This window comes from Arachis hypogaea, chromosome 1 (assembly GCF_003086295.3).
Source record: "Arachis hypogaea cultivar Tifrunner chromosome 1, arahy.Tifrunner.gnm2.J5K5, whole genome shotgun sequence".
In the NCBI taxonomy this organism is placed as follows: domain Eukaryota; kingdom Viridiplantae; phylum Streptophyta; class Magnoliopsida; order Fabales; family Fabaceae; genus Arachis; species Arachis hypogaea.
Window position 1 is genome coordinate 101,538,769 of NC_092036.1, and position 72,089 is coordinate 101,610,857.

At 36.8% G+C, this 72,089-nt stretch overlaps 4 protein-coding genes across 9 annotated transcripts; 2 read left to right on the forward strand and 2 right to left on the reverse strand.

Moving 5' to 3' along the window:
- Positions 1–25,350: 25,350 nt before the first annotated feature.
- LOC112703772 (uncharacterized) lies at positions 25,351–28,045 on the reverse strand. Of its 3 annotated transcripts, none has more exons than XM_072207198.1 (4): positions 27,707–28,045; positions 27,516–27,621; positions 25,953–26,007; positions 25,351–25,873 (listed from the first exon to the last, which is right to left on the reverse strand). In XM_072207198.1, the coding sequence occupies exons 1-3, from the start codon at positions 27,890–27,892 to the stop codon at positions 25,967–25,969; spliced, it is 333 nt and encodes a 110-aa protein (XP_072063299.1). In that variant the 5' UTR covers positions 27,893–28,045; the 3' UTR covers positions 25,351–25,873; positions 25,953–25,966. The 3 variants fall into 3 exon arrangements, with proteins under 3 accessions (XP_072063299.1, XP_025611160.1, XP_072063264.1); XM_072207163.1 differs by having other exon boundaries at positions 25,529–25,847; XM_025755375.3 differs by lacking the exon at positions 25,953–26,007 and having other exon boundaries at positions 25,351–25,847.
- Positions 28,046–28,554: 509 nt separating this feature from the next.
- On the forward strand, positions 28,555–34,642 carry LOC112703784 (peroxisomal fatty acid beta-oxidation multifunctional protein MFP2). Its single transcript, XM_025755386.2, has 18 exons — positions 28,555–28,998; positions 29,500–29,571; positions 30,004–30,069; positions 30,376–30,429; positions 30,512–30,579; positions 30,663–30,744; positions 31,298–31,353; positions 31,454–31,756; positions 31,842–31,928; positions 32,297–32,471; positions 32,594–32,715; positions 32,832–32,995; positions 33,072–33,326; positions 33,459–33,580; positions 33,677–33,798; positions 33,897–34,045; positions 34,132–34,270; positions 34,384–34,642. Exons 1-18 carry the CDS (start codon positions 28,905–28,907, stop codon positions 34,417–34,419), a joined length of 2,166 nt encoding a protein of 721 aa, XP_025611171.1. The 5' UTR covers positions 28,555–28,904; the 3' UTR covers positions 34,420–34,642.
- Positions 34,643–37,067: 2,425 nt separating this feature from the next.
- LOC112703795 (uncharacterized) lies at positions 37,068–56,614 on the forward strand. 4 transcript variants are annotated; one of them, XM_025755397.3, is made up of 9 exons: positions 37,068–37,376; positions 37,781–37,924; positions 38,023–38,313; positions 38,462–38,708; positions 38,908–38,996; positions 44,574–46,397; positions 46,677–47,266; positions 47,350–47,789; positions 47,947–48,518. In XM_025755397.3, exons 4-7 carry the CDS (start codon positions 38,489–38,491, stop codon positions 46,962–46,964), a joined length of 2,421 nt encoding a protein of 806 aa, XP_025611182.1. In that variant the 5' UTR covers positions 37,068–37,376; positions 37,781–37,924; positions 38,023–38,313; positions 38,462–38,488; the 3' UTR covers positions 46,965–47,266; positions 47,350–47,789; positions 47,947–48,518. The 4 variants fall into 4 exon arrangements, with proteins under 4 accessions (XP_025611182.1, XP_072063395.1, XP_025611190.1 ...); XM_072207294.1 differs by having other exon boundaries at positions 47,965–48,518; XM_025755405.3 differs by lacking the exons at positions 46,677–47,266; positions 47,350–47,789; positions 47,947–48,518 and adding an exon at positions 55,043–56,614.
- On the reverse strand, positions 39,649–41,647 carry LOC112703818 (inositol transporter 4). The gene is made up of 3 exons (XM_025755440.3): positions 41,108–41,647; positions 40,313–41,026; positions 39,649–40,220 (listed from the first exon to the last, which is right to left on the reverse strand). The coding sequence occupies exons 1-3, from the start codon at positions 41,645–41,647 to the stop codon at positions 39,738–39,740; spliced, it is 1,737 nt and encodes a 578-aa protein (XP_025611225.1). The 3' UTR covers positions 39,649–39,737.
- Positions 56,615–72,089: the final 15,475 nt, after the last annotated feature.

Here is a 72,089-nt window from a genome sequence, read left to right on the forward strand (position 1 = left end):
AGAATTCCATACGATTTAGTTAAATAATTGAGATTTTGAAATTTAATACCGTAATTTTTATAGACAGAAAAAATTAATTATATTATTTCTAATCTTAAATTAGAATACCTAATTAAATGCTAATTAGTAAATTGATAATTAAATATTTCTAAAGTAATTTTAATGATTAAGTTATATTTGAAATTAATAAAACATATCCTAATTTGATTAAAATTATTAAAAGCAAATTTTCCTAAATTAAATCCAAACCCTAACTTTAACCAAATTAACTCTAACCCCCTAAATTAATCCTAGCCACCACACCTGTTTTCTTTCCTTCAGTAAACAAATCAAAAGAAAGAAAGAAAGAAAGAAAGAAAGAAAAAGGGCAAAAGCAGAAGAACGAAGAAAAGAAAGAAGGAAAGGGGAGGAGGAATAGGGAGGCGGCATGGTGGGTGTCACTGCCACCGTCGCCGCCGCTGCTGACAGAAGAGAGAGGAGATCTGAGAGAGAAGGAGAGTACCGCAAGGGAGCCGCCGCGCAGTTCAGGATCGCCATCGCGTCGCGTCGCCGTTGACGCCAGCGCCGAGGAGACCACGCGGGGAGGAGAGACGCGCGAGGGAGAGAGAGCGGGATCTGAGGCCGAGCTGAGGTCCAACCACCGTGTCGGAACCCTTTTCGCGTCGCTAGCATCGCCCTCAACGTGAAGCCGTCGCCGCTGCTACTGTACCCGCGTCGTCATTGTCCTCGTCATGGAGTCGGTTGCCGCCACTTATGGAGGAGCCAGAGCGAGCAAGAGGGAGCGAGCTCGGGAGCAGAGGAGAGAAAAGAGAAACCCACGCCAGCCACCGCCATTTCTGTCGCTCGAAATCCTGCTGCCGCCGCCGGAGAACGCACTGTCGGTAAGGGTTTAAAAGTTTGGTTTTTGTTCTTTTGGATTCCGGGAACCTTTATCGTCACTGCATGCTTATTTCAGTCACCCGCCGCCACTGCTTGTTGTTCTGAACTGCTGCACCGTCGTTGTCGCCTTCTGGTCACCGGGTGTGGCGTGGGTGATCACCGGAACCACCATCGGAAACCGTTATTTCAGTTTAGCCGTTCGTCCTTGTTTGGGTAAGCCATGCGTTCCAAAACCTTTAAATTGGTATTTCTGTTTTAGGTTGTTTGAGGATCTGAGGTCTTGGTGTCATAGGATCGAGTTACGGGTCTTGATTGCTGAGTTCTATGGCTGCTGCATACAGCATCAAGGTACTGCGTCGTCACTAGAACTGTTGTTGCTCCGTTTTCTTGATTATTCATAAGCCCAGTAAGTTGTTCCTTGTTCCAAACTCTTTTAGTTGTTGTTATGTTATAGATTATTGAGTTTTATGCGACATTAATATTTTAGGATTGAGCTAAGGCTGTGGCTACTGCGGGGATGGTCGGTATTAATGTTGTTGCTGTGGGATAAGAATAGAAATGCGGTTTGTCGCGTAGTTGAATCGCGAACGTGGTAGGGATTTTTCTTAAAATCTATTTCACATTATAGAGTTGTGATAAATAGATATTGATGCAAAAAGATATATTTTTATGATTATATTTGTCTTATGGATGTGATGGTTTGTTGGACTGGATTATTGGATGCTTGATTGCGTGCGTAGTGTATGGTTGTTGATAAAACCGGTTTGAAATGTTATTTGCTTGATTATTATGAAAAATGAATTTTCTTGGTTTTGGAGTTTACTTAGTAATATAAATGAATCGATTCTGGGGGCTGGTCTGATTTTATAAATGAATTACTATTTGAGCTGATTTGATTTTAAAAAGAGTTTTACTGTTGGAATTGGTTTGATTTAAAAGTAATTTGGTATTGGAACTGGCTCAACTCTGGAAAATGTTTGAGATTTTGAAATGGTTGAAAAAGATTCGAGTAATGTTTGGATGGGACCTGGAAAGGGTGGCAGAATCCAAGTTTTAGAGGAGATGCTGTCGAAATTTTATAAAATCAAAAGTTTCATTGGATGTAGTCATTTTAAAAGGTTTTAAGTATTATATGATTTAAAATTACCTCATTTATCAAAGGAAGAGTTATGTTTTGGATTGGGAATTGTTAGTGAATGGAATGGAAAGAAGGATGATTGAGATTTTTTCTTGAAATATGGTTTTTGAATGAATTTGGAAATGAGATTTGGATTGATGAATGATGATGATGTTGAGAATGATAAGAATGTTGAGATATGGATTGAGAATGTTGAAATATGATTTTTTTGAATTATTCATTTGGCTTATGAATTTGAATTATCTGAGATACGAGGTTCCCTGGATAAAGTACCATGGCTTGCCACCACGTGTACCAGGTTGAAAACTCGATACTCTGTTGACCCTACGACGTAAGTGTGACCGGGCACTATATAAATTCCTGGGAATGTTACCCCCATTGAGCAATATTGATTATTTGAGAAAAAAACTATGCATAGACTCTTGGGGATGCACGTCGGGGGACAGTTTAAGGACAATTCAGACTTGTCGGGTTGGCTGGATAACCGACAGATGAGCCTCATCAGCCATAGGACAGGCATGCATCATATGCATTTGTATGCTTTGCTTGAGTTTGAACTTGTTTGGGTTTGTCTAATTGCTAAACTGTTCTTAACTGCTACTTGAACTATTTGCTGTAACTGCTACCTACTTGTGCTTTCCTTGTCTGTCTTGTCTGTGTTTGTCCTGGCGTGCTACATTTGAGAATGAACTTTAGTGCTGAATTAACGATTGTGTTGTTTGATTGCGTGGTTGATTTCTGATTGAGATTTTTCTTATAGGAAAAGAAAGATTTTGGATTTTGAAAGATTAAACATTGCTTCTTTGAAAAGGTTTTGAACGATTACCTATTGGTTTTTGAAAAGGTTCATAAGGCAATGATAATCACTGAGCTTGAAAACAGTTTTCTTATTAAATATCTTCTTATGACAACTTTGAAACTCCGTGGTGAGACCGTGTGGTTAGGTTCTCACCCCCTACAGCTTTACCTTTTCAGGAACCAGATGAAGAGGCATTAAGGAGAGTTATACTGCGTTTGGTTATATGTTGTTGTATTGATTAGAATATTTTCTTCCCTCGTCTTTGTTATTACAATTTTGTAAGAGGGATAGGAGTTGTATGTTTTATATATGTATTATATTATAAGATATTATGTAAGATGTCTTGTATATGAATCTATGCTTGCTTGTTTTTTTTAAGATAGAGTATTTATTTCCGGTTATCAGAGAAATCAGCGATACGGTGTTGAGTCACAAGCTCCTATTTTAATATTAAGTATATAAAGTAGTTGTAATACTTCTTTCTATCAAAGTGGCGCAGCCGGAAGCATGACTTCTGGTAGTAAGGGTTTTACAATCGACGCGACTCCCACTTTCTCTCTGTTCTTTCCTCAGGTTCTATGGTCCCTCTTTTTCCTTGTTTAAGTTAATAATTTAAGATTTAGTTATATGTTAATTTAGCATTTAGTTATATGATAATTTAGGATTTAAGGTTTGATTATTATATGCTAATTTAAGATTTAGCGTTAAGTTAATTTAGAATTTAGGATTTGGTTATGATATGCTAATTTAGGATGAAGTTAATTCAAAATTTAGGAATTAGTTATATGTTAATTTTGGATTTAGGACTTGATTATTATACGCTAATTTAGGGTTTAATGTTAAGTTAATTTAGAATTTAGGAATTAGTTATGTGTTAATTTAGGATTTAGGATTTGGTTATCATATGCTAATTTAGGATTTAGGATGAAGTTAAATTAGAAATTATGAATTAGTTGTATGTTGATTTAGGATTTAGGAAGAAGTGCAAGATGCTTGATATTTGAAGTAGGAAATATATCAAGAAAATGTTACAAGCCTTAAGTTTATATAATATACTTACCTATATTATGCAATATTTAATAGTAGCAACAGTTAACTCTAAAGCTTTTGAATTTACCTACCTGTGAAAACAACTTATTATAATCTGCTAGAAATATTGTGAATTTAATTGTGTTCTGACTGATGATGCTGTGGATTGAAGTTGGTTGGATTTGTGGGAACCATATAGGTGGATGTATGTCAAATTTTAGGGGAGATTATGTCAATTTTTTTTTTGAAATAATCCAAATGTTGAATGCTTTTTGTAGTATATATGTTGATTATTGTTAATAGTATATTCTCTTTGCAGACATGATGACAAGTAGTAGAGATAAATCGAGTGGGTCTCGTGATCGTGGTAGAGGGATGGCTTCCACCAAATTCCCGGGGACTCTTCAGTCATCGTCCTTTACCCCGACTACCCCGTCGACCCTTGTGATGTTATAGGCCGGTCTAGCGGACCAGCAGTTTATCATTGTCCTAAACTCGAACTACGTGCCTCCCTCTACTATGCCTCATGTAGATTTAGCGATAGATACCGTGGTGGGTAATTCCTCCAGTGCCCCAAGTAGGATGTCCTTCTACTACCGCCCGACATCCAGCTGAGGATTTGGTCGATGGCATGCAAACATGAGTACATATAATTTTTTAATCTTACTTTTGTTAATCTTAAGTTTATGTGTTTGTATGTGTTTGTTAATGATAAGTTTTTTCTCTGATAGGTTTGCACCAAACAATAATGCTTGCACACAGTAGATGGTCTTTGAAGTCATTAAGTCAATGTATGACCATCCGTAGCCGAGGTACACGACGATCCCGACTAAGACCAGAGAGTGGTGATTTCAGAAGTGGGCGATAAGAACCCAATTATATTGAATTAATTAACTGTATTTGAACTATATTTTATCTTGACTAAATAATGTTGTTGAATTACTTTGTGCAGTTAAAATTCATATGGGATACAGAACATAATATCATGATAAGGAAGATCTGACCATTGGATAGCAAAATAGATTCAGCAAATGATGAGCGACATTCGTCAGGGGTGCGACCACCTAATGAGATGGATCCGTCCATCCATCAAGAAGGAACTAGAGGCCCATTTTAGAAATGATGAGGGGTTAAAGCGTCGCCGTCTGACGAACATCGCTAACAAAGCTTCACCCAAGTCGTCAAAGTATACAGGTGGATTGGCGACCTTTATGAAGACCAAAAAAGATTATGGCAGAGACCTTTAAGTATATCCATACTTTGAAGGCCAACAAGGAGAGATTTTCTGACGAGCGGTTTGCGGCCATTACATAGTTTAAATTAATCCTAAGTTTTAAATTTATTTGGTTTAAAGTTGAAGGTTGTGGTAGGCTTAGAGAAGGGGGGTTGAATCTATGCCTTCCTTTGGTTTGCTGTTTTCACCCTTTTTAAGCAAGGTTACAAATCTGATTCTGTTTGAACTCAGCAGCGGAAATTTATGAGACAAATTATTTTTGTCTCATGAATATCATGAAACAGAACATGACAGAGAAGAAAAGCTAACACCAGCATATATCCTGGTTCGGTTGCTTTGTGCTATGCAACCTACATCCAGTCTCCTCCACAACTATGGAAGAATTTCACTATAGTTAACAGTATTACATACACCAATTTCACACTCAAGTTCTAACCTAACTTGACATTGGCTATGCTAACACTCAACTATTCACTCTTAGTGCTAACCCAACTAAGAAAGGGATACCAAACAGGTACAAGATACAAGACACTTAGCTAACCTAAAGAAATCTGAAAATAACTCTAGGCTTTTCTCTAAAGTGTATCTCTCAGCCTTTTTCAATTCTTGGCTTTTTCTCAAGCTTTCTCACAATGCCTTTTCTCTCAAGAAATTACAGAAAGATAAGCTTAGAAAAATACATTACAAGCAGTAAAACATGAAGGAGATTGACTTTATCAACAGCCTCTGTGCTATGCGAAAAACCAGATTAGCAAGCCTCTGATTCAGAATTAGGTTACACTGTCCAGTTAGTTGAACTTCTTCAAAGAGCTCTCTCAGAACAAACACCTCAAGTTCACTGGTTATCTCTCCTTGTCATTCCGAATGAGTAGCAAGCTTCTTTTATCTCCCTGCATGTTGCTCGGTTCTGCTTCCAAGGTCAGCACTTTGATCCTTGAGCTTCACCAACCCACAAGCTCACTTTTTCTTCTTAATCATCAAAGTAGAACCTTTCCTTCTGACTTTTTCAACTTGACTGAAAGCCATGAAGGAGTAACCGAAATTGTTTTCCAATGGTCAACCAAATCTGAACCATAGAGATGCAACTTGGTCCCCAAGAATCTCTTGTGACCGTGGATTTGTAGCAGTTAAGAACAGAGATCAACTTTTTCTTTGAATGCCATTTTCGGATAGAACAGAGAGTAGGGAAGAAAGGATGAAGATCTGATTCATGCAAGATGAGATGGATTACCTTTCTTAAGCTTGATTTGTATTAGATTTTCTGCTTTAGCTTCTGTGCTTCAGGCTTAGATTTTCTCTTTCTTGCTTCTTTGGTTACTGGCTTATGGAGGAAGCTTTTCTTCTCTTTCTCTTTCTTGCTTTTCTGAAGTCTTGATGTGACTTGATTAGAGAGGAGAACGTTGCTTTGGTTTGAGCAATATGGTGGGAATTGAAAATCAAGTCGGGCTTGGATCGGTTTGGTTCATGTAACCCGTTTGGCCCATCTGATTTCTTTGGCTTCTAACTTTTGCTTTTGTTTGGGCTTTACCCATCAGCCTTGCTTTATTGTCTTTATACCATTTTGGGCTGCTTGGATGAATTTGGCCTGCAACATGAAATAAATAATTAGTAATATGCCGTTAAAATTTGATCAACACTAATTATTTATTTTGCCCAAAAATAATGTTTGTCATAACTAATTAATTTAGTTAATTTCTTAACTCAACAATCTCCCCCTTGATGACAAACATGATTTAAGCAACAATCAAAAGGAAATGAGTAAGGTTTTAGAGACTCCCTTTGAATGATGTTGCTTGCTAATGTGTTGCTCCCCCTTTCCTTTTCAACAGTAGCTCTCCCTGAATCTATGCTTTTTTCTTTTCTGTTCCTGTTTATATTAAGCTTAAAAGGAGCTATTCAAGATGTAACTTGACTAAGGGATTCTATATAACTTAGCAACACATATTCAGCCAATATGCAAAGACAAAGTTCAGTTCTAATCCGAAATAAAGTTCAGAACAGAATTAGCAGCATCAATAAATTATCAGCATCAATCAACTGAGTACTCAGAAAAATCAGTAGCATCATTCAACTGAATCAAAAAACAACTTGGCTATTACTCCCCCTTTTGTCATCAAGGGCGGATAACATGCAAGATCAACAAAAACAGCACTATAAACCTTGCAAGAAAGGTTAGTGCACAGTCAAAATAACCAACTAAATAACCAAAAGAGCATCAGTGTTCAAAGTTATTACAGTCATCCAAGACAAGAAAAGTAGAGCAAACAGTAAGAAAATAAACAGAGTTTATGAGCCAAAAAAAATGATCAGCAGCAGTAGTTTTTATGAGACAAATCCTAGGCATCAGAACCATTCCCTTCCGAGGCAGCATCCTCTTCAACATCAGTGGCGATGTCTTCATCATGGTGAAGGTTATCAATGAAGGTCATGAGCACAGCCACCCTATCCCTTGATTTCTTCAGAAAGTTCTCATGCTTGCTAGTTAACTTCCTTTGTTCCTTGCTCATGGCAATCATGTGATTTGATTGAGATACAAATTCTTGAGCAACATCCTTAACCACATTTAGCAGAGCCGATTTCTTTCCGGTGGAGATGGACGTTCCCTCCGTGGAAGGAGCAGGAGAATCCTCAGGAACAAAATCATCATCTTCATCATCTAAGACAACTCTTTCAGATCTAGTGGGTCCTTTGTTCTCTCTGTGAACGCACCGGAACTGACCTTGCCCTGGGTTGTTGTGGCTCAGGAACAGGTTCCTCCGTCGCCTGACGCTTCCCTTTGGATGAGGATGGCTTTGAAGAGCCGGGTTTTGAAGAAGTAGGTTTGGAAGGCGTCGCCTTTGGTGGTGGAGTTGGTTTGGCCGAGGCAGGGAACCTTGGAGTGTTCTTGGTTCGAGCCATGGGGTCACAGTGAGGAGGAGAGGTAGGAGGAGAAGGATAAGGGGTAAAGGTCCGGTCTTGATAGCGAGTGGAAGGCTTTGTGGGTTGCTTGAAAATCTTCTCACGAGGAGCCCTTTTAGCAATGACTTTCTTCCTCATTTTGGTTAAATTGATGCTTTTGATGGAAGAGAGATAGTGGTGTGAGAGGGAAGAAACCGAAGGGTTGAGGAGAAGTTATGGAGGGAAGAGAGGGAGTGTTGGTAACCGAACCCAAAAGCAAGTTTCCAAAACCATGCAACTGCATCATCAATAGAAAAGATTTGAAAAGACATGACATCATAAGAGAAAGATTTGATTTGATTTAAAATATTAAAAAAAAACTTTAAAGAAGAAAAGAAAAAAAAACAAATCACACTAAAAATCCCTTTTTGGACAAAAATAAACACACAGGCCACACAAAAAATTGTAACATTCATGTTTGGGCCTTGAAGTGATTTGGATTTAATGAAACACATTTGGACCACTCTTGATCTGAGTCTTGAGGATGGCCCAGATTGAGTCTCTCTTTGAGCACGTCCAGAACACGCTGTCTTGAAGAAAACATTCATCATCTGCCCAGAATTGTGTCATACCTGTTTATGAGACAAAAAGCTCCAGCAAATATATCAGCACTTTTCAAACAAGGAATCATAACTCAAAATTCCTAGACAAGTCCTAAGCATGCAGAATCTATCCTCAGCTAAAGGTTTTGTAAAAATATTTGCTAATTGCTCCTCTGATTTAACAAATTGAATGCAAATATCCCCCTTTTGGACATGTTCTCTTATTGAGTGAAATTTCACTTCAATATGCTTAGTCCTAGAGTGCAGAACTGGATTTTTAGAAATATTGATGGCACTCATATTATCACACATTAAGGGAATATTTTCAGCATTTAACTTGTAATCAGCAAGCTGTGTTTTTAACCATAAAATCTGAGAACAACAAGAAGAAGCAGCTATATACTCAGCCTCTGCAGTGGATAAGGCCACTGTTGGTTGCTTCTTACTTGACCAAACATTTAAGGACTTTCCATGGAAGCAACATAAACCAGAAGTGCTCCTTCTATCTATTCTGTCATCAGCAAAATCTGCATCACAATAACCAACTACAGAAAAATCATCAATCTTAGGATACCAAAGACCAAAGTTGGATGTGCCATGAATATATCTAATGATCCTTTTAACCGCAGAAAGATGTGACTCTTTAGGTTTGGATATGAACCTAGAACATAATCCAACACTTTGCACAATATCGGGTCTAGAGGAAGTTAAATACATAAGAGAACCGATCTTCCCTCTATACCTAGTCTCATCAACATCTTTCTCAGTTTCTCCCTTATCTAATTTGGAATTAGAATGCATGGGAGTTCCCATGGGTTTGGCATTTTCCATACCAAATTTCTTAACTAATTCCTTGGCATACTTTTCTTGATGAATGAAAATACCGTTTTCAGTTTGTTTAATTTGCAGCCCAAGGAAAAATTAAGTTCACCCATCATACTCATGTCAAATTCGCTTGTCATGAGCTTTCCAAATTCAGTACAAAGGGATTCATTTGCTGATCCAAAAATAATGTCATCAACATATATTTGGACTAAAATAAAAGAATCATTAGAGTTCTTGATAAATAGAGTTGTATCAGTGGTGCCTCTTTGAAAACCATTTTTCAAAAGAAAAGAGCTAAGTCTCTCATATCAAGCTCTAGGAGCTTGTCTTAAACCATAGAGAGCTTTAGACAATTTAAAAACATGATTAGAATGCTCTTTATTTTCAAAACCAGGGGGCTGCTCCACATATACCTCTCTATCTATCACACCATTCAAAAATGCACATTTCACATCCATTTGGTATAGTTTAAAACCACAAAATGCAGCATAGGCTACGAGAAGTCTTATGGCTTCCATTCGGGCAACAGGGGCAAAGGATTCATCAAAGTCTATTCCTTCTTCTTGGTCATATCCTTGTGCCACTAGTCTTGCCTTGTTTCTTGCAATGCTACCATCTTCTCCTAACTTGTTCCGAAATATCCACTTGGTGCCGGTCACTTTCTTTCCACTTGGCCTTGGAACCAAAGTCCATACTTGGTTCTTTTCAAACTCAAGAAGCTCATCCTCCATAGCTTTAACCCAAGAGGGGTCATTTAGTGCTTCCTTGATGTTTTGAGGCTCTATTTGTGAAAGAAGGGCAACGTTTGAACTTTCATTTGCCTTTCTAGTGGTAGACCTAGTTTGCACTCCATGAGAGACGTCCCCAATGACAAATTCCTCGGGATAATTTTTCAAGAATCTCCATTCACGAGGTTTGGTGGACTTGGATGCGGATTCAGTCACCAAGGGATTCTGTGAGCAGCTGTCTGCAGAGTTTCCTTTAGATTCATGAGACAAAATGGAATTGTCTCTTGATTTTTTAGCATTTGCAGTTTCTGGTTCAGCTTGTCCAGAATTTTCTTTTTCATGATTCTGAGCAGTTTCATCTTCCATTTGAGCCTGATTTCCTGCATCACCATCTTCCAAAATGCTTTGCACCAAGTTAGTATCACAGAATGTAACATGTATGGACTTTTCAATAATTCTAGCATCTTGATGATAAACCCTATATGCTTTACTAGTTGTGGAATATCCTACAAATAAGCACTCATAAGCCTTTGGATCAAATTTTCCCAAATTTTCTTTGTTATTTAGAACAAAACATTTGCATCCAAAGATGTGCAAGTAATCTAAGTTTGGTGGGTAGCCTTTCCAAAGTTCATAAGGGATTTTCTTTAAAAATTTCCTTATGATTGTTCTATTTAAAATGTGGCAAGCTGTGTTAACCGCTTCAGCCCAAAGGAATTTTGGAACATTACTCTCACACAGCATGGCTCTTGTCATCTCTTGTATGCTTCTATTTCTTCTTTCCACAACACCATTTTGTTGTGGCGTTCTTGGACAAGAGAAGTTGTGAGATATTCCAAATTCCTCACAAAAGGATTCAAACAAGTTATTTTCAAATTCAGTTCCATGATCGCTTCTTATAGAAGAGATTTTCAAATCCTTTTCATTTTGAATCTTCTTGCAAAAAGGTTCAAAGACCGAAAAGGCTTCATTTTTGTGTGCAAGAAATAAAACCCAGCCAAACCTAGTGTAGTCATCCACAATTACTAAACCATAATGTTTACCACCTAGGCTTTGAGTTCTTGTTGGACCAAATAAATCAATGTGTAGCAACTCAAGTGGTCTTTTAGTAGAGATGTCTTCCTTTGGTTTAAAAGAACTTTTTGTTTGTTTTCCCATTTGGCAAGCATCACAAGTGATGTCTTTGTCAAACTTAATCAAAGGAAGACCTCTTACTAACTCTTTCTTTACAAGTTTGTTTATTTGAAACATACTTGCATGGCCCAATCTCTTGTGCCACAACCACTTTTCAGATTCTTTAGAATGAAGACAAGCTACATTTTGATCCTTTAGTTCATCAAGAGTAAGTCCATACATATTATTGAAACGCTTGGCAACAAACATCACTTCATTTGTTTTTTCATTAACAACACAGCATTCAAGTCTTTTGAAAACTACTAAATATCCTAAATCACACAGTTGGCTAATACTCAACAGATTGTGCTTTAAACCACAAACTAGAAGCACATCATCAATGAAAGTAGATTGCTCATTACCTACTTTTCCAACTGCAATGATTTTACCTTTGCCATCATCTCCAAAGGTCACAAAACCTCCGTTATACTTATTTAGTTTGATGAAGTAGGTTGACCTTCCAGTCATGTGCCTTGAACATCCACTATCAATGTACCACATATCCTTTTTGTTTTTGGATGCTAGGCAAATCTGCATGATGAGTTTCAGGTAACCTTAGGTATCCAAATTAATTTGGATCCTTTGAAGTTAATCCATCTTGGTTGCCCAAGTGCATTGAAATCACAAACAACATTGTAGACCTTGTTTCCTACAACTCTCTTTTCAATGAAGCATTGTGCATATGAGTGACCAAATTTTTTGCAATTAACACAATGATTTTCTGGTGTGTGTCGCTGAAACTTAGGTGAGTTAAATTGCTTGAAGTGATTAAATGGTTGAAATTTTCTGGTTTTTTGGGGAGACACATTTCCTTTAACAAATCGATTTTTGTTATAATTGTTCCTCTTTACAAAACTGTTTTCACCAGAATTTTTAGAACTCTTTTGAATTTTCGAAAATGAGGTTTTATTATAGAAAATTGGTTTCTTAAAAGCAGCCTCATTTTTCGAAATATAACCCAAACCTGGCCGGTTTGAACTCGGACCAGTTTTTGGTGAAATTTCAGCTTCATTTGTGTATTTTTCATCAGAATTTTCTTCACAAGTTGAAACATATCCGATACCTGATTTGTTTGGTATGGATTTAGTATTTGATGAAAAGGCCACAAATTTCATAGAGGAAGTGTTGGAAACAGCATCTTCCTTGGCTATGTAGCCTAAACCAGATCTTTCAAACAATGGTCTTTGACTTGCAAGTAATTTGTCCAAGTTACTAGAACCTTGAGCAAATTTTGCTAAGTCACCATTCAGCCTTTTAATTTTGTCATTTAATCTTTCATTTTCAGCAATTAACTCATGTGAGGGATCCACAATGTGCTTTCCTTTTAATTTTTCAAGTTCAGATTTTAGAAATCTGTTTTCTTCAATGATGTCTAAAGCACATTCAGTTTCCTTCACTTTTTCTTTTAAAAACTCATTTTCAGCTCTTAACACATCTCTTTCAGATCTGCATTCATTGTATTTGTCAAGCAGTTTTGAGGTGTTTGAGGTAAGATCATCAATAATAGCATGCAAGTCCTCAATGGTCAAATCATAATAGTTTACTTCATCGAGATTGTTGTTTCCAGCCATGAAACAGTCCTTGTCATCTCCTTCAGATTCTTCTTCTTCATTTGAGTCATTCTCAAGATCCTCCCAAGCTGCCATGAGTACTCTCTTCCTTTCCTTCTTTCCTTTGTCCTCCTTTTTGAGCTTTGGACAGTTTGACTTGAAGTGTCCAGCCTCCTTGCAGTGATGACATGTCACCTTGCTCAAGTCTATCTTGTGCTCCTTTGAACTTGAGCCCTTGTATTTGCCTTTGTTCTTCAACATCCTTCTAAATCTCCTAGCAAAAAACAAAAGCTCGTCATCTGAAATACCATCACTTGACTCACTCTCTTTGGGTTCTATTTGTGACTTAAGGGCTATTCCCTTTTTCTTTGAGTCTGTGTTTGTGTGTGTGGCTTCATAGGCAAGGAGTTTTCCTCTCAGCTCATCATAGGTTATTGGACTTATGTTGTTACTCTCGGTTAGGACAGTGGTAGTGTTTTCCCACTCTTTTGTGAGGCTTCTAAGGAGTTTTCTCACCAAGGTTTGTTCTGCATAGTTTGTACCCATAGCATCAAGGTTGTTGATTATGATTGAGAATCTCTCAAATGCTTCATCAATGCTTTCTCCATCCTTCATGCTAAACATCTCGTACTCTTTTCGCAGCATATCAATCCTCGTTTCTTTGACTTGTTTGGTGCCTTCATGTGTAACCTGGAGTTTTTCCCAGATTTCTTTAGCTGTCTTGCATCTTGACACCTTCCGGTACTCTTCAAAGCTGATAGCACAGTGAAGAAGGTTGATTGCTTTAGCGTTCAGCTCTATCTTCTTCTTATCATCTTCATTCCATTCAGCTTCTTCTTTTAGAGTCACCACTCCATCAGAACTTGTTTTTGTTGGGATCTTTGGACCGCTCACAACGATCTTCCATAGGTTATAGTCAATGGATTGGATGAAGATCCTTATCCTTTCTTTCCAGTAGGAATAGTTCTTCCCATTGAAGAAAGGTGGTCGGTTGTTTGACTGACCTTCAGTGAGGGTGTAGGCAACTGTGGTTGTGCCCAAGTTGTTCGCCATTGGATCTTTGCTCCAAGCGGTTAAGCTTGATTCTTGAGACCTTAGCTCCTGATACCAATTGAAGGTTGTGGTAGGCTTAGAGAAGGGGGGTTGAATCTATGCCTTCCTTTGGTTTGCTGTTTTCACCCTTTTTAAGCAAGGTTACAAATCTGATTTTGTTTGAACTCAGCAGCGGAAATTTATGAGACAAATTATTTTTGTCTCATGAATATCATAAAACAGAACATGACAGAGAAGAAAAGCTAACACCAGCATATATCCTGGTTCGGTTGCTTTGTGCTATGCAACCTACATCCAGTCTCCTCCACAACTATGGAAGAATTTCACTATAGTTAACAGTATTACATACACCAATTTCACACTCAAGTTCTAACCTAACTTGACATTGGCTATGCTAACACTCAACTATTCACTCTTAGTGCTAACCCAACTAAGAAAGGGATACCAAACAGGTACAAGATACAAGACACTTAGCTAACCTAAAGAAATCTGAAAATAACTCTAGGCTTTTCTCTAAAGTGTATCTCTCAGCCTTTTTCAATTCTTGGCTTTTTCTCAAGCTTTCTCACAATGCCTTTTCTCTCAAGAAATTACAAAAAGATAAGCTTAGAAAAATACATTACAAGTAGTAAAACATGAAGGAGATTGACTTTATCAACAGCCTCTGTGCTATGCGAAAAACCAGATTAGCAAGCCTCTGATTCAGTTCTTCATACTGGCGGAATGCACCTTTGATTAGGTTACACTGTCCAGTTAGTTGAACTTCTTCAAAGAGCTCTCTCAGAACAAACACCTCAAGTTCACTGGTTATCTCTCCTTGTCATTCCGAATGAGCAGCAAGCTTCTTTTATCTCCCTGCATGTTGCTCGGTTCTGCTTCCAAGGTCAGCACTTTGATCCTTGAGCTTCACCAACCCACAAGCTCACTTTTTCTTCTTAATCATCAAAGTAGAACCTTTCCTTCTGACTTTTTCAACTTGACCGAAATCCATGAAGGAGTAACCGAAATTGTTTTCCAATGGTCAACCAAATCTGAACCATAGAGATGCAACTTGGTCCCCAAGAATCTCTTGTGACCGTGGATTTGTAGCAGTTAAGAACATAGATCAACTTTTTCTTTGAATGCCATTTTCGGATAGAACAGAGAGTAGGGAAGAAAGGATGAAGATCTGATTCATGCAAGATGAGATGGATTACCTTTCTTAAGCTTGATTTGTATTAGATTTTCTGCTTTAGCTTCTGTGCTTCAGGCTTAGATTTTCTCTTTCTTGCTTCTTTGGTTACTGGCTTATGGAGGAAGCTTTTCTTCTCTTTCTCTTTCTTGCTTTTCTGAAGTCTTGATGTGACTTGATTAGAGAGGAGAACGTTGCTTTGGTTTGAGCAATATGGTGGGAATTGAAAATCAAGTCGGGCTTGGATCGGTTTGGTTCATGTAACCCGTTTGGCCCATCTGATTTCTTTGGCTTCTAACTTTTGCTTTTGTTTGGGCTTTACCCATCAGCCTTGCTTTATTGTCTTTATACCATTTTGGGCTGCTTGGATGAATTTGGCCTGCAACATGAAATAAATAATTAGTAATATGCCGTTAAAATTTGATCAACACTAATTATTTATTTTGCCAAAAAATAATGTTTGTCATCACTAATTAATTTAGTTAATTTCTTAACTCAACAAAAGTCAATTAACTATTATTCTAATCACAATGTGTGTGACACAAGAGGATTACACACAGAGGTTGGAAGCTGCAACCCAGTAGTCTCAGCCGCCTTGAGGGAACGACATTTTCGGCTCTGAGACCTCAGTGGTAGATCCTGATAGGGTTTGGTGCGAGACTGCTTTTGAACGCCAGAAGATTCGCCGCTTCGGGTTGGGGTCGTTCTTCGTCAGTGGCCTCCATTACTCTGCGTTGGCGGCTTCCTCTGTCCCTATTGATCCCCAAGAAGTTCTCGACTTCAGGAAGAGGTACAAAAGCTAACACAGGAGCTTCACCAACAAGTGGAGCAGTCTAAACAGAGGTACAACAACTTTCTTGCACGTGGGGGAGGAGCCGTTGCCATCAGCTCAGACCTTACGGAGAAGTTGGAGCAGCTAGAACGTTTGCAAGAATAGATGGAGGTGTACAATGAGCAGATGTATGCTAGAGGCAGTGATGATCATGGTTCCAGTGGCAACACCGTTGATGAGGCACCGACGTCAGCACTTACTCCGCTGCCTCAGCAGGGGGACCCCGACGACGATGACGATTACAGGGATCTGTAGGGTTTATGAATTTATTTTTTTGTCTATTTCTTTGTATTCTACTTCTGTGACATTTTATTATATTCAGACCATTTATTTTTAATAAAATAATCTGTTCAGTTTGGATAATTTTAGATTTCTGCTAACAATTTTATTAGCAAGAGTTTCAATTTGGCTACTAATTGTGGCTTAACTGTGCTAAAAAAATACCTACCGACGGATTTGTTGGATTTTCGATGGTAACTTGGCACCTAAACATGTGAAATGGTGCCAAAGTTACCGTTGGATTAACATAAAATATGCCGATAATTAGCGTCAGACAAAAATAATCCGCCGAAAAATAGTTTCCGGCTTTTTTTATACTATCAACTCCAGGACAACGGTAAATTTGACGGTACTCAGTATTTTTTTTGTAGTGTCTTGTTAATTTTTCATAATTATATTTTTTAAAAAAATTTTTATGAAAAAATAGGAAGAAATAAGACTTTCATAATTTGTTTTAGTTGATCACCAAATAAAATACAAAAACATTAATTTTTGTATCTCTGTCCGTTGTATCTTGTTTTTAGTGTCTTGTCTTGTTCTGTTCTCAGAACCAAACACAGTATTATAGAATGAAACTAGGTACTATATGTAAAAACAAAAAATCTAGATAGCCAACCTCTTCTTCAGTCAACATTTTAAAAAATTAGCCAATTTTATTATAAAATGTTAACAAAAAAATATTTAAAATCTCAAAAGAGAACATTCAAAATCATAGAAAAAACATCCAAAACCTATAAAAAAAATACAAGAAAAATGATGAGTACCATCGGATTTAGCGTCGAACATTACTAGCAAAATTTCCATCAAATTTATCGTCGGATTAGGTAGCAAATTTGTAACCCTAAAATATTACCGTCGGAATAACATTATGGACAGTAACATCAACGGTAATATTTCGAGGGGAAAAAAGAAATTTTTGGCGCGCCCACTACCATCAAATTTACCGGCGGGAAGATATGATAGTAACAAAGTTTAGTGAAACGCTGCGTTTTTGGCACACAAAAAATGTTACCATCGGATTAATCTGACGGTAACAGTGCTCTAAATAAAAGCGTGAACTTCGTCTCTCCCATTTCGAATTTCACACTCTCTATCTTCATCTCCACCCTTTCTCTCTCATCACCGCTACCACCTTCGTTCCCTGCACCCTCCCGTTGCCGCCAAGAGCACCGCTGTCAACACTTCCTCTTCATCGTCACCACCCCTTCTTTCTTCTTCTTCTTCCCCCCGCCTCTTTCTCTCTCCTTCAGCCGTCACCACCGCCTGCCGTAACCACCATCTGTCGCCACAACAACTTTGACGACCACCACTTCAGCATCCATGTCTTCCCTTATTTTTATTGTTCTTCATTACAGGTTCAATGAACTACTCTTTTCCGATTTATTTAATTTTAATTTAATGTAGTTTAGGTTTGAGTAGGACTTTAGTTTTATTTTTGAATCAGTTTTAAAGTTGGTGCAGTTTAGTTTTCTAATTTTAGTGTATTTAGGTTGATTAAGTTAGGTTAGATTCAATACATTAGGTTTTGAATAGTTGAAGTGTTTGGAATTATTTAATCGTGTTAATTGTTGCGTTGATGACTATTTTACTGAGAAATTATTGTTGAGATTGTTTAATAATTGTTTAATTAGTTCAATTTAGTTTAGGTTTGAGTAGAATTCGAATTTTAATTTTAAACTAGTTTCAAAAATAGTTCAGTTTAGCTTTCTAATCTAACTGTATTTAGGTTGAGTAAGTTATGTTTGATTCAATACATTAGATTTCGAATGCTTGAAGTATTTGGAATTGTCTAATTGTGTTAATTGCTACATTGATAACTATTTTACTAAAAAATTATTGCTGAGATTGTTTGATAAATTTTTTTATTTCATTTTAATTTAGTTTAGGTTTGAGTAGAATTAGAATTTTAATTTTGAATAAGTTTCAAAGTTAATTCAGTTTAGTTTTCAAATCTTAGTGGATTTAGGTTGATTAAGTTATGTTTGATTCAATACATTAGATTTTGAATGCTTGAAGTGTTTGGAATTGTCTCATTGTGTTTGATAATTTGATATATGCAGACATGACGGAAGGAAGAGGTGCTGCTAAACAGGCTGCTGGTCGTGGTCGTAACTGTGGTCGGGGTAAAAAGAGGGTTTCTTCCGATACCCCAGACTTCTGGATCCTCTCCCTCTACTCTGACCACTCCGATCATGACACACGTTGCGGGCGGCCAGCCATTCATCATGGTTCCTAACTCCAACTACGTGCCTCCGTCCATGGCAGCGACGCCGCCTCCTACCGCTCAGCAGTGCGCATCCACGGCGACGTTGACTCCAATGACGAATGCCACGGCCCCGGAGTCCAGCCGCAGAAGTGAGGTAGGAACTGATGTCCTTCCACCACCTCCTATCACACGGTTGCCCATTTGGCCTGATGGCGGCACAGGATAAGTAACACATTGAATGCTCATGTATTTTTTATTTATGGTTATCACTGAAAGTGCCTGAATTGTTTCTAGTTTAGTTGATTTAAGTGTTAATTGCTAGTTATTGTTCTCTAGTTTTAATGATTATGATTCTTGTTATTGTTAAAAGTTCCAAAAATTGATTCCTGTTTAGTGGATTTAGGTTGATTTGGATTACTGGTCATTGTTTTCTAGTTTTATTTATTATGATTCCTGTTATTGTTGAAAATTCCTGAAAACTTATTCCTATTTAGTGGATTTAGGTTGATTTAGATTGCTGGTATTTGTTTTCTAGTTTTAATGATTACGATTCTTGTTTTCTAGATTTAATGATTAGGGTTAATTCTTGTTTGTGGGTTATTGTTAGGTTTTTGTTGAACTCAAACGTGTGTACTCAAGAGATGATCATCAAGCTGATGTACGACCAGCCCTAGCCCAGCTACACGAAGATCCCCATGAGACCAAAAAGCGCTGGTTTGAGAAATGTGCGGTAATTACTTTCATTTTTTCTGTTTCAAATCTTTTTTGCTAGTTTATATTATCTATCTTGCTTAACTAATTTTAAAGCTTCTTGTTTCAACTGACTTCATTTGGGATGCTGAGTACGACTTAGCCATCCGGAAGATATTCAACCATAGAATGGATCACCGGCTCTAGCAGATGCTGGATGATGTTTGTCATGGGCGGGACCAACGGACGAGATGGCTTCGACCGGAGGTAAAGAAGGTCTTGTTAGCTCATTGGGAGACTAATGCGAGGTTTAGGCATCGACGTCTCACCAACAGAGCTAATAGGGTATCGGCCAGGTCGTCCAAGTACACTGATGGCTCAGCGACCTTCATGAAGACCAAGACTAGGCTAGTGTGTAGTTCCTTCAATTTTGTTAATAACTTCGTTATTTTATTTGTTTTGCATATCATTACCAGGCATTCTAATAAGTTTGTAATTGAATGCAATTTGTATAGTCGAAGTTGTTGGACCGCGAGACATTTTAAGTACACCCTCACGTTGAAGGAGAACAAAGCAAGATTTACTGATCAGCGTTCTCAGGACCATTATGTGAGTAAACATACATCTGATTATCTTCTACTATGAAATTATTATAGATTAACTGTATATCTGTCTTACTAATCACAGTAACTTATGTTAATTGCACAGGAATCCTATACACAAAGACTAGAGGCCGCGACTCAACAGTCTCAGTAAAGTGGGGAGGACGCCGCCGATGGCACTGCAGCTTTAGTCGTCGACCCCGATGCGGATTGGCGCGAGACCGCTTCAGTCCCGTATAAGAACCGCATATACGGGATGGGGTCATTCTTCGCTAGCAGCCTTCACACCTCGACGTTGAGGCTGTTCTCAGGCTTCGCTACTAGTCAAGCCATCCAGCCCGAGGAAGGCGTGGATTTGAGGCTGCAGGTGTAGGAGCTCTAGCGCAGCCTTCACCAGTAGGCTTAGGAGCTTAACAATTATCGAAAGACGTATCAGGAGATTCTCACATGCATGACGTCTACGGATGAGCTTAGGATGGAGTTTAGGGAGTCGCTGGAGAGGATGCAGCGTATAGAGGCTCAGATGGAGGTGTACCAGGCCCAGATGCGTGCTACTGGTATCAACCCTACTGGTGGCAGCGGTCCTGCTACAGGTGGCAACAATCTTGCTGGTGGCAGACGGACATCGTCACCGCCTTCTGTGCCGCCAACTCAAGGCCACATGACTAACGACAACGACTATCTAGATCTGTAGATAGTTTTTGTTTTATTGTTTCATTGTATTTATTTGATATAGTTGATTTTTAATTTATTTGGACATTGTATTATTTATTTTAAATAAAAATTCTTCATTATTTATTAATGAGATAAGTATTGTTTTGGTCCCTAACGTTGAGGGTCAGACTGGAAACCGTCCCCAATGTAATTTCCAATTTAGAATCATTCTTAACATTTTTTCGTATTAAAATTGTCTTTTTATTTTTTTTGGACAAAAATACCCTCACCACTATCAGCATAATTACCTCCTTCACCACCACCACCGCCACCACCACCACCACCAACACCAACACCAACACCAACACCAACACCACAACCAGCACCAACACCACCACGAGAACCACCACCACCATCAACACCAACACCAACACCACCACCATCACCAAGGCATCAACACCAACACCAACACCAACACTAAATTCAATAGCAAAATAAAAATAGAAAAATCAAAAACAGAGACAGAAAAAGAAGCAAATTCAACAGCAAAATTTAATAGATACAAAAGAAGAAAAAGCAAAATTCAGATGCAACAGCAAAAATAGCAAAACCACTTCTCCTTCTTCTTCATTTTCTTCCTCTTCATTTTCTTCCTCTTCTTCTCCGGCTTCTTCCACTTCCCCTCCTCTCTCTCCCCCAACACCAACACCAACACCAACACCAACAAAATAAACAGAAGAGAAAAAAATTGAGATCTGGGAAGCAGAAAATTGGAGCAGGAAAGGAGAAGAAAATGTGGTGGTGAGGAACGGGCGGAGCAACTCAGCTGGCCGAGTGGTGGCGCTGGCAATGTGGCAGCGATCAGTACGCAATGAAATGGAAACAGGGGTTTTGCCCTGTTCTAACCTTCGAAGACAGTGGGAGGAACGATGGAGCAAGGGGAAGGGGAAAGGGCTTCGCACGAAGGGGAGGGGCCTGGACGCCACGGTGGCGTTGGGTTGGGTCGCCATGACTCGTCGATTGTGGAGGCTACAAGGCAGTGGTTTGGCCATGGGGAGGTTGGTTTGCGATGGTGGTTCGACGCTGAGAGGAGACGCGAGGGGGAGAAGAGGGTAGATGGTCGCAGGGGTAGTTGGCTGGGTTAGAGTTCGGATAAGGGGTGGTGACGGATTGGGACGCCGGTAAGGGCGCAGTGGCAAAGGTTGTGTGGCAACGCCGTCACTGAGGGGCGCGGTGGCTGTTCGGTGGCAGAGGAGAGGAGAGTGGGGCAAGGGGACAGAGAAGAGATGAGAGAAAAGGAAGACGAAAGGGGAGAGGAGGAAAGGTGGTCGCGATTAGGGTTGCTGGCGGCGCTATGGTGGTGGGCTTGGTTCGGTGGTTTTATTAAAGTAGAGGTAGTTTAGGAATAAAATTAAAAATTTTATTAAAAAGGACGATTTTAATACGAAAAAAACATTAAAAATGATTCTAAAAAATAAAAATACATCACATTTTTCCATTGTTGAGAAACACCAGTTGAACTACAACACAAAAAATGAAAAGCACCCAAAATCATAAAAAATGAACATTCGAAACCTTTAAAATTTAAACATACGAAATTCGGATATATTATTCATTTTAATTTACTTTTTAACGTACGTTCCAATAAAAACTATTTAAAACCTCTAAAATTTAAACATTTAAACCCTAGATATAAAAAATATCCGAAATGATACCCTCATTTTTAATAATTTACTTTCATTTATTTTTAATTGTACATTACTAAAAAAATTCAAAAACTCTAAAATTTAAATATTCAAAATTTAGGTATAAGAGACATTGGAGATAATGCCTTCTTTTTTAATAGTTTGTTTTTATTTTTTATTGTACAATCCCAAAAAAATATCCCAAATGTCTAAAATTTAAACCCATGAAATCTAAGTATAAAAAATATCTAAACGTGATGTGTTTTTATATCATAATTAAAAGAATTTTTATTGCTCAGATTTTGAATTTGCTTTTATTAAATTTTAGACGTTCTTTTACAATGATTTTAGATTTCTTTTGTTAAATTTTAAATACTTTTTTATAATAATTTTAGATATTTTTTATTTGGTTTTAGATTTTTTGGATTTTTTGTTTGATTTTATTTATTTTTTTGCTTGTTTACAATCTAATTAATAGTTGGTTGTTGTTTACTAGTATTTTAATTGATTAATTGATTTCAAAATTATATACATCATGTATAGCACTTCAAAAAATGATTAAATGAGTAATAATAATAATAGTTATAATTAATAAAGAAACGACAAATAATGAAGAACATGGGTTTCGGGTGAAATGTCACTTGCACAAAGAGCACCGGACTACTGTTCATCAAACTTGAAAGGTAAGAGAGTAAGAGGTAAGATCAGAGCTCTTGTTATTAGCTTTGCTAAAAAGAAAAGAGAGAATATAGTTTTGTTGTCTTCTTTCATGCATTATTAATCAGGTACCAGAAAGCTGGCATTTTGTCTAAATTATTAATACTGCATGGACCGTTCTTTTAGTTTACAACTGTTTTTTTTTTCTTCCCCTATATTCAAACTCAACTCTTAACATAGCTATGTCCTTAATTAAAGAAAGTAAGAAATCCAAAGACACAAAGATATATATGTAGTGGTACATTTGTTGAGCAATAATGCTACGTACAGATACTGTTTGAAAAAGAGATGGCTAAGGCTATATAGTAGTAGTGGAAGAGGAAAAGATCCTTCAAAGAGATCTTATAGTATATATGTAATAATGCAATGTGACGTTTTATGAGGTCTCTTATGAGTTTTATGCATGATGCACATGCAAATATTCCATTTTAAGATTCAAACTTCTATGCATAAAATTAAAATTGGCAGAGCCATGTACGATGAAAATTGAAACCAAACCATGGGCTAATGGACCAATCAGTTATTGAAAGATATATACAGCTGGGAACCAACCAGAGAGACAATTAAGCATTGTAATCACAATAAATGGGGTTCAGACCAACTCAAAAAATAAAAGAATAAATAACCTCAGAAATGGGTAAATACTCAATCTTTTATCTTTATTCTTTGTATAAGCCCTTGATTTTACTTTTCTATTTTTCCTTTTTTCTTTCTTCTTTCTCTTTCTCTCTGAAATAAATTATACATATTCTATATATGTGAATAATTTGTATGATTCAATATAATTCCACAACCACTATCCTCAACTCTTTTGTCTGCCTTTATTTTGAAAGCTTCACAAAATTAATGAACCAGCAAAAAAAGTGTCTGAACTTTTTCCATTTATAATTATTTTCTTGAATGCCAACTATTTCAAAATTCAAACTTCATTAATAATTTAATGACAAAGAAAGTGGCATACTTTGATGCATCTTTGCAGGATGACAAAATCCACTCTATACTCCTACCCATTCCCACAACAAAATTATATGAATTTAGAGTCTGCAAACTTTGGTTATTCTGATTCGATTCTAGAGTCAAGATTAGAATTCAAAATATTGTTTTAACTTTTTAAGAACAGGCAAGATGCACCAAAAAAGCTTTAAAGCTTGCAGTACTATATGTGGACCATTCAGTTACTCTTTACCCCTTATCTCATGCAACTAACGCTCTGGGTTTTGGACATGTATCATTTGGTAGGGTTAATAACGACAGTTGACCATAATAATAATAATAATAGATACTAATTACTTTATTTATTTGTTTACAACTATTCTGAGAGTTACCTGAAGCAGATGAATTTGGATTTGAACGTGAGATTTAAACTTCTTTTTGGAGTAGCGTCCGATGTCTTCTGGTATCGCTGTTCGAATTTCTTGTTAAGAGGTCGGAGGTAATACCTGCAAGAGACTCCGATACTTAAGTTAGCAAGAGTTTTAGGCATGTTTTTTTGTAGATTATAGTTCGAAGAATATCTAAGGGTGTCAGGGTATTTATAAGTGTAAATGTAGAGTCAAAAACCACATTTTAGAATAGTTCCAGCTTTGATGATGGATAGTCGTTTCTTTTATTAGAGAAGTTGTTGAAATATCCCTTTTAAATTAATAGGAGATATCGAAGGAGTTAGTTACTTATTTAGATAACTAAGACTAAGGTCGGGTAAGTAGTAACAAAGATCTGAATATTGATATCTTTAGAATGTCGATTGAACTTTATTCATTTTGGTCTGGCTAAATTATGAGTCAGAATATGAACATCAATCATACTAAGTGTATACTAAAATCAATCACTAATATAAAATACATAGTAGAATATAAAATATAAATTATAAATAAGTTAAAAAATATATATCTTTATATTATATAGTAACTAATTTTAACAATTGATTTTAATATTTAAATAACATTTTTTATTTGCTTATTATATTATTGTAAAAATGTTTGATAATCAATGTGAAGTACTGAAGTTAGTTTAGATGACAAATTCTTTAATCATCTCTGTATATACTAGCGTCTTATCAAATCGTTTATACCCGTCAGATCGTATTTTTTATAATACAAAAATTCAAAATCAACTATAGTTGAAGGGTTACCAATTATTTGCAAGTAATCTTCGTAGCTAAAAAGTACCAAGTGTGAATTTTGTTTAAATACAATTCTCAAGAAAAAATTATAAGATGATAATGTCAAAGCAAAAGATATTTTTCTCTTTTGATCTGCTTTATTAGTTGTCACACGATGTCAAACACTCACTTTACCTTCTCATTGTCGTCTTCACAAAGCTGAAAAGATTACAGTGATCCATGACGCCACACATCATGTGTTTTTACTGTACTTACTACTACTGACTGGACTGATTCAGTAGTAAACGAACTCGTCCCATTTCAAAGAGAAAGCTATAATTTCTCAACCCAGATTAATATATTTCATAATAATAAGATCCGACTACCGAAAAATAAAAAAGAAAAGAAGTCTTTGAAAAACATCATGTGCAAACAACATTACTATAGTAACTAGTACTTTTGTTTTCTTTCTGGCTATTAGGCATAGTGGTTCTATAATTAGTATCGAAACACCACAAGGGGGATGGGATCCTCAACATTCCACCATTGACAGGATTCTCAAATGTAATATTCACCATGTCAAATGTAAATTTCCACCTAAGGAATGCAAGTGAAATGTTGACATCACTAAGGCAAACCCATTCTTTGGAACCTAACCCGCTAACCCTGTCCATGTGAAGTTGTCACAAGTTACATACACAGCCTTTAAGGTCTGACAAGTCACAAATATTTGAAATGTTAATGAGACATTATGTGTTCCCAAGACTCCCAAATCGAATAAAATACAAAGTAAAGCAGAAAGATCAAGATGCATGAAGTTAGATATACAAGGACAAGAATATCAAAGAGTTTGCCCTACCAAGGATTCAATAAATACAAGAGTTAATATAACAGCATAATCACAAGACTCTTCAACACTTTTGTCACCTTCAGCATGTTGCTAGCCAGACTTAAAAAGCAGAACTGCTTTCTGATCCAAATAGAAATAAACAAAGTGGTTTGTTTCATGAGTCACATAAGAACCTGCGAAAAGAGGGAGGAGAGGAAGTCTATGAAAACACTTGATTTGTAGACTAGCCTTACCAATGTAAACAATACAATACATGAGCATTGATCAGCAAAACTCACTCAGAAATCTCATGTCATTCTAACATAAATTGGTGCTGATAAGAAAATGAATAACCTGGGAAATACGGTCAATTTATTTAATTCTTACCCACAAAGATAAGAACATATGAAAAAGACATTTCCATGTTGCTCCAAATATAAGTCAAGTCCCAGCAATAAGTCAAGTCCCAGCAATAGACAAGTTACAACTTGACAAAACAGAATCATGAAACATGGAATGTATGAAAAAGAAGTTTTTATGTTGCTGCAAATGTAAGCTTCAACATAAAACAAATCACATTTTGACAAATCAAATCATGATATATGGAACATGGACAGAATATCATGTACATGAACAGAGAACATCCGTTCAAGTAGAAAACTGGAAGAAAATATGATTTGTTGGAATAATGAACAGAAGAAAAACAACGTTGGTGATCGAGCATTAAATTGTCCCAGCACCTACATTTGTGATGTTTTATATATATATTTTTAATAAGGGTCTGTCTGTAATATCATAAAAAATTAAGGTATTTATATGAATAAGGAGCCCGATATTCCCTTACTCTGAAGGGTAAACTATTTAGAATCATGAATACATGTAAGAATGTGACCATCACATTGGTTAAATACTTAAACTCCACAAAGTACAACCTCAGAAATATTTCGCATGTTAAATAATCCAAATCTTACTCCCTTACATGTATAATTAAAGATACAACAAACCAGCATGCATTATGTCTGCAATATTGAGAAAACAATTTTGATCGATATACTATGCCTGTATTTGTTTTCAAGAAAAGAAATGGAAAAAGAGAGGTGTGAGCATAAAAAATTAGCAACTAGCATTGCTGAAAAGAAAACTCTCCAGTAATCTACAACACACAGTTAAAAATAACCAGATGTTGAACAACTGTCTCTAAAATCCTGAACAGCTAAATCTCAGAAGGAAGCTACAGGCTAACTCAAACTTAAATATTTACCATATCTACATGTACCAATTAACCATGGGGTTTGAATACCTGTGAGAATGAAAAATGTTTGGATGTCAGGGATGCAGCAAATGCACAATGTGAATGTGGTGGTAGACAGCAAACTGATTGAGTATGGTTATCCCAAGAAACGACTCAATCTGATAAATGATAACACATTAACCTCTTCATGTTCTTCCCCAAATAAAAGACCAATTCAAGCCGCAGCAGAGCACACTAATCCAATTGAAAAGTAACTTAGCAAATGTTGTGTATTTGCCAAGGGAAAAAACCAAAGAGTGGTGACTTCAACATTTACAAACTATCAGTGTATCATAACTTCATAAGTACGAGGGCAAAACATCAAGTCGAAGAGTGACAAAACTCAGCAGGAACATGTCCTTTTTTTCAATAGTCAACCTTGAGCTGAATTCTTTCTCCAAGAAAGAACCAACTAGGTCAAAAGTGTAATTCTAGGAATGCAACAAAACAACGCATTGTTTGATTAAAGCAACCACATTTGCAGAAGAAAACAATAATTTGAATGAAACAAAGAGTAAATTGAGGTCGTTAGATCTAAGCCAATGAAGGGAAAGGTGAGAGATGAGAGTACCAAAATTGCGACCAACGATGCAATGCCAAGTGGGACCATGCCTCTTGTCGAAGACCTTCTTGATGTGCTCCGCAACATCTTTCTCGACATTGCACTTCTCAAATGCCTGAATGATTTGATTCCATTTTGAGAAGTCAACAGCCAAGAGAGAGAGAGAGAGAGAGAGAGAGAGAGAGAGAGAGAGAACTAACGGAGACGGCGATATCAACGGCCTCCCTTTGCAAGTCGGGGGGCATATCGGCACTCTTGATGATGATCTTCTTGGTGGGAGGGGGCGTTGCTGTTGCTGACGATGGCTTTGGAGCATGTTCGTCGGAATTGGGCCTCGCCATCAGAGTTCCTCCTCCGATGCTCTTTCTGGTGTCCTCGCCGCTCATCACACACACACTGCACTCAAGTCTCGTCGTTTCTGCTTCCTTTTTCAATGATTCATTCTACTCTCTCCTCTCCCTGCTTTTACTCTCTACTCTCTACTCTCTACGTACTGTCTCAGAAAAACACGGACACTCTTGTTTCTTTCTTCCTTTCATATCTTCCACAGGCAATCACTTCTTGTTTTTGGACGCCATACTTGGGTTGGGCTTTTGCATCATCCAAACAACTAGGCCCATCCTTGCCAAAAATCCCAGTAGCATCCAGTCCAAGAAAAATAGCAACATCGAGAAACGTGAACATTGGGAACATCAAACTTGCACGTAAGCAAGATAACGCTAAACGAGAAGATAATTTGGTAGTTATAACATGAAATAAATATGAAAATAAAAATAAATTTTATACTTTTCCTTTTATATTCTATTTTTTTCAAATTATCTTAGTTGAATGATATAATGTCTAAAAAGTAATGCTTATTTGCAAAAAAAAAATTAAAAAATAATATTTAATTTAAAAAATATAAAAATAAATCATTTTTAAAAATTAAAATTTATTATAAAAAAATAAGTTAAACAAAATTTAAACAATAATTTATAGGTATTATAGAATTGGTTATTATCTTATCTTAATCAATAAATATAACCTTAGAAGGCAAGAAAAGAGAGTTGAGGTGTGCGTGAGTATGGAGAGTAGCGGCAGGATATACACAAAAGACAAAAAGTATGAATATTATCACAATGGGTATACCCATACTGTAATAAATAATCTGATTTTGTGCACCTTAATGATGGTCAATTTAATGCATAATCATAGGATTAGTAGAAGGAGGAGAATATAAGAGATCCACGTTGGGAGCTACTTATTATTATTACGTTTACAAAGTCACTGGTTTACGACACCTCCAACTCTCTTTCTTCTTCATTGGGCTCCAAAACATTCGCATCACAATCAAATCTCCTTTCCCTCATAGCTAGCTACTTTACACTGCAATCTCTTCTCCTCCATTAGCAACGGGAAATGAGTAAAGGACGCACCGTCTTGGAGGTTGGAGATGATGGGGTTGCCATCATCACCATCGTCAACCCACCTGTTAATTCTCTCTCCTTTGATGGTATAACAATTAACAAATGCTATTTTCTTCATTCTTGTTTTCTTGTGCCAATTCCGTTACTAGCTATCTTCTCTTTCGCGCACTTTTATTCTTTTTGCCTTTATTATATTACTGTTGATTAAAATTAATCAGATCTTGTTCCGCCTCTAATGCTTAATGATTAAATATAAAGTACTTTAACAAGTCAAATGAATTAATAAATTGATCAGTGATGCTGTTAATTCCAACAGTGTGCGTGGGTTCTTTTTATTGCCCATAGCAACTGAATTGTGTTGACTCTGATCGAGAATGGTCCACACCAGAGGATGTGGAGTTTAATGCATTATTGAATTATCACATGCTTTTTATGCTTGGGCTGCTCTGTTGTCAAAATTAAGGATAATGCAACAGTATTCTTTGGAACCTTGACCTTTCACTATGCAGATTCTTTTCTATGATTCTCTGTTTTACATTGTGTGGCTAACCTGTATTATATCTGCTCCACCTCCTCTCTTTCTCCAGTATTGCACAGTTTGAAGGAGAGTTTTGATGAGGCTTCACGGAGGGATGATGTTAAGGCTATTGTTGTCACAGGTATTGCAACATGCTTCTGAGTTGAGCATCTTTTATCTTGGATGGAATGGCACTTTTATTTTATTTTATTTTTCAATTTTATAAGATAATCTTGGTCCTTATGCCAGGATATCCCCTTGTTAGTTTAAATATGGAACAACTGAAATATGAAAAGAAGAATGCCATACCTCACAGATTGGGCCTATGACATTTTACTCAAATCCCCACCCTCCATAGCCAAATGACCTATGATCAAGTCATTCTATTCTTACAGATTCATTGTGTTCACAGATTGGTTGTCATTGTCACATTTGATAAACTAGAGTAATAAACTGTGTAGAACAAAAGATGTTCTATGATAAGAAGAGAAAACAAAATCAATCAGTAGGCTAGTCTTGAGATTCACCAGAGATAATTCTTGCCTGCTCGCTGATCTTATGTTTACTATACCAGGTGCAAAGGGAAAATTTTCTGGTGGCTTTGATATTAGTGCATTTGGTGGAATTCAAGCAGCAAAAGGTACTAACTTTAGTTTCTTTTTTCTTTTATTTTCATGGGTCTTTCTATTATTATGTTTAGGTGGCTACTCTAATGAAGATTTAATAATTGTCATTATGTGAAGATATATCATTTTGATCATTATATGATAGATTATAGGGCTTGATTTTATTTGAAGTAAAAGTGTTACCTTTGTTTAAAGTGTTGCAAAATAAATAAGTTACACTTTTTAAATAAGGATCATCATGAGAAGATGTTTTTGACATTTTCATGGGAGTAGTTACCGTATGTTTATACTCATTTTCTGACTCTGTCTCCTCCATACAGAGCGTCCAAAACCTGGATGGGTATCAATAGAAATCATCACTGATACTGTAGAAGGTACATAATTATTGTCAAATTTCTTATTCACCATTCATTTGACAGTTTCTGTTATGTTGAATTCACCAACTTCCTCTTTCAGCTTCAAGGAAACCCTCTGTTGCTGCCATTGATGGCCTGGCCTTGGGTGGGGGCTTAGAGGTTGCAATGGTATGCATTACTAACTGTTTACATAAGAGAATTGGGAAAAAAATTGCAATTTGTTTAAAATGTTAAAAGTCTTTCTCCTGTAGGCATGTAATGCCCGGTTATCTACCCCAACTGCTCAACTGGGTTTGCCAGAACTTCAACTTGGAATCATTCCTGGCTTTGGAGGTATGGCTGCTTTAATTTCAGTTGAATTAATACCTCTATATTTAGGTTTACTTGTTACACTTCTACCAGCACAATACTTGGTGTATGTATTGAAATTTAGTTCATCAAGAACATGAAGAAAGAGATCGTAGGAATGACGGAATGAATACAAGAGAGAGAGTTGAGGTGGTGTTAATTATAGAAAAGATGGTAGAAATAGAATCTCCTTTCAAGTGGTATTGATATGTTTGGAGAATGGAAAAGGACTTAGTGATCCCGTCAAGGAAAGTGGATTGGATGGAAGTTACTCCTATAGCTAGAGGTAGAGCGAGACCAAAAAATAAAGAAGCTATTAAGGGAATTATTAAAAAGGATTTCAATATAAATGGTTCAAACATGAATATGATACACAGAGAGCTCTATGATATCGTTTGATCCATATAGTTGATCTATTTAGTTGAACAAGGTTATATTGTGGTGTCAAGAGAAGATAAGAACAAGGTTATAGTTGATCTACCTTTTAGGTTTCTGTTTTCTTTATTTATTGTTAACCCAGAGTTATGAATTTTCTTAGGAACACAGCGACTCCCTCGTCTTGTTGGTCTGACGAAGGCCCTTGAGATGATGCTGGTATGCTACATTTTATGCTTCTTGTTTTACTTAACCTTGTCCAGTGATTTCAATTAATCTCTTTGACACTTCCTGATTTTGTTTTTCTTTATGAATTAAGACTTCAAAGCCAGTTAAAGGGCAGGAAGCTCATAGTCTGGGGCTTGTAGATGGTTTGGTGTCAGCTGATGCATTGGTAACCACTGCTCGCAAGTGGGCTCTGGATATTTTGGAGCACCGACGACCATGGGTTGCTAGTCTTTACAAGACTGACAAAATAGAACCACTTGGGGAGGCAAGAGAGATATTGAAATTTGCACGTGCTCAGGCTAGGAAACAGGCTCCTAATCTCAATCACCCTTTGGTTTGCATTGATGTTATTGAGCAAGGAATAGCTTCTGGTCCCCGTATAGGACTCATGAAGGTTGTCATTTGTCTCCACTACAATTGTTTTCCCCTTTACATTGATGTTGTAGAAATGTTAACTACATTGTATTTGACCTTTGCAGGAAGCCGAAGCATTTGATGGACTGGTAGTGTCAGATACATGCAAAAGCCTGGTTCATATATTCTTTGCTCAAAGAGGAACAACCAAGGTTGGTTGAAATTGTGTGTTGACTTCATCCTTATTTTTTCCTTTTTGAGTGAGGACTGAGAGTCATGTTTGCAAGGCTATACAACTTACTAAAATAAGTCTTCATATGATATTTTAGAAACACATCTTAGAATTTCTGTTCTACAATACATGTCTTAATCAGTAGTTTGGAGGCTTTGTATTTCTCATTACCCTAAGAAGGTAATATGGTGATGAATAATGTTTTGAACCAAGATTAGCTACCCTGATGCTCATACTAGATTTCCATATAAATGCTATTATATACGAATATCCAATTCCAAAGGTGCTAGTGCCTTCTTTGTTTTCACTGATTGCATCTTCTGCTTAAACATGTCTTGGCTTGGAAAGGTACCTGGGATCACTGATCGTGGTCTGGCTCCAAGGAAAGTTAAGAAGGTTGCAATCATTGGAGGAGGATTAATGGGCTCTGGAATAGCAACTGCTTTAATTCTTAGTAACTACCCTGTCATCTTGAAAGAAGTAAATGAGAAATTCTTGGACGCTGGAGTAAATAGGGTTAAAGGTAAAGAACAGACATTGTTTCTGACTTCTCAAAATTCCATTTCAAAGAAAATAAAAATTTATACCCTAAAAGAAAAAAATTGATGATGTTTTCATGTTCCCCCCCCCCCCCAATGTTTGCAGCAAACTTACAGAGCCGTGTCAAGAAAGGGAAAATGAGCCAGGACAAATTTGAGAAGACCATGTCTCTTCTCAAAGGTTCTCTTGATTATGAATCCTTCAAAGATGTGGACATGGTGATAGAGGTGGGTTTAATGTGCTTCGGTATAAGTTTGCTCATTGGCTGTCATTAATATCATGGCTTCACATTGTTCAAAAACCTGTTCATGTTATAAATTTTTGTTGTTTGATGTTTGTACAGGCTGTTATAGAGAATATCTCTTTGAAGCAACAGATTTTTGCTGATCTTGAAAAGTATTGTCCACCTCACTGTATTCTTGCTAGCAACACTTCGACAATAGACTTGAATTTGATTGGACAGAAGACAAAGTCTCAAGATAGAATTGTGGGAGCACATTTTTTCAGGTGGTGTCCTGCATTTCAGAATTCTACATTTCCTTGCAGTACATTTCTGATTGAATCTTGACTTGTGCTTTTGCAGTCCTGCACATGTTATGCCCCTTCTGGAAATTGTACGAACCAATCATACATCACCCCAAATAATAGTTGATGTGCTAGATATTTCAAAGAAGATCAAGAAAACTCCAGTGGTGGTTGGAAACTGCACTGGATTCGCCGTTAATAGGATGTTCTTCCCATATACACAAGCAGGTCTCTTACTTGTTGAACGTGGTGCTGACCTTTATAAAATTGATAGGGTGATAACCAAATTTGGAATGCCAATGGGCCCTTTCAGGTATTACTGCTTGGATATATGAATGACATCCAAAATCACTTTGTAAAGGGTCTAATCAATGGCATCCACGATCACTTTATTACTTCCACTGCATGCTATGATCACATAATAATCCTACATCTTCTAATGCAGATTGGCTGATCTCGTCGGTTTTGGAGTGGCCGTTGCAACTGGCACGCAATTCATTCAGAACTTCCCCGAGCGGACCTATAAATCTATGCTCATTCCTCTTCTACAGGAAGAAAAGAGAGCAGGTAAAGATAGACTGCATGGTAGCATCATTTGAGGAGATATGTGTCGAATACTAAGTAATTTACTGAAAACCTCTTATTAATATCTGCTTCTAACAGGTGAAACAACCCGCAAGGGGTTTTATTTGTATGATGGGAAACGCAAGGCTAGCCCTGATCCTGAATTGAAGAACTATATTGAGAAGGCTAGGAGTATTTCTGGCGTATCTGTCGATCCTAAGGTAATTTTTAACCCATTCAAATCCATGAAACAAGGTTTGAGTTCAAGTTTTAGTATAAAACAGAACTTGATCTGATGTTGTGGTTTTAACCTGGACAGCTTGTCAAGCTATCAGAAAAGGACATCATAGAGATGATATTCTTTCCAGTGGTGAATGAGGCTTGTCGGGTCCTCGACGAAGGCATCGCGGTCAAGGCAGCAGATCTTGATATTTCAGCTGTCATGGGCATGGGTTTCCCACCTTACAGGTTTGTTTGTCTTGAACTCTTGATGATTAATCATATGACATTATAGCTATGTCACACTTCTTTAAACTTTTGGATAATCTAAACAGGGGAGGTCTCATGTTCTGGGCTGATTCTCTTGGATCCAAATACATACACTCAAGACTGGAGAAGTGGTCTGACTTGTATGGTGGATTCTTCAAGCCTTGCAATTATTTGGCTGCTAGAGCTGCTAAAGATATTCCTCTGGTCAGAGACCTTAGCAATTTGTATTCATTTCCAAGTTATTTAGTCAATTACATTATCAAAGATTTTTTTGCCATTAGTATTACACTTACTGAATTCCAACTGTTTTATTGCAGAGTGCCCCCAAGGACCAAGCCATGTCACGGTTATAAGATGCAAACAGCTTATTGCATGTTTTAGTTTTTGAATTTCTTTTTCGTTGATTTCTACTTTCAAAAAATAGGAATATGATTGAGAAATAATGTACGATGAGAAAATAAAATATTTGAGGACAGCAGAATTGTTTGATCCAAGTATTCATTTGTATTTTATGGTTCAGTACTTCAGTTACACTTGTGGGTTTAGTTATTGCTATAAATTTTGTTAGCACTATAATTTTTCGGAGTATGTTTGAATGGCTAATTCTTTTTCTTTTTATAATTACATATGCCTTTTTAGTTTAGCGGTTCAAGAATGCTGATCCATGACAACAATAGTAATCAACTGATAATCCAATACTTAAGGTGTAGAGAATACTACTTAACCGTAACGTGTATGGCAAAGATTTACATGCATTCGAGGCACCTTAGTTGGATTTTTTTTTTTTAATTTTACAATTTGTTGGGCGAATTACATCGACTGATATTTTACACTGTCATGGTCACCGCAATCCACCATTGGACTTATATTTGATCATTCTTTCGTTTTTCTCTCGTTACTTTATTCTAATTAATCTTTGATTGTACCAGATTAAAAAAAAAAAATAATGAATGCATTATTTCTAATTCCATGATTATTATAATGGTCGTTACTTGGCTGAAGCGTGGGAGAACTGCGCATTAATCCACCCAAGAAGTATTTTGACTTCCCCAAATCAATTTGATTACATATCTGTTTTCTACTTCTTGAAGCAAGCTAACAAGTGCGTTTCCGTGACAAAACACTGAATTTCTTTTAAATTAATGTTAGAAAGATAATATTTAAAATTATTTTATATATCATAATATCTATAATTTTATAATTTTATATATATAACATCTGTAACTACATATTTATTATATTTAAAATTACATAATTATTCTAATAATATTAATATTAAATAAGATAATTTTAGACTATTTAAACTCATTTTTTATTGTCTTTCAAATAGTTATTTTAATTAGTTGTTTGTATATGCATAACGTGTTTTCCTTAGCAAGTCTTAAAAAATAGCATATTATTAATTATTTATTTATTAGCTAATTTTCTGTTACCAATTCTTGCAACTCCTCTTTAGGAAAGTTTAGCAAGCTTTAGTTTATGGTATTTTGTCAGCTTTAAAATGAGTAATTATGTAATTTTTTAAAATATTAAAAATTGAAATATGATTTTTTTTCTAAATCATTTTTAGAAGATGTATCTTATTTTTTTATTTTTGTCACGCTTTTCAAGCAACACCACCTTGTTGATTATAATTAAATTACTAGCCAACTGAATAACTAAAAAAACTGATAGGAAGTTTTAAGAACTCAGAAAAAGGAGAAAACCAACCTGTCCAAGCACGGCGAAGCAGACTCTGACCAGGGACGACAGCAGCGACGGACGAGGACACAATGACGAGAGATGCACCGGAGCAAGGAGATGCGACGACACAAAGCAGGAGCCAACAACGCAGTGTTGAAGACGCACCGAAACTAGCGAGACGAATCAGAGGAGCAGGCGATCGTGACTTGTGAACTCTGGAGTTCGATTGTTCGAGACTTCAAGAGAGGTTGACTCGTGTGAGAGAGTTGTTGAGTGACATTGAGAGAACGAGGAAGAAGAATTTAGGATTAGGACCACCTTTAACGTGATTTGAAAAATTAAAAAAAAAACCAGTTTCTAATATTTTAATAAATTATACATTTATCTCTTTTAAAAATTTAATTATAATATAATCTAACTATGGTTAAGATAGTAATTCAAATTAAAAACAAATAAATATCCAATTAAAATATGACACATCATAAAAGATAATTTACATGTTATTTTTTAACCCTTATTTTTTTTAGAGAATTTATGGTTTATAATTTAAAATTTATGATTTAATAATTAATGTAAACTAGCAATTTTAAAATGTTATTAATATTGGCTTAAAATCTATAATTAAACTCTTTAACTTTTTTTTTAGAAAATTGTTATTGGAAGAAAGAAATATTTGTTTATTTCTTAAAATAAAGAGTGAAGTATAATTTTGGTCTCGAAAGTATAGGTCAAAAAATTTTATTTTTTAATTTTTTTTATACAAAATCATTCCTAAGATTTAGATTGGATTTAAAATCGTTCTTTTTTTTTAAATTTTAAATTTTATTACCGGATTACTCCTAACAAAAAAATATTATAAAATTAAAAAAAATTTGAGTGCGTGCAGTTATAGTGTTGTGACCATATATCCCACCATACTCTCTTGGAATGGAATCAACAACTCTTCAAATTCACAATAAATTAATTTTTAATCTATTATACTAAAAAATAATGTATAACAAACAAATCGTTTTATTATAAAATAAATACTAAAACATGATCAAGATTTATTATTATTAATTATTTATTATTTATTATTATTTAAAAATATAAAATAAAATATATTATTTAATTATTTTACTAAAAAAATTAAATTAATAAATAAAAACAATAAAATTTATAATCCAGCCACAATTGTAACGGGTCCTTATCCATGTGAATACACCAATCAGTCAGCAACCTGTCAGCTTGTAACAAAGCATCATGCTTTCGTGATGAATGAATGTATCATCATATCATGGGATATACTTATTAATTTACATCTTATGTACATACATTTGTATCGATTTTATCCATTTATCCAATAATCCAATTCCAAACGTCTCTCTTTTGTTCTCCAAAAGCACTTCAATTACACACTTCACTTTTCAACAACCAAAGTACAAGTCGTTTACACGTAAGACCCTCTTTTGACGATGCTCACCCGCATATCTCAGATCTCACAGGAAGCTTTGGACCTCCGCTCGCCGGGTTCTCCTTCCAGTTCTCTGCCGGGCCTCCTCTGCTCCGCTGCCCTCACCTCTCTCACTCTCACACCTTCTCTTCTTCTGCCTTTGCTCTTCATTCTACAGCTTATGTTTATTTCGATGTGAGTTTCTCCATTCTACTTCACTTGGTCTCGGGGTTATTTAAATCGTCATGCCAACTTGTTTATTCCCTTCTTTCGCAGATGCTCAGTTGCTTCACCTTTTATTTGATCAAGAATCGCATTGATTTTGTTAATTCTTACTGCCATTACTAGCTAGCTAGGTTGATCAATTGTTTTCCCTTCTATTTTCGCACTAAATAGTCACACCAATTTCGCTCTTAGACTTTGATACAGTTAATTTATGAGGTGTTGTTGTGATGTTGCCCATTACTTATAGTTATAATTGGTGGCTGCATAATAATTAAAAGTAATGAAAATTGATATATTTTTGGAAGCCTTTCTATGTGAATTGGAGTGAGTTTGAGTGTTTATTTCACCATATTCGTTGAATTTCCATGTTGTAGTTCAATTTTCTGCATTGGAAGAGGCATTGCTTTTCTACTCAACCTGCACTAGAACTTCCGGCCGGTAAGATCGTGGATGTGCCGTTGGCACAAACTGGTGAAGGTATTGTAGAATGTGAACTTCTCAAATGGCATGTCCAAGAGGTGATTGTATTCCTACATTGTTCTATTTGTCAGCGACTGTTGGTGATTCAGAAACTACAAAGTCACTTGATTCTGATCAAATATTTCAAATAATGCAGAGCTACTAGATTCTGATCTTGAAAAAGGGAAACGTGTTGCAGTGTTATGAACACCTGCTGTAAGGAGTCTTGCAAAGCACCATGGTATAGACATAAATGAAGTATGTGGAACTGGAAAAGATGGAAGGGTATTGAAAGAAGATGTGCTCAATTTTGCTGCTAAGAAGGGAATAATTAGAAACGTATCTGCTGCTTTGCATGCTGATAATGTAGAGAAGCCTCAAGGAGCAGAAGGATAGAGTGTGACACCTGGTATAAATCACATTGAGAGGATAGGATACTTCCCCTAAGGTAAAAGCATCCATATGAATCTGAACCCTTTTTCTTCGTGTCTTTCTTACGAGACAATGATACATGTCAACCTGGAAAGAAAACCGTGACGACCTTGAATGTTGCAATAGCTTGGAAGTAATTTATTTTCTTCTCTATTCTCTTTTAGGGGATACCAAAGAGCAATGTAAAATCAATGTCTCTGGCTGCCAAGGTCCCACATTTCCATTATGTAGATGAGATAAACTGCAATGCTCTAGTGGAGCTTAAAACAGCGTTTCAGAGAATCAATCCTTATCCAGATGTCAAGCACACTTTTCTGCCAATATTAGTCAAATCATTGTCAATGGCCCTCACCAAGTACCCCTCTTTGAATAGTTGCTTCAAAGAGGATTCAATGGAGGTCATATTCAAAGGTCTGTCTCTTAAACATTACAGGCTGAACTCTCGATATGTCTTGCTAGCCTTCTTTGAAGGTTGAATGTGTTTAAATTTTGGTAGATTCAATGTTTTTCTAGTTATAGTTGGTTCATATGTGGTGTCTGTTAATTCAATAGTTTATTTGAGGCATTAGCCGTCAATTTGGATCTGACAAGATGGGTTTACTTGCTATAGGTTCAGACAACATTGAAGTTGCCATGGCTACTCCAAATGGTCTAGTTGTACCAAACATAAAGAATGTCCAGTCTCTTTCAATCTTGCAGGTTAGTTTTCAATATTATGATTGCTTTATGCACACATTGTTATTTCGATGAAACTGCATGTCATCAGTTAGAGAGGTCTGGAAGATAAATATGATTCATAATTTGAACTGCTTGAACAACATATATTTTAGTTCTTGACTTACCATTTTTCTCTTTCGCTGGACTGGTGGTATTGGACTCTACTCTGGAATGGAGACTAGCGAGAAAGAAAATAATTTATGAAAATATTAACCTAATTCTCTAAAATATATTAATTATGTGCTTAATTTGAAACTTTGTATATATGAGAAAATTTTATTTTTTCTAAAAAAAATTGTATTCTCTTCTTGTATGATCACTTTTTAATCTAAATAGTAAAAATAAATAGAATAAATAAGAGGTGGAATTCTTTATGTATTCGTAATTTTTGTGTGAAATATAAAAATATTTGACTATTTTAATATTTTGTACTGTTATGGTAGCAGTATAATTCGTCACTGACGTATAAAAAAAAAGTAAATTATGTAAAGGCAATGTTTTGTGATTTTTTTTTAATTATGAAAAAGCAGAACATACAATGATGTTAATACACAATTTAGATTATTTTTGGGGAATCCATTCCTAAAAAGAGCTAAAATGTGTAGAGAAAATAAAAAAAAATTCATACAACGTGCCCCTTCTTATTTAATGTGTTGGATACAAATTGACATACATGGAGAAAGAGAACTAACAGCTTCATGATATCATATCATATCGTTTTATTTAATTACTAGTACTTGCTTTTTCTTCGTCTGTCTTTGGATTAGTGCAACCGCAAGGGTTGAAACCTTTCTGAAGCAACTTCTCAACCTCTTCAAACTGAAGCCCTTTGGTCTCTGGTACCAATAGATAGATGGCAACGAGCCCAATTGTGGAAAATCCAGCAAAGAGGAGGAATGTTCCTGCAGCCCCAAGTGCATGGATGAGTGACAAGAATGTCAAACTCACTATGAGATTAGCACACCAATTTGAAACTGCTGCTATGCCTCCACCAATTCCCCTGAATCTCAATGGGTAAATCTCTGAGTTCAAAACCCAAGGCACTGATCCCATTCCAGGAGAGTATGCTAGGATATATAGTCCCAACACTATAACTGCAAGCACTCCAATTTTGCTTGGGCATCCATCAGAAAACCACACGCGCTTTTGCTCACCGCACACCGCTCTGACTTCCTTTGTTTCCGCCAGGCATGCTCCTGGAAGATGCTGCACCATGTTCATTGATTATGTTAGATTAGATTAGACTAATACATAGATATATATATATAAGTTGAAAGAGATGGAAGTGATGAACTTACATTGCCCCCGGTGCTGGCACAGAAGGCACATTCAGCTTTCAAACATTTCATGCAATTCCATGAAGAGACATTAGGGGCATCAAGATAAGCCTGACATGTAGCGTTAGCACCGAAGCTGAGGGTGTCAACGTTGTCAATTGGAGGAGCGGTGGTAGCTGCCTGATAGAAAACTCCGGTGAGAGTGAGGAGGCAAATGATGATTGCAATAAGGGATAGGAGCATGAGCTTTCTCCTTCCATATTTATCGATGCAAAGCATGCTGAGGATAGATCCAACGGCGTTGAGACCAGATGTGACGAGGGAGAGTGCAAGTGCGGTAGATTTTGATGCAATGCCGGCAAACTGAACAATGGTTGGGCTGTAATACATGACGGTGTTGATGCCAACGAATTGTTGAGCGACTTGAGCAGTCACGCCTGCATACAATCCTCTTCGAACAGCAACGTTGCTGAAAGCAGCCTTCATTTTCTCTCCAAGAGTTTGACCTATCAACCCTTCCTCTTGCTTCTCTTGTTCTACGGCTTCTCTCATTGCTTTTATCTCCCCTTCAATCTCGTCTGCTCTGTAAATCTTTTCCAGGATTTTTCTTGACTCATTTTCTTTCCCCTGGTTGTACAACCACCTCGGTGACTCAGGAAGGGTCAGCATTAAAACGAACTGAACCACCGCCGGAAGTCCGGCCACCCCAAGCATCCAACGCCACGTTCCAGGAGTCTGTATATTATGTTAAATAGTTTAGTCAAATATGTTAATGACCTAATCTTTTTTAGTTATTATACGAGTAGATATATATACCTTGGTGAATGCGAGGTTGATAAGGTAGGAGAGGAACTGGCCAAAGGTGATGAGGAGACCATTGATACAAACGAGAGCTCCTCTAATGGCAGCTGGAGAGGCTTCTGAGATATAGAGAGGGGAAGTCATGGAAGCTATGCCAACTCCAAAACCAACCAAAATTCTTCCAACGACGAGAACCCAAGGAGCAGGGGCAATAGCCATGACTATTGCGCCAATAAAGAAAACAATATCAGCCCCCAGGATAGAGGTCTTACGGCCGAGCATATCGTTCATCCATCCACCAAGTGCAGCACCAATGATGGCTCCCGCTACTGCCATACTTACAATGACTTCCTGCAACCATAATTTCTTATCAACTTCTACAAAGTCTTCGCGAATGTAAAGCAAGGCTCCTGAGATAACACCGGTATCGTAGCCGAAGAGGAGACCTCCAATTCCGGCCGATAGAGCAAGACGCATGATGTAAGGCGAACTAGTTGCTCTTTTCCAGAATTCCGTGAACTCTTGCTTACTCACTGCCTCCGGCCCTCCTTCCATCCTTATTGATCACCTTATTAATTTAATGTCAACCCTATTGATGATTTCTAACTTTCCTCTACCACTTGCACTCCACGCGCTGAAAATATTATTATTCCATCCATCATTGTTTATTTATGCATGCAATTAATCTAATGTGTTTCATAACATCATGCAGACTTTCAATTATAAAGTAAAATTTGATCTCAACGATAATTAATCAATAATATCTATTCTTTCTTATTCCGATTTTAACACCTCGAAAAGGTAATTATTATTATACCTAAATAACCATGTAGAGTTGTGATCAGCAACACAAAAACAATTAGGAATATATTCTATCATATCATTATTATTTATTTATGTGCAATGGAAAAGTACAATCCAAAAAAGAATTGAGATAAATTAAACAGATAAGATATGTTACGTACTTGTACCACAGAAAAAACAGAGAGAAAGTGAACTTTGTTAAGAAAACCACAACACTTTGATGTTAAACTTTCGCAGAAGGTCTCTCAGACCAGTTGTGTGGTATTACGCTCCCTTTTTTCTCCAAGGTTTGAAGTTAGTGTCGTTGGTTTAAATTCTGTCTTTTCTCTCCTTTATATATAAATCTTCTCCGTTAATGGCAGCTAATATATTCATATCTTTAACAAACAACAAGACACCGAAATCTGTCTATAGTAAATAATAAGCAAAGATTGCCATATTTTGTTCAACTGTCTTAATCATATATTAGTTTTTTTAATCCTATCCAATTTCTTGTTTTTTTCCGTAAAAATTGATCTGTTTTTTCATGTATCTTATCTATAACTAAAGCTAAGTTCTCTAACAAAATAGTAAAATACACGAATTAGAGAGATACAACAAAAGTTTAACATCAGAGTGTTGTAATTTCCATAACAAAGCTCATTTTCTCTCAGCTTTTTTTAGTACAAGTATATAACATGCTTCGTCCGTTTAATTTGTCTTAATTCTTTTTTAGATTGTATTTTTTTATATATAAATAAATAATAATGATATGATAGGATATATTTCTAAGTATTTCTAAGTTCATGATCATAACTTTACATGGTCAATTACGAACAATAATAATTACCTTTTTGTAGGAGTGTTCATAAAAAAACCAAAATGTGGTTAACCGGTTAAAAAATCATAATCACATTTTGGTTAACCAATTTAATAAAACAATTTTAAAAATTATATCCATATTTTTTAGAATTGGTTAACCAAAACCAAATTAAAAAAAAACGATTTTTAGCCAGTTAACCAAAACCAAAACCAAATTAAAATCAAAACCTAATTTCAAAACCAAATATGTATAGAAACATATAGGCACCATCTCTACCTGATTGATAAAAATAAGAAAGCTGCGTATATGTTGCATTATACTAGAAATTTGGCTTTATCATCAAAGAAATCGAAAGCTTACTTAGTGAGCATGTGTGTGAAATGGGACTTTGGCTATTGTATAGCGTTACCCAGATCATATTTGGTGTATTTTGGGTTCTCATGCATTACAATCGCAAATAACAACACCTATTTTCGCTACTTTGCCTAAATGCTTCTACTTCCAAGAGCAACATACATATGTTTCTAGCTAAGGTGGTTTACACAAGAAGCTAGTGAAGTCACTCATTATTATTATTATCATTATAGTGAGAAGGTAGTGATGGGTGGTGAATTGGAGATATATTTGACAAATAACGAAATTAAAGCATGCCAATGCATGGCTACACACCAATTTATGCATCATCCAACTTGCTTCAAATTAGACTTGCATGCATACGTACTTTCAATTTCATAATAATCACAGAAAATCCATATAGTATTAATTAGTGATTTCTTTATGTTAATCAATGCTTCTTTAGTAATTGATTCAAAATGTAGCACCTTAAATCACTGTTACGGTCGAATATAATAACGTTTTTAGTAAAATAATTTTGATAGGTAATCAACCGAGATCTAGTACAAAATTGACTAGTTAGGAGTTGTTTTTACCTATACTTTTTTTTAGTAAAAATGTCATTTTGTTGTAAAAATTTGAGGGTGTTTGTCCATTAATACTAATAGTTGTTACTTTTAATTTGAAGAAGTCTTTATATATAAAAACTCGTTGTATGTGTATGAGACTGTTCCATCCTCTGTTTATAGAGGCCAAAATAATCTTATTATTTTTTTAGCCTATATTAGTGGATTCCATTTAAATGTAAAAATTATTATGTTTGTATATTTAAATAAATGTTGTTACATTCTGTAACTTTGATACAACCCAACAAAATTAAAATTTGAGTAAAAGACATATCGGTCCCTGACCTTTTTAAAATTGGACATTTTCGTCCCTTAAGATTTGAAAATACTTTTAAACCCCTCACCTTGTAAAATCTGGGACAATTGAACCCCTCCGTTGATTTGGGTTGAAAAATGTCACCGGAGAAGGCTGATGTGGCTGGGGCAGTGTGACCTGTCCGTTTAGGTTGCTGAGCTGGAGGGGATACTAAAAGTTGAAGAACAGATCGATCCCTCACCCACAAAACGACGTCGTCCCCTTCCCTGAGCCGATTTCACATATTGTTATTCCCATAACACCCAGAAGCCACGCTTGTAATTACTGAAAACCCTACCTGAAGACAAACAGTTTCTTTCTCCCTCCAAAAAAAAAGAACGTCTTCAACTCGTTGAGAAGGTGTTGTGTGCTCAGTAGACGTTGCGGGTGGCGAAGGATTTGACAGGCTTCGTCTTGCAAGAAGCTGCCTTCTGCTACAGAGGTAAGGGTATTAGTCGAATCACACTGTTCGTTCTTGTTTAAGTCTTTGGTAGAATATAATGCATGGGGTTGGGGTTAGTGATGATCGCTTGCTCTGTTTCGGGGATTTAACTGATTTCAAATTCTCAGGCACTTGATCTAGGGTTTAATGTGTGATTGCTATATCTGTGCGTAATGCAGATGGTTGATATATATGCTGTACCTGTTTTTTACCATGGAGGTCATTTTGGTAAAGGACCCGGTGGCACTCTTGAGTATATTGGTGGGAAGGTTGAAAAATTTCCAGAGATGGATTTGGACTTTGTGAATTTTGGGGATTTGGTTACACTATTCAAGGGTCTGGGCTATGCAACATACAGGGCAGTCTATTGGTATGACCCAACCAGTAATGATCTTGAGTCTGGACTGCACATACTGAGAGGGGATGCTGGAATCAATGAAATGCGGGAGAACAAGTTGAGGAACTCAAATATCAATGAGTTCTATATTTACTTCGATCACGCTGTTGATGAGCCACAGATTGTGGAAGAAGAAGCTGCTGCAGAACAGGGGCCGGAAGAATTTGATGATGCAGTTGATGTGGACAGTATCATGCGGGAGCTTCAGTCATCACCATCGACAGCAGGGGATGGGAATGGTAGTGGGGATGACGACTTGTATGAACCTCCTCCGAATGGTACTGAAACTGGTTCTGATGATGACTCCTCTAGCTGTGATGAGGAGAATGATCTGATGAAGAAAAGAAGCACTGTGAAAGGAAAGGAGAAAGTGATGCCAAGAAGAAGGGTCACTGTCAAGGAAGGGCCAGGGGCAGAGTCAAGTGGGAACAAGAGAGGTGCTGGGAGAAAGACTGCAGGTGTGCCTAGTGACAAAGGTACCATGCCAGCTGCCAAGCCCAAAGGAACTGGGCCTAGTGCGAGGCCCAAAAGAACCAGGCCCACAGCGAAGCCCAAAGGAAGTGTTCCTCATCACAAGCCCCAAAAAACTGGTGCTGCTGTGCATGCTGAAGAAGATGTTCCATATGTGCAGCCCAATGACGGGCCTCCAATAGGGCTCTATGTGAATGAGGAGGAATCAGATGATGATGACCCGGTTTATGAGTATGCATCTGAGGACCTTCACACACCAGTGTCCTCAGAGGATGAGGGAGACAAGCATGAGTTTCCAGTGTTTAATGAAGACTATGGATTTGGAGAGGGGAGATTTGAGGTGGGTACCAAGTTTGCAACCATAGATGGCTTCAAAGAGGTTGTGAAAGATATGTTCATAGCTGAGGGGAGAGAATTGTTGTGGATAAAGAATGATAAGGAAAGGGTAAGAGTTGCATGCAGAGGTGAAAATTGTCCATGGCTGGCACATCTATCTTACAACAAGACACTGCTATGCTTCCAGGTTAAGACTTACAAGTCTGAGCACACATGTGCAAGAGATCTGGGTAGTAATGCTGCTGATCAACACTGGATCAATAAGAAGGTGGAAAAGCGAATGGGAAGTCAACCTCATATGACAACTAATGAGGCAACTGATTTCCTCAGGGAAGAGTTTAACTTAGTTGTGCATCCGAAGATGGTATATAAGGCAGTAAAAGAAGCCAATGAAAGGCTAGTGGGAAACGAAAAAGAACAGTATGGAAAGCTCAGGGAGTATGGGATGGAGATTCTCAAGAGTAATCCTGGGTCAACAGCAAGAATTGATGTGAAGCCTATCCCTCAGTCCCTTCCTGTCTTTGACAAGATGTATATCTGCTTCGAGGGCTGTAAGCAAGGCTTCAAGAGTGGATGTAGGCCTTTCATCCATTTAGATGGGGCCTTTCTTAAGACATACCATGGAGGCCAGTTACTATCAGCAGTGGCACAGGATGCCAACAATCAGTTCTATGTTGTGGCATTTGCGGTTGCAAGATCTGAGACGAAGGAGTCATGGAAATGGTTCCTGACACTACTTCAGGAAGACCTGGGTGATGCCTCCCAATTCGGTTGGAACTTTATGTCTGACCAGCAAAAGGTAACAATCTTGCTTTCCTTTATGTGTTTAGTTGTGGGTGTTGATAGACTTAGCCTATAATCTGCTTAGTTGTTGATGTTTAGGAAAATAGCCTATAATCTGTTCGTATCTTGTTGTTTATTGAATTAGCATATAACATGTCTAGATGTTGGTGTTTATTGAGTTAGCCTATTTGCTATTTATATTTTGGTGTTTATTGACTTAGCTTATAATGTGCTTAGTTCTAGAGTTTGTTAGGGTAGCCTATAATGTTGTTTAATTGTTGGTGGAAATGAGTAGGGCCTGCTGCCAGCCTTAAAAGAGGTAATGCCAAGGGCACATCATAGAAACTGTGTCATGCATATATGGAAGAACTTTATTAATAGGTTCAAAAACATGCACATTAGAGACATTGTGTGGGAGTGTGCTAGGTGTACAACTGAACCAGAATTTAAGGAGAAAATGGATAGGCTGAAGGGGGTAAACAATGCGGCATGGGAATATTTGATGAAATTTGAACCTACCACCTGGGTTAAAGCCTATTTTAGTCATGGACCCAAGGTGGATAACCTGACTAATAATGTGTGAAGTGTTCAATGCAAAGGTAGTAAAATACAGAGTAAAACCTGTTTTGACAATGTGTGAGGAGATTAGGTGCTACTTAATGAGAAGGATGACCAAGCACATTAGATTGTTAGAACACCATAGGGGTAAGTTAGCACCAGTTCAAGAGAAAAGGTTGCAGATGAAGATAAAACCAAGCAGTAGGTGGATAGCTGAGTGGGTGGGGGACAATGAAAGAAAAAGGTTTGAGGTCACAAGAAAGAAGATGAAAGTGGACGTGGATCTAATCAAGCACACCTGTTCATGCAACACCTGGCAATTGACTGGTAAAGAGTTTAAGCCCAACTAATATGTTTTGGTCGTATGTAAAATTATGCTTTTTTACATGTAACTTTTGCTGTTTATGCAGGCATGCCGTGCATACATGCTATTGCTGCTATCAGAAAGAGGCATGACCAGGTTGAGGATTACGTGCATCCATGGTTGTGTATGGAGTCCATTCACAAGACATATGCACATTGCATCAAGCCCGTTCCGAGTGAAGAATTCTGGACCACAACTGAGCAGCTGAGGCCTGTCCCACCACCTATCAAACGGCCTATTGGGCGGCCAAAGGTGCACAACCGCAACAAGGACCCTGCTGAAGCTCATATTCAAGGAGAAAAGCTGAAAAGGAGCTTCCAGGTTACATGTAGCAAGTGCAACGAGAAAGGGCATAATTATAAAACTTGTAAAGGAGCTGCAAGCAACCCGAACTGGAAACCAAAGAAGAAGAAACCCAAGAAGACAGTTGACAACTCACAAGCTCTGGTGCTGCTTCCCCTTTCACAATCAGCCCCTCAACCAGAGGTAAGCCGGCACCCAAAAATGCTTTAGACCTCATTTGGTAAAGCACTAATCAGCCCCTCCATTTTATGCTTCTTATTATTAGTCAGTAATACAAAATTGATACTGCTTAAGCACTAATTACCCCATTTGGTTACATTATTGTGTCTTTCTTACATAGGATCAAAATCAATTACAGGGTCAAACATTGGGTGAACCTATTGCTGGGGAGGCAGCTGGGTCTGCACCAGTTCCTGCACCATTTATGGCCCAACCTTCAGCTCCAGCACAGACTCCATTCAGACCTCCATCCCAACTGTCAAGAATGGACCAACCAGACTCCAATGCTGCTGCACATACTTTCAGACCCAAGCAACCAATTGTTTGACCACCAACAAGTGCAAATCCACCACCAAATCCAACACCACACACACAAAAAACTCCAACCAGCAGGGGACCCTCGAAGGAGACCATGAAAGCAGCTACCAGTGCCACAAAGAGAATTCTCAAGCCTCAGAAGAAGTGAACAAGGCAGCATGATTTCTGTGTTTTTTTTTTTTTGGCTAGTTATTAGCATGACATTAGACAATGCTTATTAGCAAAGTAATATTGGCAAACTTGTTTACATGCCAACCAGAAATTATCATATTTTGGAGTTAACACATGCTGTTTAGCTATGTTTTGGATTAAATCAGATACAATGTCATTCTAACCTTTTGCTTTAAATCTATCCAAAATTACTATCTTGTTTAATGCTTGGAATAATGTCTGAATGTTCTAAATTATATGCATACAGCAACAAAGAATTCCAAAAAAAAAACATACATACAGCAACCACAACAAATTCCATGTACATCAATCATTTTTGCATCAATTCCATGTACATCAACCATTTTTACATCAACCATTACAACCAACTCCATGAACATCAATCATGTTTACACCCTAAACATACATACAGCAACAACAACAACTACTACACCAATCACAATTATATGCCACAAACTCAATTTTTTTTTGCTTTCAATAGACAACAGCTTCCTCTCCAACTCTTCTACTTTTTTCTCAATATCCTTATTTCGAAGCAGCTGTTCTTCAATGGCTACTCTATCAGCTTCATCGACCGCACCCAAGGTTTCAAACTCGACGGCCCTAATTTTTTTCAAATGTTCATCCAGCCACATAAAGTACCGGCAATACGGTTCTTTAGCCTGGAACAAAATTTCAGTGAATCACCCATTAACACCCAGCACACTATAAGCCAACTACTGTAAAAATCGCTCACTTACCTTGAACAGTGGACACCCAAGAAACACTCTATTAGGGTTACTAGTCGTTCTTGACTTGTACATAATGGCGTAGACGCCACAGTAACACTTGGGCGCAATCGCAACTCGCACACATCCTCCTGGCACAACCCATGAAGATCCCCCTCCAGGTCTTGTGCATGAAGAGCTCCCTTCACTCATCATGGACGATCGCAGCATCAACACCCATGTCTTCCTCCAAGGTTTTTGATCAAATAGGGCTCAGGGAAGGGGACGACGTCGTTTTGTGGGTGAGGGATCGTTCTGTTCTTCAACTTTTAGTATCCCCTCCAGCTCAGCAACCTAAACGGACAGGTCACACTGCCCCAGCCACATCAGCCTTCTCTGGTGACATTTTTCAACCCAAATCAACGGAGGGGTTCAATTGTCCCAGATTTTACAAGGTGAGGGGTTTAAAAGTATTTTCAAATCTTAAGGGACGAAAATGTCCAATTTTAAAAAGGTCAGGGACCGATATGTCTTTTACTCTTAAAATTTTAATAAAAATGGTTTAAATTATAATCACACAAATAACGAATACTAACTAAGTAAAATTTAGTTATATTATTAGACTTTTAGTATATTGACAAACCCCAATTTGAGGGTTTATCTTGTATTGAATTTAGAGTATTTTGATAACCTTTTGTCACATTTAGCCTATAAATTAGCATAGTTTTGTTATCTCTCCCATAATTGTGCTTAAGTGTAAAAACATGCTTTTTAAGCCTTATCTTGATGAATTCTAATTTCTCTTTGATTCTATAAGATGCCTTGATGTGTTTGTTAGTAATTCCAGGATTGAAATAGGCTAGGCATGGATCAAAGGAAGCAAGGAAGGAAGCATGCAAGTGGAGAGAAGCACAAAAGGCCAAAGAGTTGATCTCGGCCAAGCACGCGTACGCGTACAAGGCGCTCGCGCGCACATCGCAGAATTGGCCAGGGACGCGCACGCGCACCGTGCGCGCACGCGTCGTAGCCCGCACGTGATTCTTTTATTACAGCACGTGTCTGGCAATTTTGGAAGGTTTTAGCAACCAACTTTGGCGCCAAAATGCATATAAGAGCCAAGGATTGAAGGGGATTGACACACATTCACATCCATAGACTAATTTTAGATCATGAGATAGATATTTTTAGTTAGTTACATTTGTTGAGAGAGAAACTCCAACTTCTCTCTAGGATTCATCTTCATTTTCTCAATTCTCAACCATTCCTTGGTGAGATCTACTACAACACTCAATTTACTTTGCTCATGTTGTAGATCCTCTTCTCTAATCTCATTAGTGTTTTGTAATTGTTCAATTCTTGTAGATCTTAGGTTTAACTTTGTTGTTTTGGATTCTATTGATTCATTGAAGATTTTATTTTTATTGTTGTTCATTGTTGATTGTTGTTAATCTCTTGTGTTGAATTGCTTTGATTCTAATTCTGTTCTCTCCATTTTACTATGTCTTTCATTCTTGCTCTCCAAGTGTTTGAGAAAATGCCAACTTTAGATATGGAGTAGTATTCTCTCACTTGGCCTAGTGGTTGAGTCATTGGAGACACTTGAATAATGGATGTCAATTGTTGATTAAGAATTGAGGATTGCTAATTGACTTAGAGTGCACTAAAGCTAGACTTCCCTAGGGTAAGACTAGGACTTGTGACTTGAGTTAATTACTTTTACTTGACTTTCCTCTATAATTAGGGGTTAACTAAGTAAAGCAACACTCCTTTGTTATCACAATTGAATGAAGCTATAGTGATAGAACTTCCAATGTTCAACCTTGGCCAAGGCTTTTGATATTGATTGATTGTTGTTTTCTTTTATTCACACTTTTATGCCACACTCTTCAAGCCACAAAAAGACCACTTAACCAATAACATGCATCCTTGTAGCATTCCTAGGGAAGAACGACTCGGGACTAATACTCTCGATTATAGATTGTAGATTTGTTTGATGATGGATTTTGCGTCGGTTTAGACTATACTACGATTGATCACTTGATAAATTCTATACCGACAAAAATTCATTTGTCAAAATGGCGCCGTTGCCGGGGAATGCGCATGAGTGCCATGTTTTTGGTTAATGTAAATATGTGAATATTGTGAATATGTTTGTCTTTTGTTTGTTTGGTAGTTTTTGTTAGTTTTAGACTTCTATTAGTTTTGTTTCTATTTGCCACTATGAATTCTCGTCCTTGTGGTTTTGGATATGACTATGACTACTTTGTAGGCGATGAAAACTTGAATGATGGCTCACATTATGGGATAGACGAATTCTCAGGAAGGGAGCCGTATCCATATGAGCAATCACCATGACAACCTTCCCCTTCAAGTTACTATGATGATAATCCTTCCTATAATGCATATCATTCCTATGGATATGATGATACGTATCATGGTTATACCTCTCAACCACCACCATTCTATACACCATATTCTCAACCCACACCTTATTTCCACCAATTGCCTACATATGATCCAAATCTATATTCCTCCTATGCATACCCTTATGACGATTATGAACAAGCAACCCTTGAATCACCACCACTCCAACATTTTTACCCTCCAACTCAAATCCCAATGAATGATACACTTGATATCATTCTTCAAGAGCAAGAAGAACTCCAAACCGCCTTCACTAGTTTCACCTCTACCCTCCAAGAATTTACGTCCCGTATAATCCCATCCTCCACCAATAACCAAAACAACTTCCCACCTCCAAGCTTTGATGAATCCCCTTTCCAACCATATCATGAATTCCCCTCTCCACCACAAACCTCCATGGAAGCATATCAATGTCCATTAATCCAAGAGCAATATGACCCTACTTATGTTAGTAAAGCGGAACAAGAATTAAGGGATCGTTTCAAGGAAGAAATGGACCGATTTCAAGCAACCATCCGTCAAAAGATAGATTCTTGGGATTCATATCACGAGCGAAATGAGTTCACGGATGATTGTGAGAAAGCAACCAAAGAGGGAGGTATGAGGGAGACTTTAGAGTCTCAAGTTGAGTACAAGGAAATGGAGCGTATGTTGCAACAAGCGGAGGAAATGAAGATTGTTGAAAATAAAGAAGTGGAAGAAGACCTAGAGGAGGGTGAACAAGAAGGAAGTTCCATCAATGAAAATAACTCTACATCAAGTTACAATGGTGATCTTGTTGAAGCTTCCCCCATCGAATGTGAAATCAATGTTAAAGAGGGTGCACAACCTCCGACACATGACTTGATCAATGATAAAGGTTTGAAGGAAGTTAGCAAACAAGAAGAATTTAAAGAAAGTTATCAAAAGATGGAAATCATCATAGAGGAGCCAAAGGAAGTGGAACCTACAATGTCAAGACCATTGGATATCTTCCTTGCTAAGTCGCCGTCCCAATCACAAATTGAGTGGGTAATCATCTCATCCTTTAATTTTCTTGGCCCATATCAATATGCATTGTTAGAAACGGACGGTCAACTTAGAGCTCTTTGTGGGCTAGAGAGTAAGAACGGATTAGATGTCGGTGGACAAATTGAATCAAGGTGCATAAAGGATGGAATATCAAACTTTGAATCTCAAAGGTGGAGTGAAGCCAAATTCAATGGGATTAGGATGATGAGTATGAGTTACAAGGAGAATTCAATAAGTTTGTTACCCTATTGGAAGCATGAAGATCAAGAAGAAAAGGAGTTAACAAACAAAGTATGGGACCCCGGAACATACATAGACCACTATCAACCTAAGGGCTTCGTTACTTGCTTAGGCCCCCTTGAAGGCCTTGTACGTTTAAATTGGGATCCCGGAGGCTATTGGAAGTGCAAACACTGGTGGGGATTCGAAGAAGAGTTTAAGCACAAGCCACCCTAGCAAGGACTCCACCAAATGTCCAACTTAAGGACTTTAACTAAAAGTGCTAGGTGGGAGACACCCCACCATGGTAAACTCTTTCCGCTCTCTTCTAACCTTGTTTAATAAGTGATTCGAGTTACCATTGTAGGTAGGTTCGCACATCATAATTAGCTTGTTTGTATACATTAGTAGCTAGAATATTAACATGTATGTTGTGATTAGTAGAAATAGAATAAATCTCAAAACCAACTTGCATTTTAGAAGGTGTAGGTTTTTGACTAAATAAGGAGTTGTAGGCACCATGGGGAGTCTTTGGGCAAGTAGAAGCTTTTAGGCATTATCCTGTTCCAAAAAAAAAAAAAAAAAAAGAGGGGGTGGACGCGCACGCGTCCATGAGCGGATGCATCATCACCCATATTCCAGAGAGTTGGGCCTCTCCTAGGCCAGCGTTGTGCCTCGAGCCCAACTCACTTCACGCTTACGCGCACTACGTGCGTGCGCGCCATACAAACATAAGGAGTAGTACGCGTGCGCGCACTTGCCGCGTACGCGTCGAATTGCTGCTGCAAAATCTTGCGCCAAGCCCCAGAGAGTTAGGCCGGCTCTGGGCCATCCTTAAGCCCCTGGCCCAATTCAGCTCGCGCGGACGCGTACATGCCGCGTACGCGCAGGTATAGGTAGTGCAACCACCAGGCCATTGACCAGAGAGTTAAGCCTCCTATGGGCCAACCTTAAGCCTACAGCCCAACTCCTTTCATGCGTGCGCGCACGGTACGCGCACGCGTCCTTACCCATTTCGACCTTCCGCGCTTGAGCGCGCTGTACGCACACGCGTAGGTCCCTAGTGTCATCAATGCACGCGGACGCGCAAGGTGCGCGCCCGCGTCGTTTTAAAATGATGATAACCCTAACGCACAACGAGCGTCGCGCAGTCGCGCTCTTCTTCCTCCCCAACCTCCATTTCCATTTCTGCAACTCCCATAGCCACCTCTGCTGCGCCGTCAACCACCACCGCCGGCCACCCTCCTTTCTTCCTCTCTTACTATCTTCCCTAAACCCTCCTTCTCTCATTCCTTCACCACATTCCCCCTCTCAGCCACTCACTCTTCTCCCCCCCTTTCCGGCCGAACCTCACCGTGCCACCATCATCACCGCCGGCGACGCCCCCTCCCTCATCACCACCCAAACTTCTCTCTTCCTCTCTCATTTCCACCTTCAATCATCACCGACCCGCCCTTGTTCAGTTTCTCTTTTTTTTTGGCCGAACCACCGCGCCGGCAGCACTCACCGCCACCGTCCACGGCGGCGCAGTTCCGGGTACTACCCCCAGTTTCATTTCCTTTCTTTGTTCCCGTCTGCTCCCAGGTTCCTACGCCAGTCTGTTATTTTTTTTGTTTTTCCCTTTTTACTGTTCCTTTTGATTAATTACCACAATTGTATGTTAGTTAGTTAAATTCAAATTTTGTATGCTAGGTTAGATAGAAATAATTGCGGTTAGGTAGCTAGGGATGGATAGAGGATTCTAGGCCTGATAAGTGCTCCGTTTGTGTTTATTTTCTGTTTGTTTGCTTGTCTGCTAAGTGCGAATTTTGAGTTGCTCTGTATGCAATTTGTGCTGCCTGAATGCCTTCTTATTGCCACTATGATTAATTGATACTGTAATGATGTTGTGTGTGCTATTTTGCCACCCGGGAACGTCCAATTTTAAGCCGAGATGCTGCCCAATTTTCAAGAAATTTAATCTCATTTTGATCTTTATTACGAATTTGGGCTAATTCTCGCTAATTTTGACTTCCGGGGTTTACATAAACATTGTAAACATGATTTGTGTGCTTGAAAGGTGCATTTCTCATCATACTACTAATATAATCTCACTTGTACAAATCATTGACTTCTTTACTTACCAACTTCACGCTTACTTGCATTTTAAACCATTTGACCATTCCTTTGAGTCATGATGATGAACATGCCTATTCCTTTAGAATTGTTACATAGTTTGAAACATTGAATTCCTGGTTTTAAAGCCTGCTATCCATGTTTCAAAATCTATTCATATCATGTTTGCTTGCCATCTATTTTACATCCTGAACATGTTTTACTTGCTCCATGCTAAGTGATTAATTGCCTATATTTTATTCCATTTTTCAGGATGTCGGATAAAGGGAAAGGAAAAGCATCATCTTCCAAAAAGAGAAAGAAAACCCCAAACCCCACTTTTGCCTCATTGCTTGCCTATGCTCAAAACCCTTTAAATGACATAGATAAGGCAAACCAATTACTACCGGCCCAGGATACGGTCAAATTCCCCAATCTCTATTGTGAACTCAGATTCCCAAGCTACAATTCAAAGAATCTAAATACTGAGAAGAAACTACTTATTCCATCGGATTTGGCCGACATCATCCACCAGCGTATTGACCGGATGGGTTTGACTTTTCTGGATAGGGAATTGAGCCGGGTGAACCGGTCTTGGGTACAGGAGTTTTACTGCAATTTCTTCCGCCACTCCCTTGATTCGGTACTTGTTAGGGGGATTGAGGTACCCATCACAGAGCAGGCCATAGAGGATGCCCTTACTTGCCGGCCTAAGACCAGTGACACTGATGCATTCATGCAGGCCGAGATAGACCTTCATTGCATGACTTTTGATTTTGAGGCATTGAGGGCAGTGGTAGCTACTCCAGATGCTCCTTGGGTTATGGATGCCGATAACACGGCACCCAAGGGGATGCACTTTAGTTATCTGAGCCGAGAGGCCAAGACTTGGCAGCAGATTTTCGCTCATTACGTCATGCCTACGACTCACTTCACAGAGATCCCGGTTGCTATGTTGATCCTGATCAGCTGTGTGATGGAGGGAAAAGAGGTTTACTACCCCCAGCTGATCAGGCGGTTCATGTGGAGAGCCCACATCCGAGGTATCTTTCCGTTTCCGGTTTTGGTCACTCAGATGATTCAGCGGGCCGGAGTTCCGTGGCACCAGGATGATGTATCACCCCCTCCACCACTCCCTCAGAAGGAGCCAGTTACTATTCCGTGGGGATCCTGGGTGCACGAGAGGCCCGCCTCGCGCCGTAGATCTCGAGCCAGAGCAGCAGTTGAGGGAGCTGGACCCTCTTCATCATCAGCCCCTGCAGGAGCATCTACCGCAGCCGCACCTCAGCCGATGTACTTGTTGGTTCAGCGTCTCTTCCGGTACATGGAGCGCAGTAAGCGCCAGATCATGCGTCGCCTGGATCGGATTGACCAGATGTTTGTGGCTCAGGGCCTTGAGCTGCCCCCGCTACCAGAGTCTTCCGGTTCCGATGAGGAGACAGATTTACAGACTGAGGGTATTCCTGCGGATGAGCCAGCACATATGGAGGCACCACCGCAGACACAGGAGTCTCAGTCGGTACCACAGCCACAGCCAGAGCCTACCGGTGTACCTATCCCTGATCCTCAGGATTAGCATCGAGGACGATGCTTAATCTTAAGTGTGGGGAGGTAGCCGGTGGCATCATTAGATACCGGTGAACATTTTGGCCACTTTACTAGCTATCTTACTTTGCACACTCTTTGTATATATTTGATGTATTTTGAGTTTATTTTGGATACTTTTACTGCTCGATACTTTTACTGCTTATTTTGGATTTATTTTGGATTTTAGATACTTTGATGCTTATGGATATCCTTAGATGTGATTTCATACTTGTACTTTTAGTTGAATTTTTCTTTATACATTTTTGCATATCTTTCTTTTTAATTCGTGGTTGTGATTAGAAATCATACTTTGACTTGCAAACACTTGGTCACCCTTTTTGCACAAGAAATTGGTTTTAAGTGAAAAAGGAAAGGGTGAACTAAGAAAATTTTTAGATTTTTCAATCACAACAATGCTTGGTCAAACATTGAAATTTTCCAAGAAGTTTAAATATAGGGCATTAACCCAATTGATTGAAAGAAATTTTTTTGGTAAGACTTGCTTGAATTACATACTTTGTGAAGCATGTATTGAATTAAGAACACAAGCTTGTGAGACTTGAGCCTATTGATGTGGTTACATTTTATAATCACTTATTTTCCATTCTTGTGTGAATTTATTCTCTTTCTATGATTGTAATCCTTGATTTGCTTGATTCTATATGTCCATTTATCTCTTGTATTTATGCATTTATATGATTGAGGCCATTATTTCATTAGCCACTTACCCAAATAGCCAACCTTTTATTCTCCATTGTTAGCCAATTTTGAGCCTATGCTTAACCAACTTATTCTCAATTTAGCACATTACAAGCCCAAGGCGAAAAACCAATAAAAGTCCTTGTTTGGATCTTTGATTAGCCTAGGCTAGTGAGAGTGTTCAGTATTCAAAGTTGGTGAGGTTTGGGAACATTGGAGGAGATAAAGGGGGTAGTACACTTTTATGTTTAGGAATTGGGTACATACTCATGTATTGATCAAATGAATAGACCTTATGCATTGATGCTCTTGTATATAGTTTGACAAAAGAAAAAAAAAGAAGAAATGAAAAGAAAAAAAAAGAGAAATAAAAGTGAAAATGAGAAAAACAAAAGAAAAAAAGAAGAAAAAGAAAGAAAATAATAAAAAGGGGACAAATTGCCCCAAAGTGAAGTCAATAAAAAGGAATCAATGCATAGGTGTTATGAATCAAATAAGGATGCATGAATATGTAAGAAAAAGTGAAGAATGGGTAGTTAGAATAGTTTGAACTTGTATAGGTCATTATATAGTTAGGTGGGAAAGTCTATGCTAATCAAAGATTCAAATCCTAGTCCACTTAACCATAAATGATCCTACCTTGACCCTAACCCCATTACAACCTAAATGAAAGACCTCATGATGAATGTATGCATGCATTGAATAAATGTTGATTGTTAGAAGAAAATCAAATCTTGGAAAGCTTGATTAGAAGAGAATTGAGTGAATTGACCCTTAAACACTTGAGTGAATAGAGCGGATACACATCCGGTGAGGGTTCAAAAGTTCAACTACATGTGTTCACCCATATTATCTATATTCTTGCAAGTTTAAATTCTTTTTGATAATTCAATACAATTGTGGTTTGGACTTAACTCCTATTGCCCTAACTATTGTGCTTACACATGTTCTCTTGGGAATTGACTTGTTTGAACTAAGCATTTCCATTTGCTTAGATAATTGCATTTAGATAGGACTCACATAGTTTAGTTGCATTTAAATAAATGTCATAACCCTTAGTTCTTTCTTATTTTAGCATGAGGACATGCTAAGGTTTAAGTGTGGGGAGGTTGACAAACCCCAATTTGAGGGTTTATCTTGTATTGAATTTAGAGTATTTTGATAACCTTTTGTCACATTTAGCCTATAAATTAGCATAGTTTTGTTATCTCTCCCATAATTGTGCTTAAGTGTAAAAACATGCTTTTTAAGCCTTATCTTGATGAATTCTAATTTCTCTTTGATTCTATAAGATGCCTTGATGTGTTTGTTAGTAATTCCAGGATTGAAATAGGCTAGGCATGGATCAAAGGAAGCAAGGAAGGAAGCATGCAAGTGGAGAGAAGCACAAAAGGCCAAAGAGTTGATCTCGGCCAAGCACGCGTACGCGTACAAGGCGCTCGCGCGCACATCGCAGAATTGGCCAGGGACGCGCACGCGCACCGTGCGCGCACGCGTCGTAGCCCGCACGTGATTCTTTTATTACAGCACGTGTCTGGCAATTTTGGAAGGTTTTAGCAACCAACTTTGGCGCCAAAATGCATATAAGAGCCAAGGATTGAAGGGGATTGACACACATTCACATCCATAGACTAATTTTAGATCATGAGATAGATATTTTTAGTTAGTTACATTTGTTGAGAGAGAAACTCCAACTTCTCTCTAGGATTCATCTTCATTTTCTCAATTCTCAACCATTCCTTGGTGAGATCTACTACAACACTCAATTTACTTTGCTCATGTTGTAGATCCTCTTCTCTAATCTCATTAGTGTTTTGTAATTGTTCAATTCTTGTAGATCTTAGGTTTAACTTTGTTGTTTTGGATTCTATTGATTCATTGAAGATTTCATTTTTATTGTTGTTCATTGTTGATTGTTGTTAATCTCTTGTGTTGAATTGCTTTGATTCTAATTCTGTTCTCTCCATTTTACTATGTCTTTCATTCTTGCTCTCCAAGTGTTTGAGAAAATGCCAACTTTAGATATGGAGTAGTATTCTCTCACTTGGCCTAGTGGTTGAGTCATTGGAGACACTTGAATAATGGATGTCAATTGTTGATTAAGAATTAAGGATTGCTAATTGACTTAGAGTGCACTAAAGCTAGACTTCCCTAGGGTAAGACTAGGACTTGTGACTTGAGTTAATTACTTTTACTTGACTTTCCTCTATAATTAGGGGTTAACTAAGTAAAGCAACACTCCTTTGTTATCACAATTGAATGAAGCTATAGTGATAGAACTTCCAATGTTCAACCTTGGCCAAGGCTTTTGATATTGATTGATTGTTGTTTTCTTTTATTCACACTTTTATGCCACACTCTTCAAGCCACAAAAAGACCACTTAACCAATAACATGCATCCTTGTAGCATTCCTAGGGAAGAACGACTCGGGACTAATACTCTCGATTATAGATTGTAGATTTGTTTGATGATGGATTTTGCGTCGGTTTAGACTATACTACGATTGATCACTTGATAAATTCTATACCGACAAAAATTCATTTGTCATATATATATAGTTCGCACTATGCATAGGTCATGTACTTAGTTTATTTTATTATATTTATATATAATATGTTTATGAAAAAATTAATATATATTTACTGAAAGAATTAATTTACTTAGTATACAAAAAGATTAAGTGATTAGGGTTTGGAGTTTAGGATTTAAGGTTTGGAGTTTAGGATTTAGAGTTTATTGAAAGAATTAATTTACTTAGTACACATTAAGAATAAGTGATTAATTTTTTTTGTTATATTTATGTTTAATTTGGTTAGTAATTTTTTTTTCAAATGGTAACCTCTAAAACACATTTTAACTAATTCTTTTAATAAAATAGATAATTTAACTATTATGTAAAAATAAAATTAACTATTCAAAATATTTTTTCAGTATGTTTCACAACAAAAAATACTAAGTACTGTCGGATTTACCGTCGAAAAACTGAATAAAATTCAACGGTAATTTAATTACCGTCTAAAACAATCAGACAATATAAACTTTGCCGGTAAATATTTATCGTCGGAATTTTTTCGTCCGACAGATTATCGGCTTGGAAAATCAATTGGTTACTGGCGGATTTCTTCGACGGTATTGTTGGCGCCAAAAAATGTTGGTTCGCATACTATTACCGTCGGATTATTCCTACGAAAATTTCAATGGTAATGTCAATCTTTTATTTTTAAATTTGAAATAAATTGTCAATTTTAATTTTAAATTTTTTTCACACAATTAGTGGTTCATTCATAAATAACAAAAAAAACTTTTATTTAAAATAAATAAAATGATGTTCAAATAAATTAAAAGTCAATTACATCAAATAAATGCAATGAAAAAATAAAATGAAAAACTAATAACTACAGATCTAGGTAGTCGTCGTCATTGGTCCCATGGCCCTGAGTCGGCAGCGCAGAAGGTAGTGATGTCCGTATGCCACCACCAAGGTCAATGCCAGCGGCACGCATCTAGACCTGGTACACCTCCATACGCTCCATTCGCTCTAGTGACTCCCTCCACTCTAGCCTGAGCTCATCCATGGACGTCATGCGGGTGAGGATCTCCTGATACCTCTCCTGATAATTGTTAAGCTTTTGAGCCTGTTGGTGAAGGCTGCGTTGGAGCTCCTACACCTGCAGCCTCAAATCTATGCCTTCCTCGAACTCAACGGCTCGACTGGTGGTGGAGCTTGACGACGGCCTCAGTGTGGAGGTACGGAGGCTGCTAGTGATGAATGATCCCATCCTATATACGCAGTTCTTGTACGTCGCTGAGGCGGTCTCGCACCAAACCACATCAAGATCAACGATTAAAACTGCAGAGCCATCGGCGGTGTCCTCCCCACCTTGCTGAGATTGATGAGTCGCGGCTTCTAATCTCTGTGTGCTGGACTCCTGTGTAATTAACACAAGTTATTGTGATTAGTACGACAGATATACAGTTAATCTCTAATAATTTTATAGCAAAAGATAATCAGATGTATGTTTACTCACATAATGGTCTTGAGACTGTTGATAAGCAAATGTCTCTTTGTTCTCTTTCAGTGTGTGGGTGTACTTGAACATCTCCACCAACGTCGCCTCGCGATCCAACGATTTCAATTACACATGTTGCATTGAAATAATATGATTAGGATGCCTAGTAATGGTATGCAGAAAAATATAACTAAGTTATTAACAAAATTTAAGTCACTTTACATACCAGCCTGGCTTTCGTCTTCATGAAGGTCGCTGAGCCACCAGTATACTTGGACGACCTGGTTGAGACCCTGTTAGCTCTGTTGGTGAGACGCTAATGCCGTAATCTGTCATCGGTCTCCCAATGAACAAACAAAGCCTTCTTTATGTTCGGATGAAGCCACTGCATCCAGTGGTCCCGCCCCTAACGAACATCATCCAGCATTTGTTAGAGCCGCCGACCCATCTTTGGTCGAATATCTTCCTGACAATAAGGTTGTGCTCAGTGTCCCACCTAAGGTACAGCTGCAACAAAAAAACTTTAAAATTAGTTAAGCAAGATAAAAATATTAATTACCGCCCATTTCTGAAACCATTGCTCCCTAGTCTCATCGGGGATCTTTGTGTAGCTGGGCTAGGGATGGTCGTATACCAGCTTGATGACATTGATCATCTCCTGAGTACACACGTTGTTTGGCGCAAACCTAACAACCCACAATGAAGAATCAATATAAATCCACTAGACAAGAATCAATTAGTAGGAACTTTCATCAATAAAATTAATCATAATCATTGAAACTTAAAAACACAAGTCAGCCAACCAAATCAACCTAAATCCACTAAACAGGAATCAATTTTCAGCAAGAACCATAATCATTGAAACAGGAAACACTAAACAAGCAACTAAATCAACCTAAATTCACTGGACATGAATCAATTATCAGGAACTTTCAACAACGAAGTTAACCATAATCATTGAAACTTTTAAACACTAACCAGCATTCAATATTAAATCTGCTAAACTAGAATCAATTTCAAGCACTTTCAGCGATAACCATAAACAAAAAATACATGAGACTAAACTTGATACTTACCCCGTGCTGCTATCAGGCCAAAACATCCGACGCTAGAGGCGGTGTCGACTTGGATGCGGAATGCTGAGCGGTAGGAGGCGTCGTCATCGTCGTAGACGGAGGCACGTAGTTAGGGTTAGGAACCATGATGAATGGATGGTCTGCTAAACCCGCAATCTGTGGCGTCACCGGGTTGGTCGGAGTAGAGGGAGAGGAACCAGAAGTCCCGGGGGTACAGGAAGAAACCCTCCCTCTACCCCGACCACGGCTATAACCACGACCAACAGCTTGATCCGCAGCACCTCTACATGTCAACATATTTGCAAATATCAAATTATCAAACAATCTCAGCAACACAGTCATCAACGCAACAATTAGACAATTTCAAACACTTTAACAATTTAAAACCTAATGTATATTGAATCTAACCTAATTTAATCAACCTAAATTCACAAAGATTAGAAAACTAAACTAAACTGACTTTGAAACTGATTGAAAATTAAAATTGAAATTTTAATCAAACCTAAACTAAATTAAGCTATAATTAAACAAATCAAATTTCATAGGATAAAGTGTATCAAACTTGCAAATATTAGGTAAGAAACCTCAAAACATTCAAAATTAAAAACGTCAGTCAAAATGAAAAAATAAATCAAATTCGATCAATACAAATAGTCAAAACAAGAAGAGAACAAGCAATGATTTCAAGGGATTTGAAAGAAAAGTAATATGTGCAACACAAATTGACAAAATTCAACATCAATGACACCACAAAAAAGTTAGCAGCGTTGATCATAAATTTATTAGACAGCAATCTAATTAATTCAAAATAGCAAAACAACAAAATAGTAATTAACATAGTGAATGAGCACAATCAAACAATTAACCAAATAAACTCAGCAGCAATTTCTCCATTAATTCAATCAGCAAATTCAGAATAGTTCCAGATACTTTTAGCAACAATTCAGAACCTATAAATCTAAACTAAACTATCCTAACTACCTAAATCCACTAAAACAAAAAATTAAACTAACTAAACTAATTAAACCAATCTAATGATCTAAAACTAACTAATAGAATTTGAAAAAAAAAACAGAATTCAAACAAAAAACCTTGAATACAGGGTGTAGAAAACAACGAAGAAGGAGGGAGGAAAGCGACGACACCGGGTTGTTGCCGGCGCTAGAAGTGGTGGTCGTGAGCCGCCAAAGCAGGGAGCTGGAGACTATGGGCTAAGAAGGGTGAAAGGAGAAGGAGGAAAGGACCGCGGTGGCGCTGAGAGGGAGGAGAAGAAGAAAGAGGCGACGTCGGTGGGGGTTGACGGCGACGGCAGTGGTCTCGGCGGCGGCGGCTGGAACCTAAGAGATAGAAAGGGATGGTGGTGATGATGGTGATAATTGTGAGGGTTCGAACGAGGGGGAAGGGGTTCGTGATTTGAATTTATATCACTTTTATCATCGGAAAATTCCGACGGTAATCTATTGCGGGTTACCAAAGCGTATCGTTTCCCTAAATTGAGTTACCGTCGGATTAATCCGACGGTAAACCCGCTGATAAAGAATGCGCCAATTTAATTAATTTTTTTTCAAAAATTATTGGCAGATTTACATCGGAAAACAGAATTCGCCAATAATTAAAAAATTTTACGAATTTGACGTAGTTACCGCTGATAAATTCGACGATACTCAACCTTTTTCTTGTAGTATTTTCCACCTTTCGCACTTGTTCACAAATTTATATTATTTTTCATTTTCTTAATCAATGTACAAAGGAGCATATATATGATTGGGTTATATAATTAAGTTCAATTAATCATATAAATAAATGTTAATATTTTTTTACTAATTATTTTAATGATTCCAAAATTCTAAAAACTTATTTTGATTTAAATTTTTTTTAAACAGTCAAAATGTCAAAATTTATAACTATAGTTGAAAAAAATTTATATTTTAAAATATTATTAATATAAATATACAAATTTATTTTTAAATATAAAAAAGTTACCCAATCGATTTTTAATTTGCATCTTTACCATATTTGAATCGGTGCAAAATTCAGTAGATTTATTTATTGCTAAGTACTCATTTATCATTATTGCAATTAGAATAATAAAATATAATTAATTAAAATTGTTTTCCCTCCCTTTATTAATATTTAAGAATATCAGATAAAAAAATGGTCTGGTTAAACGCATCTTATTATTTTAATGTTTTGGTCAATTCTACTGTATTATTTGTAAAATAATATGTAATTTATTTTGTGTGATGTGTTATTTTTTAATCGGTTATTAAGTTAACTATAGTATTAAAGGATTTTAATAATCTTTTGGGGTTCATTAAAAGAAGCTTATTTGTTACTAACTCAATCAAAATTATTCTTTTTTGAAAATTAAAAACTGTTGCCTTTTTTTTTGTTGGAAAAATAGATTTACGGAGTTCATTGGATTTGATTTAAGATAAGATAAAGTATATTTTTTATTTTTGAAATTTGGTAAAAGTTTTAAAAATATCCTTAAGTTTTATTTTGTTTTAATTTTGTCTCAAATTTTTTTTATTTGCATTAAATAATATACTCTCGACGGCTAAATTTTCAAAAAATTTAAGACCAATCTAATAATAATGCATGAAAATTATACTTGATTTATTTGTATTAAGGGTTGTTCTTATGAAATTGTTGTTGAATCGGTCTTAAATTTTTTGAAAAATTAGTCGTCAAAAGTATATTTAATACAAATAAAAAACTTTTAAAATAAAATTGAAACAAAATAAAACTTACGAATATTTTTAAAATTTTTATTAAATTTTAGGGACAAAAAAGATGCTTTATCCTAAAAAATATGGTTGCAGATTAGACAGATAAATATTCACACAAAGTGTAATATGTTAAATAATAATAATAATAATAATAATAATAATAATAATAATAATAATAATAATAATAATAATATGATGATGATGATGTCTGTCTCTTATAAATACCCTCCAGCCTCCACAAGTTTTGATGTTCACCACTTTATTGTTACGTGCTTAGGGAGATTTGCACTTCCATTTTTACAGATACTAAAATTTAATCTCCCTTTATTTTATATATATATATATATATATATATATATATATATATATTTGATCATTATCATATTGATAAAATACATATATAATATAGCTGCATGTTGTAAGTTAGGGAGATAATAATTTAAAATTATTTTAATTTAATTTAATATTTATAAATTAAAAATATTATTTATACATTAAATTAATTATTAAAATTAGTTATTAATATATTTGTGTATAAATATATGTGTAGTTTAATTTATTTTTAATATATATTTTATATTAGTGGTTAATTTTAGTATATACATATATAGCATAGTAAATAATTTTATATAATATTTAAAATTATATATTTATGATGTCCAATATTATGATTTATTTTAAAAATAATTAATAAATATAAAATAAAACAAATTTAGACCGATTTAAGTTGGTTTTTATTGTTTCCTAAACAATTCTATTACAACAAATATTTCCATGCAGTTTAATAAATTGTATGTATGAAACTATGAGTCATATATCCGTTCATGGAAGTAGGGGTGGTAAACGAGCCTAAATTCGTTGGGTCGGTACGCGTAATCCGCCAAAAAATACGGGTTGAATTGAAAAATTGGGACCACTAAATAGCAAAAGTTCGCCTAAAACTGCTTAAACCGTGAATTTTGGCGGGTGGGGCGGACTTTTCCGTCGAGCTTAGTGTTTTTTTGGCAAGGGGTATTTTTTGTAATTTTTTGTCAAAATCCAATTTTTTTCGACCCAATTTACAAGAGAATGAAGATAAAAATTGAGTGTTTTAAATTATGTTTATTTTGTTTTGAAGACAATATTTATAATTATGTTTTGGATTATATTTATTTTGTTTTAGAGACAAATTTATAATTATGTTTGAGATAAGTCTCAATGTAGTCCCTGAAGTTGCACTCGAGCCCCATAGTAGTCCCTGAACTTAAAAGTTACCCATATTCATCCTTGAAGTTGCACTCCGGGACTCAAACTTGTTTTTCCAACAATTTCTGCCCACCTGGTGCTACCGAAAAGCTGAGTTGGCAGACTTCGTGACACGTGGGCATTACAACGGCTAGCTGATGTGGTAGAGTAAACTGTTCGGAATCAATTTGGTCCCTCAAATCAAGTTAAAACCCTAATCCCCAATTTTGAATCCCACAGCGCTCTGTCTTCTCTTCTCTTTGGTTCTCTGTTCTTGTCTTCTCAATTTTTGAAACCCGACTGTTATGGCAAGCGCGAGCAATGCAGTTGGGAGCTCGAACAACTCACGATCGTTTGGAAGCATCATGAGGAGAATGAATAAAAACAGAGAATCGCGTTTGCCAGAATGGTGTGGCTGCGGGTCAAAACTAGTGCTGCGGTGGTCAGGGACGGATTCTAATCCAGGGAGACTGTTCTTAGGTTGCCCAAACTACAATGTAAGTATTATTGTTGTTGATTGCTGTATTTATGGATATAAAAGGATGGATATTTGGTTAGAACTTAGAAACCTAATTGCATATTTGAATGTAGTTGCTTTACTCTATTGGCATTTCGGTTCCTTTTAATTAGTAATTTTGGCTTTTTAGTACTATTTTGTGCTTGAATAAGGAGTTATGGTGCATATTTTTAAAGAGAGTTTGTAGTATGTTGTGTGCAACTGCAACTCTTCATTTTGGGCCTGTCCAGGGTGAAGATTTTATTCTGTGGAAATTAGGCTCACTATGCACTTGCTGATGAAGTTTTGCTATTGCTATTTTATGAAGTTGTGGGTGAGCATGTGCCTTGTTTATTCGTTGTGTTTATTCTACAATGATACTTTGTAGGATAGAATTTTGAACATGTTAATGCAGGACTATTTAAGAGAGTTTAAGGACACAGTTATCTTAATTTTAAGGATCTTTTGTGGCTGTACAGCTTGCCTGTTTTTGTTGAACTTTGACCTTGCACGATCACACTAGAACTAAAGATCTTTTGAGATTTGAAATTTCTTGTAACTCACCAATTTTTTGTACCTCATTCGTGATATCCATATTAATCTTCTTAAACGAACTTAATGTGTCATGATAATGAATTCTGAATTTGACTGATTTACCTAACTCTTTTTCTTTATATTGTGTTGGTTTAGTTAAACTGAATATAATATGTCGTTGATGTCTTGCATACATATGGTACAATAAAATTACATTCAGATATTTTTGTGTTAATTTTAATTATAAAGTAAGTTTTGCAATTGTCAATCAAGTTAACTTAGCTATTGGAATAGTCAAGCTGTTTAATGAATTTCGTTTGGACTAGTCGATTGGTTGTTGGAAAGGGAATGTAAATTTTAATGGTTTGATCTATCAAGATTCAAGTGAGTGTCTAGAGAACTGCTATCCTTAATTACATCAAAATAATATTCTTGATGTAACACTTTCTCAACACAGCTGGATTTGATTTCTTGATGTGACATCAATAATGTTTATTCCTTTCTTATTAGTGGACAATACTTGATTATTCTATCCTTTCACATTTTCAATCTATTACTAGCAGTGATGTCTGATTTCAATTCTAAATTCACATAGGTAATCTTGGCGAGATTTGACAAGTTGGAGAGCAAGGGTGGAATCTTGCAGCAGGTACTTCTTCTAGGCTATCGTTCTGGCTTCTAGGTTTGGCACGTTGATGACAAACAATGTACGTGACGTGGTTTCCAGACATGATGGTCCTGTTTCTTTTATGCAAATGGTTCCGAATCCAATTGCATCAAAGAGATCAGAAGACAAGTTTGCAAATAGCCGCCCACTGCTGGTAGTTTGTACCGATGGATTTTTTGCCAGTGGTACCAATGTTCAGTATAGGTCAAATGCCCCTTACAATGGGGGCACTTCGAACTCACATCAATCGCCTTTAATACCTGCTTTCTTAAAATGACTAATGGAGTCATTGTTTCACAGATACACTGTTTTCAATACCTTCAATAGGCTGCTGTTTATATATGCTGAATTATTCCTGGGCTGATGGTGGTTATACATGCTGCATAATGTCCTGTTTGTAATTTTGCATGTAACAGTGCTGTTTAGGGACTAGTTTGATGTCACTCATAAAAGTGTAAGGACTATTTTGGTGCTAAAAAACAAGTGTCTGACAGTTTTTTATAAAAGTGAAGGAATCAAAAAGTTGGGTTCCATGTGGTTTGATGACCCATACTATGAGAAGTTCAAAGTTCATGGCTGGCCAACCAACATGCTTGTCGAAGTTCATGATGTGGTCCCTCTAAAAAGAAAGTTCTCCAAGCATGATGAAAAAACTTCAGGGAGTAGCAATCCACCAGGAAGCAGTCAACCAACAAGAAATTCTCCACCTAACCCTATGCAAGGTGCAACATAGGAGAATGCTACAAGGCTTGCAAACTTCATGAAGTTTGTGTCCACCCATGGATTCAAGGCACCCAGGCACAAAAAATGAAGATTAGGATGATTATGTTTAGGGACAGGGAACACATGGTGTCTTTGTATATCTATTTTGCTGAAGTCTTTTATCATGTATGCTTTCTTAAACGTTGTCTTAGTGTTGGGGATTTTAGTATCTGAAACTTATGAGGTCAAAATGTTAACAACTTTGATATACTTAGTGTTTTGGCTCTATAATACCTTTTTTGGATGAAACATTACCAATATGAATTATGACTTTTTTGAATTGAGTTTTGTCAGCTTTTTGGTTATATTTTGTCCTGTGTTATAGAATAAAGAGTAATTCAAACCTTGTCCATTTTCATTTCATTGAATAGAAGTGCAGGAACAGAAGTATGCATATAATCAAACACTTTAATTTGCATTTCTTTTAAACAAAAAGACAGGAACAAGTACATGAACAACATATGCATATAACATGCATGTCATTTGTTTTTGGCTAGATACAGTTGACCCTGTTGTCTATCCAACTTTAATACAAGAACACCAACTACAATCAGCAGCATGAACACAAACATCAAAATTCTCCCATTTTTAGAACCCTAATTTCAGACTCTAATCTACCAAATTTTCAAGCAATCTTCATCTTCCATTCTTCATTGTCAACTGAATGCCTTGTTCTATCATCACATGTTATGACATCTTCCAAAACTTTATCAACCCACAAAAACAATCCACACCATTTCTTACCCACAGTCTGCACAGCCAAGAAAATTCAGTCAGCAAATTTTATATCCATAAATACAGCAATCAACAACAATAATACTTACATTGTAGTTTGGGCAACCCAAGAATGGTCTTCCTGGATTAGAATCCGTCCCAGACCACCGCAGCACTGGTCTCGACCCGCAGCCACACCATTCTGGCAAACGCGATTCTCTGTTTCTATTCATTCTCCTCATGATGCTTTCAAATGATCGTGGGTTGTTCGAGCTCCCAGCTGTATTGCTCGCGCTTGCCATAACAATCGGGCTTCAAAGATGGGGAAGACAAAAACAGAGAACCAAAGAGAATAGAAGACAGAGCGCTGTGGGCTTCAAAATTGGGGATTAGGGTTTTAACTTGATTTGAGGGACCAAATTGATTCCGAACAGTTTACTCTGCCACATCAGCTAGCCGTTGTAATGCCCACGTGTCATGAAGCCTGCCAACTCAGTTTTCCGGTAGCGCCAGGTGGGCAGAAATTGCCGGAAGGACAAGTTTGAGTCCCGGAGTGCAACTTCAGGGATGAATATTGGTAACTTTTAAGTTCAGGGACTACTATGGGGCTCGAGTGCAACTTCAGGGACTACATTGAGGCTTATCTCAATTATATTTTGGATGAAAATTTGGTTTATAATTATGTTTATTAGATATTTATAATTACAAAAACTTTAATGTTTGTAAACATAAAAATTATAATTTTTTTATACATTTAGAAATTATAAATTTATTAAAATGATTGTGAAATTATATATATTATTTAATAGTTAATAATAATAATAAAAAAAGAGATTTGGCGAGTTTAGCTTGCCAACCCACAGTTAAATGAAATGGGATAAGATTTTAAAACCACCTCACTAAGCGGGACGAGACGAGCTAGCCTGCCAAAAGATGGACTTTTGGTGAGAAAGGACAAAGCGGGGCAGGCTTTTGGCATCCCTACATATAAATTAGATTTGGAGTTTCAATTTGTGTCAAATTAAAGAATCCGCCCTCTTTCATCGCAATATAAAAGAACCAGCGACATATATATAAGATCTGTGGTTTCTTGGGCCGCAAAGTAAGATGGCAGAACTGAGTTCCTTTGTTGGGATCATAGGTAATTAAACCACGCACTGTTCTAAACATATAATAATCTGTTGTTTTACCAACAAATTGGTGGTATATATACATAATAACTAGTCATTTGTGTGGGCGTGTGTAGGTAACATGATCTCAGTTCTCATGTTCCTCTCATATATGCTCCCAAACGCAGAAGGGTACACGTACTAATTAATATACTAGCTAACTGTATATTTATCTGATTGATTCTAATTTGAAGCTGAGATATTTAAATGGTGACATGCATACATCAGGTGAAGACTGCGATTCTGGTATGTGGTAATGTTGGGTGCAGTTGTAGCTGTAACTCCGTTAGCATTGGAAGGTGTCACTCGTATTAATGCCGTGGGAAGGGTGCAGCCTTCAACATTCTTCTGTATGGATCACCTCTGGCTGCCATGGTAATAAACTAATAATATTTCTCTCTCTATATATAGAGGTGAAAATTTAAGTGAAGTCGACTTCACGTGAAGTTGATATATGAGAGCCATCAGATGATTTGACTAATTTGAATAAATTTTCATCTAACGGCTATTAAATATCAACTTCACGTAAAGTCGACTTTACCTGAATTTTCACCATATATATATATATATATAATTAAAAGCTTACCTGATACTCATATAATTAAATTAAACTATATAAATTTATACATAAATATATCATGATTAAATTAATAATTAAATTTTTTATATGTATATAGTATTTTTGTTATTACATAATATTTTGAATAAATAACTATTTCTATCTACAAAAATCGAAAAGAATGACACATCCATTTATAGAAAAAGAAAATTGTCATTTGTATCTATAAAGTATAAGTTTCGTACAATAAAATTATCCAAATAAAATCACTTAAAAATCTTAAATAATCTATAAAAAAATTACTATTTGTACCTATATTTTTCAGAATTTACACATATAAATTAGTAAAATTTATTTATTAAAAATAATTTAATATTTGTATTAGTCAAATAATAACAAAAAATACTAAAATTTACTGGCACTCAAGAGTTTTTAAAAAAAATACTCAAGGACGGTCAGAATTTATTATTTTTGGCAATAATTTTTAACTATCAATTCAAGTTTTTTAGTAATCTAATAATCCAATAATATATTTTTAGTTTGTACTTTTAAATATTAATAACTAATAATTACTGAGAAAAAAAATAAATTTTAATTTACTGGTGTTCTATTATTCCTCATATATATGCTACTTCAATTCATTTTTTTTTTTGGGTCAACTATACCCCTTGATGCTTAATGTTAGAATAAATGTTTATAGAATAATATAGATAATTCAACAAACAAAGAATATCATGATGGTGTTCTCACAGATTTTAAATTGCAAGTGCTAATGATCACTTACACTATCATATTAGAGCCTTTCATCACCTCATCGATCACGTGATAAGGCAAACAGGTTGTCACCAAATCTATATAGACAGAGCTGATCATAGTGGGCTCACTAATCCGATATCATTCATGGTAGCCAACAATAATAGATTTCAAGATCCGCATTTAATAATTCATGCATGGTGCAACTCCTGTCTCTGTCCCCCTCCCACATACACGCACCTTCATCCTATAACCTAGCTTTGACTTCATTTCAGACAAGACAAATATGTATAGCTATACTCAATTAACATCTTATCGACAAATTTTTGTGTTATTT

Coding starts and splice junctions, on each gene's coding strand:
- LOC112703772 (XM_025755375.3), bottom strand. CDS start 27,892: ATGAGCGGCGAGGACACCAGAAAGAGCATCGGAGGAGGAACTCTGATG. Junction 27,622..27,706: donor CCGTTGATATCGCCGTCTCC/GTTAGTTCTCTC, acceptor CAAATCATTCAG/GCATTTGAGAAGTGCAATGT. Junction 25,848..27,515: donor CATCGTTGGTCGCAATTTTG/GTACTCTCATCT, acceptor CTCTTTTCGCAG/GTTCTTATGTGACTCATGAA.
- LOC112703784 (XM_025755386.2), top strand. CDS start 28,905: ATGAGTAAAGGACGCACCGTCTTGGAGGTTGGAGATGATGGGGTTGCC. Junction 31,757..31,841: donor CCCGTATAGGACTCATGAAG/GTTGTCATTTGT, acceptor TGACCTTTGCAG/GAAGCCGAAGCATTTGATGG. Junction 33,799..33,896: donor GCGTATCTGTCGATCCTAAG/GTAATTTTTAAC, acceptor TAACCTGGACAG/CTTGTCAAGCTATCAGAAAA.
- LOC112703795 (XM_025755397.3), top strand. CDS start 38,489: ATGTCTCTGGCTGCCAAGGTCCCACATTTCCATTATGTAGATGAGATA. Junction 38,709..38,907: donor AATGGAGGTCATATTCAAAG/GTCTGTCTCTTA, acceptor TACTTGCTATAG/GTTCAGACAACATTGAAGTT. Junction 46,398..46,676: donor TTATGTCTGACCAGCAAAAG/GTAACAATCTTG, acceptor GGAAATGAGTAG/GGCCTGCTGCCAGCCTTAAA.
- LOC112703818 (XM_025755440.3), bottom strand. CDS start 41,647: ATGGAAGGAGGGCCGGAGGCAGTGAGTAAGCAAGAGTTCACGGAATTC. Junction 41,027..41,107: donor TCAACCTCGCATTCACCAAG/GTATATATATCT, acceptor CATAATATACAG/ACTCCTGGAACGTGGCGTTG. Junction 40,221..40,312: donor GTGCCAGCACCGGGGGCAAT/GTAAGTTCATCA, acceptor AACATGGTGCAG/CATCTTCCAGGAGCATGCCT.